The sequence below is a fragment of the Sceloporus occidentalis genome, unplaced genomic scaffold (assembly GCF_023333645.1).
Source record: "Sceloporus occidentalis isolate IW3139 unplaced genomic scaffold, rSceOcc1.0.p SCAF_7, whole genome shotgun sequence".
NCBI classification, from domain to species: domain Eukaryota; kingdom Metazoa; phylum Chordata; class Lepidosauria; order Squamata; family Phrynosomatidae; genus Sceloporus; species Sceloporus occidentalis.
In genome coordinates, this window is record NW_028316987.1 from 57,964,776 (window position 1) to 58,036,864 (window position 72,089).

The 72,089-nt window shown below is 40.5% G+C and overlaps 3 protein-coding genes across 4 annotated transcripts; all 3 read left to right on the top strand.

Moving 5' to 3' along the window:
• The first annotated feature begins 10,822 nt into the window (after window positions 1-10,822).
• On the top strand, window positions 10,823-17,315 carry NPVF (neuropeptide VF precursor). Its single transcript, XM_089534010.1, is given in 3 exon segments — window positions 10,823-10,966; window positions 14,559-14,815; window positions 17,186-17,315. Coding segments are annotated over 3 exon segments (531 nt in total).
• Window positions 17,316-23,773: 6,458 nt separating this feature from the next.
• SPMIP4 (sperm microtubule inner protein 4) lies at window positions 23,774-43,453 on the top strand. The gene is given in 8 exon segments (XM_089531348.1): window positions 23,774-23,907; window positions 26,629-26,799; window positions 31,854-31,883; window positions 34,288-34,388; window positions 37,834-37,917; window positions 39,637-39,834; window positions 40,505-40,596; window positions 42,461-43,453. Coding segments are annotated over 8 exon segments (1,599 nt in total). The 3' UTR covers window positions 43,250-43,453.
• Window positions 43,454-46,067: 2,614 nt separating this feature from the next.
• On the top strand, window positions 46,068-49,488 carry CYCS (cytochrome c, somatic). 2 transcript variants are annotated; one of them, XM_089531350.1, is made up of 3 exons: window positions 46,068-46,166; window positions 47,128-47,304; window positions 49,079-49,488. In XM_089531350.1, exons 2-3 carry the CDS (start codon window positions 47,136-47,138, stop codon window positions 49,225-49,227), a joined length of 318 nt encoding a protein of 105 aa, XP_089387476.1. In that variant the 5' UTR covers window positions 46,068-46,166; window positions 47,128-47,135; the 3' UTR covers window positions 49,228-49,488. The 2 variants fall into 2 exon arrangements, with proteins under 2 accessions (XP_089387476.1, XP_089387475.1); XM_089531349.1 differs by having other exon boundaries at window positions 46,082-46,190.
• The last annotated feature ends 22,601 nt before the right edge of the window (window positions 49,489-72,089 follow it).

Here is a 72,089-nt window from a genome sequence, read left to right on the forward strand (position 1 = left end):
CAGCTATCACTCAGAGAAAACAAGCCTGAGAAATTAGAGCCTGGCTTTTCTTTTTTTACTCTTCTTTCTTCTTCCTTTGTTTCTTTTAGGTTGTAAGGCTGGAAACATTAACAAGAACAAGAACTGAATTTCTATCTTTCACACAGCAGCTCCAAAGTGGACAAGAAACTCAGAAGTAAAATTGCACTGAAATACTCTCTCATAATTAGAATTGTATTGGGAGAAACTAAGGTCATGTCAGTGAATTTAGAAAAAAGAATTAGAGAGGATTTGGTTTTATTGAACCAGACCTGTTAATTCTTCCTCTTTGAATGGGGAATAAAAGAACACTCTGGTTGTTAACTTTCCTCCTTCCCTGGATTTTAAACTTCCTAGCGATCACTGTTTCCTTCCCTTTCTGACCTGCACATGAAGTCTTTTAAAATCTCTCACACACAATGTTTCTAAGCATATATGTGAACAATATTTTAAAATGTGCAGAATATACCAGTATATAAGGGAGGGCAGAGGTGGTTTGAGGGCAATAAAAATTATAGAAAGGAGATTGGATTGTTTTTTTTAAAGGGGGGGAATACTTGCTCAGTAAGTAGGGAGGGGGGATCCTTGCTCAGATATCTTTGTAACATTGACAGAAATATACACAATCTCACATTGATTTAATTTCTAGATGTATTATCAAAGCAAGTGACCTAATATTAATATCACTACTTTTTTGTTGAGAACCAGTCTAGTAGTTTGAGTGTTGGACGATGATGCTGGAGACCAAGGTTCAGATGCCCACTCAGCCATAAAAACCCATTGGCTGACCTTGGTCGGGTCACACACTCTCAGCCTCGCAGGAAGGCAATGGCAAACCCCCTCTGAACAAATCTTGCCAAGGAAGCCCTTTGATAAGTTCATCTTAGGGTCACCATAAATTGGAAATGACTTGAAGACACACAAGAACAATTGTTAATGTTAATCTTGAACCTCCTATCTGCCACAACGAATTATAGGTGTTTCCATTCTGTTTTCTGTTGGGTAGTTTGTCTTTCAGACTCCTAGTAAAGAACTTAAATTACATCAATAGAAGGCAAAAAGTTGAAAAGATGATTGCAGAGAATTAGGCACATCTGAGCTTCCCAACCTGATAAGGGATAAATGTAAAATTAGTACAAAATTTGTAACTAATGTTTCATCATGAAGCCAACAGGCTGTGAATCACTAAATTCAATGAAAGTGATTAGGAACCATAGGCAGAGTTTTGTGCCAGCAAAATAAACTGTTAAGTGGCAGATGGTAGTCAAGAGTCCCTGCGGCATTGATAGTCCCTTTGCCCTGACAAAGCAGCTGTTTGTGTGACAGGGAATAAATGCACATGTAAAGAAAAATGTCAAATATATCCCACTCCCTTCTGCACAAATATGGAAGGAGACCAGGACTCTAGCACATTTTCAGAAAAATGATTATCAATATCAAGTTGGCAAAAGAAGTGGAACCTTGCACTACAACTGGTGGTGACGTACTGTATATGTTAGAAACATAGTATGTTGCCTTGTGTCATTGCTTCATCTATACCAATACTGTCAACACCCTCTAGAGCAGAGGTGGATATCACAAGGGCCAGGGGCCATTTTTGCAATCCTCTTGGTGTTGCTAAAATTTCCAGAACCATTATACCAGAGTGGTTGTGGTGGTGGCAGAATCCGTTTTCCTTCTCTTCTTTCCCCTTACAGAATGTAAGGATACCCTCTGCCCTGCACCAATATATCTGTTACTGCATTTTGTAACAATAGAAGTGGCATAACTGCTGGTTGTTGCCAAATTTCCAAAGTCTGAGTGCATCTCTCAATGAGTTCTGGGGGTCCCTATGGAAGTCTCTCAACCTTGGATGTTGTACCCCTTTCAGAAAGGATTTCTTTCATTTCAGTCATGTTTCTTATCCTAGTACAGGCTCAATGATACTCCAACACTACCAACCCAATGATGGGGGAGAGCCAGCATGGTTACCCAAGGGAGTCTTGGAGTTACATCCAAAAAAAGTAATTGTAATCCATATCCAATTCACAGTATTATGTTCAGATTTCACCCCATTGACACCATATTGGCGTGTAAAATCCAGACTGAAATTGTATTAATAGCCACACAGTTCCCCTAGCTGAATTCAAATTGGTGCAAAAGTGCCTTTCTTCCCATGCACTTTTTCCTTCCCAGAATGCACAAACCTATCAACCAATAGTCACCTTGTTTGTGTATGTGCCTTCAAGTTCTTTCCTCTGAAATATAGCCTACAGTGCCCGGTATTCTCCCATCCAAGTTTTATATAGAGCCGACCCTGCTTAACGTCCAAAATCAGACAGGATCTGGTGCCTTTAAGGTATTTAGGTCCACAAAACACATTACCAATTAAATTAAAAATTCAGGATCCACTTGGACGGAGTCGTGGAAGTTAGTGTTGTAGCAAACTGTTTAAGGAACTGGCAAGACCACCATTTAGTATGCCTTGCCTGAGAAAGTCCCAGGAAAGTCCCAGGACACCATATGTCAAGAGGTGACTTGAAGGCACATACACAGAAAGAAGTACTAGGCACACTGAGCTCAATGGCCTGACAACATGAGGAAACTTGGTACTGCACATTCATAATACTAAAATAATTATATGTAGCTGATGTTGGCAAAAAGTGGGTTCTATGTGAACAACATTTGTTCTAAGAACTATATAATGTCATAAAAAGACTCCAAAACTAAGAGGAGAAAGGAAAATTAAAAGATATACTAATCAAAGTGATAGATTTATAGAAATAAATTCTTTTCAGTGCATTTAGACTAATGAGTATGTATATTGAAAGGTCCTTGGTTAATAGTTAACTTAGTTAAAACATGAATGCCTTTTTAAAATTCCAGAAAGACTTCTTAAGTATAAATTTATGGAAGATTTTTCCCCCTCCTGTGTCCATTATTATTACCCCTGAACTGAGATTTAATCAGCTTGTCTTCTCTCTCAGAAGCCTTTATGAAGACTGTTGATTTGCAGCCAAGCCAAGCCCTTTTAATAATATATGTTAAATTAGTTTAATTATTAATATAAAAGAATGACTTAGAGATAATATGCACTGCACTACATTTGTAAGTACAGTATCATTCTTTTCGAAAGAGTTAGTAAAAAGTATTAGTGTAGTTGTAGCCCAAGCTGTTATTGAAGACATGTTTGTTTTATTGCTAAGATCAAATGCATAATTGAAGAACTTGTCCAACCTAAAATTATTGTTCTCACTTCTCTTCTTTTTCTTTTACTAAGAAGATATAATTGTCTTTAGTCTTTTACTATAATAATATCACCAACCCCCTAGAGGTTCTCCACATTTTGTATCATTTCTTTTATGGCTGCAACCTGGACAAAAGCAGAATGAACTATACCATTGTATATTGATTTGGAGGGTTTGCTCATTAAGGACGGGGATGAAATAAAAAGATTGATGTATAGATTTTTACAAATAACAGAGTTCTTTGAATTGTTTCCTTTTTGTATTAATCAGCTTCTTTGTTTAGTAGATGTTGCCATGCAAACAGAAACACAATCAGGTACACGTATACCTCCGCTAACAAAATACATGTGCCCTGCCAGAAGCAGAAATAACATGAAAAGTGTTCTTATACCATCACAAAAAAGGGCAGTTTTAGGGAGCCTTTTCTTTAGAAATAGCAATATGCACATGCAAAATGAAACAACCCTATTGGGTAAGCCTTGAATAAAGAAAACAGAAATAGTTTGAGCCTTGTAAAGAACATTCAAAAACCTCTTCCCAAATGAATCCAGAAATATTTTCTTTCTTTCACCTGCCTCCACTTTTGTCATGATTTCTGTTTTGGTTTTTTAATACGCTCAAGGAGCTGGTGAAGTAGGCTTATATTTTCTCCCCTTTCTCTCTGTTTTGCTATTCATGCATGCTAAGCAAGGAATTCTGGAGGCAGCTGCTATTTACCTTCCCAGTTGTAGGTAGGCACAGACGTCTGCCGTACAATCCAACATTTTCCCAGCTCAAGCTTTGTTTATTGCATTGTTCAGTGCAGACATGCTGCTTGCAGATAGCACTGAAAATCTTTTTTTCTCCAGTCTTTCTTCTCCTTCTTCCCAGTGCTGATGCTGCTTAAAAATCTTCAAGCTAAACAAAGGATGAAAAAGAAAGGGGGCTGGGGGGACATTAAAAGATTGTTAAAATAAGTTTCAATGTCAGAGACTTTATTAGTTAGATAAGCATCATTCTATCTCTGTCATGGTATTACTTATCCTGTTGTTGTTGTTGTGTTCCTCCAAGTTATTTCCAAGTTATGGTGACTATAAGGCAAATGTATCACTTGGTTTTCTGGGGTGAGAGTGTGTGAATTGCCCAAGGTGGGTTTCCATGGCCAAGCGGGGAATCGAATCAAGATCTCCAGAGTTCTAGTCCTATGCTAACATCACAACACCACACTGGGTCTCATTACCTATCCTACTCATCCTAATTTACCCATACTCTTGGCCCTGAAGATTGTTGTTTTATCTTGTAGTGTGATTTCCTGTGGGGAAGAATTCATCTCAGATGTCTAAAAGGCATAATGTAAATATTATAATCTGCACTGAATGCCAAAAGCATCTGGGAGGGAAATCTTTTTGTCTCAAATATGCCATCATTAGCTAAAGATGACAGGAATATACAGGAGGGTTTTAGCTTAGTAGAAATGATCTATAACAGCCTTTGATTTTGTATGATTCTGTATGTAAATTAACAGGAAATGAAAATGAATTGGAATTACAAAACAAATGAGATTTTCAGTAACAAAGCAAATGGGGAAATGGGAGAAGGGTCCCTTGTCCACTAATTCCCTATTGCTATTTATTTGATGAATAATATCCAAATACCATATCTGTGTTTAGAGCACCACACCCACAGAAGCAATATAAACCAACAACCCGGTCTATTCAGTCTTCCAGTTTGCTTCGGTATTTATCCTCCATAATCATGGCTTGCCTTAGGCTTAGATGAAAAAATGAAATTGAGGCAGGATATGTTGCATTGCCTTTGTAAGTGCAGTATCAGTGAAACATAGGTGTGTCTATTGATCAGCAGTGGCAGCTGGTGACTGACTTCCCTGTCAGTGGGCAAGGGAATCCATTCCAGGTTTTAGCATGAACTTTAAAGGATTTTAAAGGACTACATAAGGTGTTGAATTTGGGGGGGTAGGTTTTAGCCCATTGGATAGCTTTTTAAAATGTCAAACTAAAATCCAGAGTGGATTTCAGCAGCCCACTGTCTGTCATGGAAGCTACCAGCTACCACTGTTGACCAGCACTGGGAGACTTTTTTTTCCTGAGAGGAAGCAGTTACATAGTCCACCACATGGAGGAGTGGACAGTGGTTTCCAAATATAGGGCTGCAACTTAGCCTGGTTATTCAACCAAATACCTGTCTTGCCCTTGAATGAAGCAGACATGTCGGACAGCCCGCCACCAAAAAATTATGATTTTCCACCCCAGGTTCAAGGTCCTGAAACAACAAGGGACTGGAAACATGAAGCAATGGCTAGGGAGTTATCACTGCCTCCCTCCCAAGTTGTTGAAAGGATCTATGAGAGGATGGTAAACTTATTCCATATAGTCTTTGCCACATCCTTGCAACAGTCCCACAAGCCCAAGGTTTGCTGCCCACACTACACAGTTATAGCTCTATAATTATATTGTTTTACATTTTAAATCACCCCCCAAAAAACCCCCAACAACTCCAAAGTAAACAAGCAAGCAAACAAAAACACAAGTGCTTCAGACAGGCTAGGGAACTATGTTTCAAGAATAAACTGCAGGGACTCCATGATCAGATCAAAAGCATTTTTGCACCACACAATCATAGCACTATGATTCCACTTTAACTAACATAGGACATTATTGCACAACGCTTTTAAACAGTTGAAGAATAACATCTTTGACAATACTTATATCACGACAATGTTTCTGTCTCATCGCTCCTGTGCCTGTGAATCATCGTTAGAGCATAGCTTTTCATTGATGGGGAAAAGCCATTAATAAGCTCCCAGTCACACTGCTTTTCCATTATTCCACATGTGCAAAGTGTTGCTGCCACAGCAGTTCCAATATTGACAGACATGTGCTACCAGTGTGTCTTCCTCTCCCCCCCCCCCCACCGGTTATTCCCAAAGCAGGCTGTTTACCCTTCCCCCTTTTTTTCTTTTTTCCCCCAAATTAAATTGTATTAGCACAACTTAGGAATTGTGTTAAAGATGAAAATAAATGAAAGGCACACTGGGTAGGGCATAGGTCAGTAAGGTGCAGTTAAGGAAGAGTGTAGAAGGCAGTGTAGCATTAATGGCAAAAACAACACCTTCATGATATCACAGAAATTTATGATAATGAATGCTGTTACCAAGTCTGCATTTTTCTAAAATATTGGTGTGTAGTATTCCTCATGACCTCAAATGGACCCTGCTTTGCAATCTGACATTATTCCCAAAACAGTGGGTCATGTAGGCATTACATTCAGATGAGGTCAGCCTCACAAGACCCTTGGAAAACAACACCTTCAGAAATTCCCCACAGGTAGTTTGAGAGTTGCTGATGGGACTATCATCACCTCCAACAAACAAATGTTTGCCTCAGATCTCTCACTTGATGAGCAGCTGATCAACTTAACCACTTCCCCATTTCCCTGTGATTATTGTCAGACCAGACTGCCACATCTCAAGCCTTTGTTTACATCACCCAAGCAATCAAACACCGTTGTCAAGAGCAATTAAGCATCTTGCCAAGGGCTAGTTTTGCCCTATAAAAACTCCTAGATTTTTCCCCTCGATGTACTAGTCTAGATTGCAGGAAGAATCTATGGACCCGTACAGACAGGCCAAAATAAAGCTGTTTCGGGTGACTTTGGAGGTATGCAGTTTAAATGATGCATGAGTCCTAAGAGGCCAGAAGCTGTGCCAAAGCTGTGGTCCAGTTCTTAGGATTGGAGCGTGGCTTTGGTATGGCTTCTGGCCTCTTAGGATGCATGCATCATTTAAACAGCATACCTCCAAAGTGACCTGAAGAAGCTTTATTTTGGCCTGTCTGTACAGGCCCTATGTCTTTCTGACTTCTGGTCTAGATCCATGACTGAGTCTCATCTCCATCGCAAACTAATTGGACTCTGGGAGAAGCCTCAACTGATGTAAGTATCTCCTTAGTGCTGCCTATAATTCTATCCCATGTTAGCTCCTGATTTCCTGAGCCTAGTATGAATGTTTGTGTGCTAGTGAATTGCTGTGTGATTTTTCTCTTTTAATAAAAATAAGACTTTAATTGGAGAAGCCTGTCTCTCTTCATTTCTTAGAAATTCCCCAGTCCTCTCGGTATACAAATTGGGAAGTGATTTCGCAGGGCCCTTGTAGTCTGACCCCTCTCGATATTGAGCTAATTATAAATTCCCCTAATTAGAACCTTGGCTACCATGTTCCTAAACCTGTATATTTTACTAAAGCAATTGTGGCAAGACTGAGGTTCATGTCCATGGTTCCTTCCTATGGAATCCTGGAATTTGCAGTTTATGTATTTACAGTATGTTAGGGAAGGGTATTTAGAATTCTCACCCAGAGAGTTTTAGTGTCTCCCCAAATTATAAATCCCAAGATTCTGTAGGATGCAGTCATAAAGATTAAAGTGGAAGCAAGGTAACTATGTAATTGAAATGGCGACATATGACTCTATACGTGTATCACAACACATACACAGATCTCCTCCATGTGAGGTGCATCCTGGCTGGCCCAGGATTCCTCCTTGTGTGGAGGAACTTTATGGGTGTAGCTGAGCTGGCATACAAGCAATAAACAGGGTAGTAGCCATGACTTCTCTCCTCTCAGTACACAAGGGGTGTTTATCTGACTGCACTTCATAGCTCATTCCCTCAAAATACCCTCACCCCATTTGTAACATCTTGCCTGATGAAGAAGCCCATGGAGCTTCGAAAGCTTGCAACAAGTATATTGTGCATTCTGGTTGGCCAGTAAACTGATGGATTTTTGTTTGGACCCATAGACAGTTGTCATAGATGGGAATCCCTGTCCTTTGATGTAAGAGTAGAAGGTGTTGCAGGGTAAAACAGCAGGTGGTAACTGTGTCACATATCTGGCCTGGGAGTTTAGTGACCTCTATGTGTTTTTGGACTTCAACGCCCAGAAACTCTAGCCAGCATGATCAGCGGTCAGAGATCCTGGGAGTTGTAGTCTGAAACACATGGAGAACCTGAGGCTGAAAGTCTGCTCTAATTAAAGAAATTATATAAGGTCTTTTGTTGATTGAGCAGAATATTCAATTCTTGAACCTTCAAACAGAGCAGAATTTTGTAGACCAAGAAAATATCAGTACCACGGTTCAGCTAGAGTGCTGCATAATAATACACCGAAGGGATGAAAAATGACTGGGCCAATTTTTCAATGAAAAAATGTATGCATTTTTAAATTATGCTATTTCAAAATGAGCCATAAAATAGGTCATTACACACTGGGGCAAAATGAATATGCAATGAATTATTCATCTTTATGGAAATCTTTCAACACTTATTGGTGACATGAGTCATGTAACACATATCATTTTTGCACAACGCATTGTTAATAATGAATAAGGATTTATCATTATATTATTACATGAAATGCAATGAAAAATATTAAAACTTGCACTTCCGCTGGAATCAAATGATTCACAGCATACAGGCTGTTGCTCTTTTCATTACTACTGATCACATTTTCATTCGATTTAATAAGAAAGCATGCATTCAGGGGGCCAAAAGTTCACCACAGCATGTATATGATTTCTGCATGACCCCTGCTCATTGCAATGGGATTAGCACAGGGGCAGAATTATCCATTTTGTTCCTCAGCATGACTGACATTGATTAGAATTTGCCACCTGCTGCAGAAAATTTCAACAGTCAAATAAACATTTTATTTCCTATTTTTACTGTTTTGAAGGAAGCTATCATTACACTTTGTATTAGATAATACACAAGTTAGAGTGGCTTTAGAGAAGGGCAATGGGGATGATAACAAAGTACCTGGAATACTGTGTCCAATTCAGGGCACCACAATTCAAAAAGGACATTGAGAAACTGGAGCGTGTCCAAAGAAGGGCAACTAAAATGGTGAAGGGTCTTGAAACCATGCCCTATGAGGAACATCTTAGGGAGCTGGGGATGTTTAGTCTGGAGAAGAGAAAGTTAAGAGGTGATATGATAGCCCTGTTTAAATATTTGAAAGAATGTGATGTTGAGGAGCGAGCAAGATTGTTTTCTGCTGCTCCAGAAAACAGGACACGGAACAATGGATGCAAGCTACAGAAAAAGAGATTCCACCTCAGCATTAGGAGGAACTTCCTGACAGTAAGGGCTGTTTGGCAGTGGAACACACTCCCTCAGAGAGTGGTGGAGTCTCCCTCCTTGGAGGTCTTTAAACAGAGGCTGGATGGTCATCTGTCAATGGGGATGCTTTGACTGAGAGTTCCTACATGACAGGGGTTAAACTGGATGGCCCTTGTGGTCTCTTCCAACTCTATGATTCTATGGAGATATGGAGAACAAAGCATATGGAGAAAGGTTGAAGGATCTGACCATGTTCAGCTTGATGAAGAGAAGACTGAGGGTGATATTACTTTCTTTAAATACCTCAAGGGTCACAAAGAAGAGGATACAGGCTTGTTCTCTGCTGCCTCAATAAGCAGAACTAATTTTAATGGTTTTACATTAGAGGAGCTTAAATTTCAATTGAACATTAGAAGGAACTTCTTGATAGTAAGAGTGGTTCAACAATGGAATCGATCACCTATGGAGGTGGTGAGGCCTCCATCTTTTCAAAAAGAGGCTGGACAGCTACGTAGCAATAGCAATAGCAAGTACATTTCTATACCATCTTTCAGTAAACTAGCACTCCCTAAGTGGTTTACAATGTGTAAGCCAACTGGCTCCAGCAAGCTGGGTAGTTGTTTTACCGACCTACAAAAGGATGGAAGGCTGAGTGGACCATGGAGCCATGCCTCTGGTCAAACTCACAACTGTGTGGCTGCAGTACTGGCATTTAACCACTGTGCCACCAGGGTTCCTACTGGGGATGTTCTAGCTGGAGGTCCTGCATTGAGCAGGGGATTTAACCTGATGGCCCACAAGGTCCCTTCCAACTCTATGATTCACAGTAAATTATATGTTAGTAATAAATCTTACAGAGATTGTCTGTGCAAATCAATCATTCATGACAATCAATTCCAATGCAAAATAGTTTAGTGTACCTCCTACATGAAGTGAAATTTAAAAAGACAACCCAGGAATGGAATCATTTTCTGCCAAATCTTTGCCTTAACTGGATTCATAAAGATCTGCCCACAATTTTGCAATTTAAAAAAGAAACTACCATAAACTTCTTTAATTACATGCAAGTATTTTAAAATGCATTGACATTTTTTTTCCAAATACTGATGATGACTGAGGCTGATGCAAGCAATAGAAAGAGGTGCTTTTGTTTAAAATATCATAATTAATTAAGCATAAAGGTATTTGTCTCAGTCCAGATTATGGTCACCCTAATTAAAGCTCTTTAATAAGCAAGGAAACATATTTGTAAGGTCATCTCCATTGTCTCACAGGATGTAGTTTGTTTCCAGCAAGTTTAGAAAACAAATTCTCTGCATTCTTCCCATATATAATTATCACTGAAGATCTAATTCAAGTTAAGAGGAAAGGAGAAGGGTCCATTGACGTCATCCAAAAAGAATTTTTCTTGTTGTCTAATAATATAAAAAGATGCTACTTTTTCTCCTGTCCAGATTACAGGAAAAATGAAAATGATCTCAGTAAACAGATTCATCTTATTTATGCTGGCTACATGCTTGTTTTTAACCTCAAAAACCATTTGCCTTGATGAATCGTTAATGACCAACTTTCAGACCAAACAAGAATACAGTGATGACAACTACTCTGAGGTAAGAGCTTTAATGGAATGATACCACTCTTAAATTTTGTATTGCTAAGTGTATATAAAGATCCACTAAGAAAATATATGGATAAAAGTATATATAAACCCAATTGCATTTACTTTCACTCAGAAAAATCTATTGGTTTGGTTGACATTTTTAATGTGTCATTGCTCTTAACTAATGAATCGTTCAGGTTGGATGGAGACGAATCATTCTGCTAATGGAAAGTCTCTTTGATTTCAGGAAAGGATAGATAAATTGGTCAATTCTGATTTCTTCCAATTCCTCATTTTTCCTCTGTTTTGTCTTATTCCATTTATCAGTCCAGAAATTTGAAAATGTGTCCATGAAAACGTATGCACATTTTTATGCACATTTCTCTTAATGTATACATTTCTGCCTAATATGCACTTTTTTACAGTTTTCTTTAATAGGATTTTTGGGGTGCATTTTAATAAATTCTGCATTTTAGACACCCTGTTCCATAAGATGCACATTCTGAATGGATTCCTCCACCCCCAAAAATAGCAATGTAATATGTCTAAGAAGGGCTAATACCAAAGGATAACTGAGTTCCAGTTTGCAAACAGATCTGAGAAGTTTAAACCTGGATGGTGTGTATATCAAATGTTCACTGTCTGTATGGGCTCAAAGCAGTTTAACCATTAGCATTTGTGATAGGGTCACTTTAGGGTCACCATAAGTCAGAAACCATTTGAAGGCACGCAACAATGTGTACTTCTTGCCGCCAGTTCTCTGGAGCCATTTTACATGTATCAGACTGTTCCAGTAATTAGTGTGTTCTTGGACAGTCCTGCTGGCCTTAAATTCCAACAATGCTCTCCTCGAACAGTTCATGTTGATATTTATCCAGAGCATTCATCACGATCAGTCAATATTGCCCAGTAGATACAATAATAATAGCCTTGTCCTGGGCATGTTTGAAATCCCCTCCCCAATATTTAGTGGGCATTACTATGTTCATAGAATCATAGAATCATAGAATCATAGAGTTGGAAGAGACCACTAGGGCCATCCAGTCCAACCCCCTGCCATGCAGGAAATCCAAATCAAAGCATCCCTGACAGATGGCCATCCAGCCTCTGTTTAAAGACCTCCAGGGAAGGAGACCTTCCGAGGAAGTGCATTCCACTGTCGAACAGCCCTTACTGTCAGGAAGTTCCTCCTAATGTTCAGGTGGAATCTCTTTTCCTGTAGCTTGCATCCATTGTTCCGGGTCTTGTTCTCTGGAGCAGCAGAAAACAAGCTTGCTCCCTCCTCAATATGACATCCTTTCAAATATTTAAACAGGGCTATCATATCACCTCTTAACCTTCTTTTCTCCAGGCTAAACATCCCCAGCTCCCTAAGTCGTTCCTCATAGGGCATGGTTTCCAGACCCTTCACCATTTTTGTCGCCCTCCTTTGGACACGCTCCAGTTTCTCAATGTCCTTTCTGAATTGTGGCGCCCAGAACTGGACACAATATTCTAGGTGGGGCCTGACCAAAGCAGAATACAGTGGCACTATTACTTCTCTTGATCTAGACACTATACTTCTATTGATGCAGCCTAAAATAGCATTGGCCTTTTTAGCTGCCGCATCACACTGTTGACTCATGTTCAACTTGTGGTCTACTTGGACTCCTAGATCCCTTTCACACGTTGTTTCATTCAGCCAGGTGTCACCCATCCTATATCTGTGCATTTTATTTTTCCGCCCTAAGTGCAATACCTTACATTTCTCTGTGTTGAATTTCATTTTGTTATCTTTGGCCCAGCTTTCTAGTCTATTCAGGTCATTTTGAATCTTGATCCTGTCCTCTGGGGTATTAGCTATTCCCCCTAATTTGGTGTCATCTGCAAATTTGATAAGTATGCTCCCAATTCTGTCATCCAGGTCATTGATAAAGATGTTGAATAGCACTGGGCCCAGGACAGAGCCCTGTGGGACCCCACTGGTCACTTCTCTCCAGGATGAAAAGGAGCCATTGTTGAGCACCCTTTGGGTTCGGCCGGTCAACCAATTACAGATCCATTTAACAGTTCCTTTGTCTAGCCCACATTTTACAAGCTTGTTTGCAAGAATGTCATGGGAAACCTTGTCAAAGGCCTTACTGAAATCCAGATATACTATATCCACAGCATTCCCTTCATCTACCAAGCTGGTAATTTTATCAAAGAAAGAGATTAGATTTGTCTGGCATGACTTGTTTCTCTGAAACCCATGTTGACTTTTTGTGATTATGGCATTGCCTTCTAGATGTTCACAGACTCTCTGTTTAATGATCTGCTCCAGAATCTTTCCTAGAACTGATGTCAGACTAACTGGACGATAATTGTTGGGATCCTCTTTTTTCCCCTTTTTGAAGATGGGGACACCGTTTGCCCTTCGCCAGTCTGCTGGGATCTCTCCTGTTCTCCAGGAGTTTTCAAATATGATTGCCAATGGCTCCGATATTACTTTTGCCAGTTCTTTTAATACCCTTGGATGGAGTTCATCTGGTCCCGGAGACTTAAATTCATTTAGATTAACAAGGTGTTCCTCTACGATCTCTTTACTTATTCTGTGCTGAAATTCCCCTAATCTGTCCTCTGCTCCATTATCCTCACTAGTAAGTGTGTTTTGTTGTTGTTGTTATGTCCCTTCAAGTTATTTCCAACTTATGGGGACCCTGAGGTGACCCTATCACAGGGATTTCTTGGCATGTTTGAAGGCACACAGCAACAACAACAATGATGTAATAAATTGATGTGCATGTCTGTATTTCCAAAAGTTAGAAATCACATTTTTTTTGAAGCTGGCACCGATGAAATACACATCCATTAAAAGCTAAAATAGAGAGATCTTCTCACCATTGCACACTAGATAGTGACGGTTGTATCTTTCCAACTTTGGCATTTTGCTTGAATGGAAAAGTTAACATTTATTGTTAAATCAGAGAAAACAGGATGGAAAACAAATTTTGGGGAGTATAGTATCAATCTATTCAATGGGCAAATGATGAAACAAAAATAATAAGATCACCAGGTCAAGTTACTCATCTTTGGTGAGATATCTTTTGAAACAGATTTATCTGTCATGAGAATGAGATCTGGAGAAGAAATAAGACTTAAAAAAGAAAAGGCTTGGTAAACTATAATGAACTACACACTGGATCCAGAAAAGAAATACTACAATATTTATGTAGTTTTATTGTGTTCTGTGTCATCTGATTTGTTTTTGTAATCTTACCATTTGTTGCTTATTGTTGTTATTGTTTGTTGGATTAAAATTAAATTAAAAACATGTTTTTTAATCTTTCCTTCCCTGGAGGATAAGACTTATAATATTTTTAATCTTAAGAGTCTCGAAACACATAATAAAAATTCCCCAATGCTTTGTTTAAACAGTTACAGGAACCACTGGCAAGGTACTGTAGATTTATTTATTTATTTATTGAAACTTAACTCTTGTCTGAAGTATTGCTGTTGTTGTTAGTGACAATTCATTTGTGCTGAGGCAGTTTTTCTAAATAATCACAAATGCAAAAACCTAATCAGAATCTCAGTCAATGTTGCTTGTTTATCATCTCGTTGAAATCGTGTTTTCTTTTCAGTCGGGTGAAGACATTACAGAAGAAAAGCAGAGAAGTATGAACCTTGAAGAACTGAAAGACTGGGAGCTAAAGAACATCATTAAGATGACTACGCCAACTGTGAAGAAGGTGCCCCATTCAGTTGCTAACTTGCCGCTGAGGTTTGGCAGAAACTTTCAAGAGGAAAGAAGTATCAAACCTGCAGCCAACCTGCCGCTCAGATTTGGAAGGGCATCTTCAGGAAGCTTTCGGAGGCACACCCTTCCTTTCTCACGCAGGTTCGAGAGAGTTCCTTTTGTTCAAAGCCCCTTCCATACTCTTGCCAACTTGCCGCAAAGATTTGGGTGATCTCCTCTCTTCGGCCTTCCTCAAGAGGCCCAAGATTCTGATTGAGACCAAAATAAGTAAATAATTCAAAATGTGCTTGTTGATTATGTGTCACATTATTCAATGACTGAGTGATTTATGTGTTGTTCACAAAAAAAGAGAACTAACTTAATCAACTCGAGCTGGCATATTCAGAGCTTGGAAAAGTTTTTTTTTAATTACTACATCTTCCAGAACCCACTAGCCAGCTTGCCCATTGACCAGACTAGCTGGGTGGATACTGGAAATTATTAGCCAGAAAACTAACATTTCAAAGCTCTGGACATAATAATACACAGTTCTGAATTTGCTCATAATATGTGAAGATGGCAGACCCTGAAGTACAGAGCATGTCCTTCAGGATTCAGTAAGATCTGGAAAGAACTGCAGTCTGAACTTGAAGAAAAAAAGGCCCCATACAGGCATCCAAGATTGCATTGAAAGAGAGAAAGCAGGGCGATTCTTGCTGGATCTGCTCCCTCTGCTTCACATTTTGTTCCATCTTGCTCTTCTCTACATGCTGCAGGCAAAGGTTTGCATGAGGAGCCTTCTGAAAGTGTATAGGCTCCATACACAATTTACAATTCTGATCAGTGTTAAATTGCAAGGACAGCCTAGCCATCCAGAAGAAGTTCCTTGATGCAGTTGTTCATCTTCAAACCTCTAGAATGGTTTTGGCCGAAGATGTAAAAGAGTGAGAAGGGTCAATGAGGGTTTTCCTCCTCACTTGCCCTTCACATCGTTCAAATTGTGTGGGGTTTAAAATTACTGGAACAGGGACGTAGCCAAGGGAGGGGTTCTTGGGGTCCGGACCCCTCCCCTTCCATTAGAAAAATGAATGGTGTGTGCTGCTGTGCTGCCGCGCCCAAGCCCCGTTATAATGGTGGCACTTAGTCTGGACCCCCTCCTTCCTAAAATCCTGGCTACGTCCCTGACTGGAAAACCCATGGGGAAAGGTAAATGCCAGTGAGACAGCCTCACTTCATTTGGACACAATGTATCTTTCTTCTTCAGGATCAAATTAGGAAGGAAGGAAGGAAGGAAGGAAGGAAGGAAGGAAGGAAGGAAGACCATTTTTAAAGTGCAGTGAGGCATCCTCACTGGATTTAGTCATAATGTATCTTCGTTGAAAAGGCTTTGAAAAGGGAAGGAAATGAAACATTTCTGCAGATTTGAAGTAGAAATTAGTACTATACAGCACAGGCTGGTAGTTCCCCATTCAAGATGTCCCCAAAGGGCTCACCCCAATTTCCTGGCTAAGTTTTATACCTGACATTATCTTTTATTGCTGTCAGTAAGGTGACAGATGAATTGATAAATGCATAAATATTCCTGATGTAGGAGCCTTCAGCCTCCCAAATAATTTCCCAACTCTGCATTTGCTCTACAACTTTCATCAATCCTACACAACATGATCAATAGTAAAGGATTGTGAGAACTGAACTGCAAAACTTCTAGAAGGCCAAAATTTCCCCACACCTACTGTAAATGATGGACCAAGAATAATTTTCTAAGAGAGCATTCACACTCATTTATTTGTCTCAAGGAGGAACGGATTGCTGCACTGATGCATATCAGGTTTGTTGTTCCCATTTTGTTTTGGGTTCATTGTAACCCCTTTGTTATTCACACATGCCATGGTTCAGGATAAAATGGAGCCACCTCCATTCCTATGAATAATACAGAGTGATCCAAATAGATTTGGAGGCTTATTCACACTGCCGAAGATGTGAATCAATACAGATCTTTCAGGAAAACTGGGGAGGGGGACTGGTATTGAATATCCCAGGTTAAGTGGGGGGGTTGCCAGTGTCTCCCCCCCCCCCCCCACCAGGTGCATTGAGTGTATTTAGGATGTATGTGAACAACAAGGATTCAACCTGGATTCATCCCGGATTATTTTCATAGTGTGAATGGAGCCTTGATCCCCTAGTAGAAAATAACATTCTATCATTTACTTGCTTTGTGGGGATGCCTTAACCTATTGTTGCTGAATATCCCTTCTATAACAGCAGGATTTTTATTATTTTGGAAGCAGGGAAGGGGTGTTTTTAGTGTTTCACCACATAAGTAAGCAGGAACTTGGTGATTTTTTAGCGTTTACCTGGAATACTTGAAAACCTTGGTTAATTTGCAGGATGGACAGAAGGGATAATAAGTCATATATAATTCCTCATATTCCTGCACATTTTATCAACATCCCTTGCCTGTAGCTAATTCATTCTTCCTCCTCTTCTTTTTTCCCCTCCCTACTCACTCTCTTTCTCCCACCCCCTTTTCAGATTTAACAGTTTAAACAACCATATGAAAAGAGAATTCAATGCTGAAGAAGCAAGACTTTAGAAGAGTTTGGATCAATTTCCTTTGAAAAGAGAGATTGCAAAAGGGGAAATAAAAACAAGGAAAAAGTGATTTTAAAAACCCCTGCCTCCAAGAGATGGTTTTCATTACAAAGCATTTCCCCTAAAACAAGCATTTGGGGGCATCCTTGATCACTGTTGTAGCCATTTGTTCCCATAACCGTACTGCAGATTCTGATCTCTTCTCTACTCTGTATGGCTGATGTCTCATCAATTTTAAATAACATGGTGGGGAACCGTATTGTCTGTTAAATGTAAACAGTGTATGCAAAATTTAAAAAAATGTGATTACATGAAATCTACTGTGTATATAAGAAGTTGTAAGAGTACTTGCAAAGACAAAAAACAATCCTCATGCACTTCAGGCAAAAGGGGAAATCAATAAAAATGTAAGAAAAATATCAAGATCAGATCAGTTCCATAATTTTTGCACCACACTTTTCCATTGGAAGTGTCTGAAAATGAATTCTTCAATATTATTTAACATCTTGAGTGTACTAAAGTAATCATTCCTTTTGGATTAGACACAGCACTTCAATGGAACGATGCTATACAGGGTAGCTTATCTTCAGGTTATAGGTTACAGGATAGGTATCCATGTGTTATAATAACTGTTGACATTTCATCTTCCAGGAATTTTACTACTCTGTTTTGCACATTGCACTTTCCTCTTAAGTATGAATTGAAATTCTGTCCTCTTTTAATTACAATCTCTACACATTTTAAGCAATGTTTGAGGCAAATCATTTGAACCTAATATTTTAAGTCCTATACTAATAAGATCTGGTTATTGTCCTGTTCAGATTTTTTTTTAATGTTCCTTGCACCATTGCAGTTAGTAGCAGCTCATCCTTCCATGCCCCCCACCATCATCTGAAATTCTCAAAAAAGCTTTATAAAATTATACATCATAATAAACACAGAAATACTCTGCAGGCTTTTAAGTTCTGAGGGGATTAAGTTTATGTTAAACTATGGATTTTGCATGCCATCATATCAATGTCACATTCAAGACAGAAGGCAGTAGGAAAAGAGGGAGACCATATTATATGTGGAGCGACTCAATCAGGACCTGAGATCAGGGTGACTTTGAGGTCTCTTATTCACAGGATCACCATAAGTCAAAGTTACTTTGATCTAAATTAAACCACACCCACGACTTGACCATTCCATCCTCTTTTTTTGCTCTATGCTTCATCTTATCCAATGGAATATTTAGTGATCATTTGTACTGGTTTATTAAAGTGGTGGAGGTGGTGGGTCTTTCTTTCTGACTTATGGTGACCCTAAGGTGAATTATTATGGGGTTTTCTTGACAAGAGGAGGTTTGTCATTGCCTTCGTCTGAAGCTAAGAGAATGTGACTTGCCCAAGATCATCCATTGAGTTTCCATGGTTGACTGGAGATTCAGATCTTCATGTCTGGGAATCCTGTCTAGCACTCAAACCACTACACCACACTGACTCTCATGGTGTTACCTAATAAGGTATTATCTAAAATGGATTTTGACATTTCTCTTTGGGCCCATACTGCTAACCTAGGTGGTGTGTGTGTGTGTGTGTGTGTGTGTGTGTGTGTATCACTAAACATATTTACATAAATAAATATGTTTTCTCTGTATGTTGACTAGAGAGAAGATGGTGGAGAGAGACCAACAGACAGACACAAATAGAAACCCTTAATATTCACACATAAAAAAGAAGTCCTAAGACATCATGTTGCTAGTGATTGATTAAAGAGGTGAGTCAGTTGAAGCCTTGTTGGGCTACAATTCCCATCAACCCTAAGGTGATGGATGATGAGAATTGTAATTCTCCCATCAGAAAGAGCAAAACTGCCTGCCACTAATTAAAGGTAACCAATATGAAGAAAACCAAATAATAAATGTTTGTGTCACCCTCATAGAAGCTATGCCCTCCATCCACTGAATACAGCATGGTTCAGGGATTTGTTTTGTTTTAACTCCCTTAGATGAACACTTTTATTAAAAATCTGAAATGAAGAGATTGTGATTTTGCAATGTAATAGTCAGGAGAATAATCACAGCCTAGTAAACAAAGAGGCCAGCAGGTACAGAACACAGGATGACTATCTGTAGATTATTTATTATCCACACACAGATATTATTCATGAATTCCAAAGAGGCAGGGAAAGGGGATGGAATAAATCAGGCTCATTCACATGCATAAAATTCATGGAGCTTCAGGAGCTCGTAACTTTCTTTGTTCCTCAGACAAAATGTGTATTTCTGACTGAACTCTTCATTAAACTACAACTACACTTTAAAAATACAATTCCTAAGGCGTTAACAAAGGAACAAATAACAGTTTCCTATTATTTTATTGTTGTTGTTAACTGCTGTCGACTTTAACTTATGGCAACCCCATGAATTAGGGATCTCCAAGCCTATTATCAACAGTCTTGTTCAGGTCTTTCAGACTCAGGGCCATGGCTTTCTTGAATCCTTCCATCTGGAACACAGTCTTTTTCTTTTCCTGCTGTCTTCTACCTTAGCAAGCTTTATTGTCTTTTCTAGTGTGTCATGTTTTCTCGTTGCCCAAAAAACCCACAAAAAGCAAGAATTGTTTCTACAGCTGCAATGCTATGCAATTGATAGTTACATAGCAGTAAGCATTCCTTGCCTAAGAAAACACCATGAAATAAATGGAGTATTCATAGGTCAACAGGTAACTTAAAGTCCCATCCAGGGCAAAATAGACTGGCAGAGTAAATCAGCTTGGGGTGGGGTGTGTGGCATTTAGATGATGCACACCCCGACACCACCCCAAGCCAGCATCACGCCACCCACCCGACAGATGGCAGGAAGCATTGCGGCACTCCAGCTGCACAACATTTATACGCCGCATGCCACAGGAGCACTGTTGGTGCAGTGGTTAAATGCCAGCACTGCAGCCACAAGGTTGTGAGTTCGATCCCAGGGCTCTAAGGTCCACTCAGCCTTCCATCCTGTCATAGGTCATAAAATGAGTACCCAGCTTGTTGGGGGCAATTGGCTTACACATTGTAAACCACTTACAGAGTGCTAGTTTTCTGATAAGCAAGATAGAAATGTACTTGCTATTGCTATTGAAATGCATCATTAAACATATCCTATTTATTTCCGGGGGGGGGGCTAAAAATTGGTTAAACATGCAAAGAGAATTAGATGGAGATTTGCATTGCCTTATTTTTATTAACCTTTCTTCCTGAGGAAGGAAATAATTAGGATCTCATCCCTATTTCACTTTTCTGCATCCATTTGATTAAAAAACATGATGCCAAATTAAACCAGTTTTAATCCGGAGAAATGAAAGCAACAGCCAGAGCATTTCCCTTTATTTCATGAGGAGTCATTGTGATGTCAGATACCACCAGGGTGTCTGGGCAGGAAACTAGCACAGGGCACTGCATTGCACCTAAACTGGAAGGTAGGCTCCCTTCTCATTTCTCCTGACTTGAGCCTTTTAAAAAATTATTTGTATAGCCTTTTTGTGTATGAGGTAGATTGGAGAAGGGAAGTAGCTCTTGCTCATGGTTTCCCTTATGAAGCTCCCAGTTTCACTCTTTGGCATCTCCCAGTAAGGCTGAGAAAGGTTTCTGCCTGAGAACCTGGAAAGGCACTGCCAAGTGACAGGCAAACTATACTAAGCTAGATGGACCAGTGGTCTGACTCAGCTTCCTACGTTCCTAATTAACAAGAACAACAAAGACAGTTTGTATCAACAGTTGGAAAGGTATAGCTATGTGATTTACAGTGGTATAGCTGCTCATGAATACTCTCGTCTTGGGCAGATTGCTGATCAACAGGATTGCTGGTTGATGTTAAATAATGGTGTAGTATAGTGGTTTGAGTGTGTGTGTGTACAGTCAACCCTCTGTATCCATGGGTTCTGCATCTATGGATTAAATCATTCATGGCTTGAAAATATTTTTTTTTAAAATTCAAAAGGCAAACCTGGATTTTGCCATTTTATATTAGAGACATCATTTTCTTCTGCCATGGTATATAATAGTCTCATCATATGACTTGAAACATCCACAGATTTTGGAATCTACAGAGGGTCTTGGAATGAAACCCAGTGGATACCAAGGGCCCTCTGTATGTGCCTTCAAGTTGCCTGTTCATTTATGGTAACCCCATGAATTAGGCAAGGAATAGTCACAGGTAGTTCTCCTAGTTCCTTTCTCTAAAGTATAGCCTACAGCACCTAATATTCATTGGTGATCTCCCATCTAAGTACTAATCAGGACTGACCCTGCTTAGCTTCCAAAATCAGACAAGGAGCCTTATTGCATGAGAAAAGAAAGTGGAGTCAGAATGGCAGATAAGTGGCTTTCTCCTTGCCTTTCCACATGCTGCAGTAGCAATAACAGTAACAGCTGTATTTATATTGCTTCAAACCACACTAAGCAGTGTCTAAGTGGTTTACAACTGTAAGATAATTGCCCCCTACAAGCTGGGTACTCATTTTAGTGACCTCAGAAGGATGTTAGTCTGAGTCAACCCTGACCTCCTAGCTGGGATTGAACTTGTGGTTTGTGAGTGAGTGGCTGCAGTATTGGCATTTGACCACTGTGCCACCAGGGCAGTAGCACTTCTGTTCTCCTTCCCAAGTGTGCCTTTTGCCAAATGGACTTGTATCAACTTCCCAAAGAACTTTTACTGTAGCTGCTCCAAAACTGTGGAATAGTCTTCCAGAAGAGATCCATCTTATTAGATTTCTGTAATGCACTCTACATGGGGTTACCCTTGCACCAAGTTTGGAAGCTACAGCTGGTTCAAAATGCGGCAGCCATATTGGTCACCGGTCACCGGTACATCTAGGTCTGACCATATAACACCTGTGTTAAAATCTCTTTATTGGCTGCCGATTAGCTTCCGGGTCCAATACAAGGTGTTGGTTATTACCTTTAAAGCCCTACATGGCTCGGGCCCAGGTTACTTGAGGGAACACCTTTCCCTACACAATCCGCCCCACACTCTCAGAACATCCAGGAAGAATTTATTAGACTACTGTAAAACTAGGTCAATTACGACTCCCACAGAGCCTTTATAGCTGCGGCGCCTAAACTGTAGAATAGTCTACCAGAAGAGATGTCTTATTACCACCTTAGATGCCTTTAAAAAGGCACTTAAGACAGATCTCTTCCAGTGTTCTTACCCACCCGACTTTGTATAGGAGACCATGAAATGAGATGTTCCACTTCTAGACTATGACTGTATGATTATCTGATTAGATAGTGATCTAGCTACTTTACTGAATTACTATTAATGTGGTATTTTATTGACTGTATTTTTGTATATGTACTGTATTATTTTATTGATGAAATCCCGCCACTATCCGCAGAGGGAGGCAGGAAATATAAATTAAAATGTTACTATTATTATTATTATCACCTCTTTGGAAGTATTTAAGAAGGCGATTAAGACGGATCTCTTCTGGCGAGCTTATCCACCTGACCTTGTGTAAAAGATATTGTTCAACCTCTTTGACTATTGTATAATTTATCATTATTTTGTGATAGATTTAGTTTTTATTGTCATTGTATTTGATTGATGTGTTTGTATATATTTTATTGGTTGTAATCCCGCCTCGATCCACCTGGGAGAGGCGGGAAAATATTAATAAACTTATCATCATCATCATCATCATCATCATCATCATCATCATCATCATCTCACAGTTCAAGGAAATCGGGATAACACAGCAGTACTAATGAGTGACAGCCAGTATGCTATAGTGGTTGGAGCATTGAGTTACAACTCTGGAGATCAGGGTACAGTTCCCTGTTCAGCCATGAGCGAGTCACACACACTCAGCCCCAGAAAACTCCATCATAGTTTCACTTTAGGGTTGCCATAAACTACTTGAAGGCACACAGAAACATCAACAAATAAACAAAAGCCTACTTTGTGTTGAAATGACATATCTTATTGCCTTTCCTATCTTGAAATGCTATCTCATAAAATAAAAAGTAATGAGATGTCATTTAACACCAGGGGCATCTGGACCAACACAACATACACGAGTGACTGTCTGATGTTCCTACAACAAACTGGTACAAATGTTCATGGCATAGCCACCAGTAGCAACTGATTTAACTTCTTTCTGTAGCAACTGTCTTACATACATATTCCTCTCAAAATAATGCATAAAGATTGAAAGCGGGGGGCGGGGTCCTCCAGTTCCCCTGTCATACATGTCCTTCAATGCAAGACTTTGCCTTTATCTGAAATTGTGACCCTTTGGATGTGCAAAAAGTGCAGCTTCTTTTTCAGAAATTCTATTATTTTCAAGTTTTCCCTTTTTGTGTTCATCACTAAATGCTTGTTTATTTATCCAAACTCTTTTAATGTTGTGTTGCAATCTGAAAAGTGGGCTCTGTCACAAAGTCATTTCTAGTTACTTTTGCAAGCAGACCTTTAATGTCTAATCTGAGCAAACACAGAAGCTGGTCTTGTAAACCACCAAATCGCCTGTATATGAATCCTTCCTACAGCTGTTCAAGATGGAGGTGCATCCAGGCATGTCCTTTTACAATGATGTGCAAGATGCATCAGATTTAGTAACAAAAACTTTGGAATCGGCTAATCACCTGACTCCACTCCATATCCCTCCAGGCCCTGTTATATCACCAGAGAGGTAAGAAATTATTTTTATTTCATCAGTATTTGGTATGGTTGGATAGTAAAAATAGGCTCATTATGGCTGCAATCCTGATTGCAGAAAGGCTCTCTGTGATATTTTTACAGGGAATGCTAGACGCTATAGGCTAGACAGTGTCATTGTTAGGTGGATTTTTAGCTGGTTTGTGGCCCAAATCCAAGGAGTGGTCACAAATGGTTCCTCATCACTTTGGAGAGAATTTAGATGGAGTGCTGCAGAGTTCTATTTTGGGCACAATGTTGTTGACCATCTTTGTAAATGACTTCTTGCCCAACTCAACCACATCGATGATTCTTAAATTCATTTCTAATGTATGTGACCCTAATATCACAGGGCTTTCTTAGCAAGCTTTGTTGAAAGGGGCTTTGCCATTGCTTTCCTCTGAGACTGAGGGAGTGTCCACAAATGTTGTTTCCCTCCCAGTAGCGTCACTAGGTTTGATGTCACCCGGTGCAGTAACTTATCCTGTTACCCCACCTCACTGACTTCCTTCCATACTACACAACACAGAATCCTTAGTAATATTTTTTGTACTAATGTTACTCACTAATCATAATTCCTGTATATTACTGACTGTAATGATAATAGTTGCTACATAAACAACTAGCAAAATTAAAATTATACCTTTAAATTGCAATATAATACACAGAGCCTAAATGTATCCCGCTTTTTTCCCAGGACTGGAATTCAGAGAAGCTTCACAACATTAAAAACAGTACAATTAAAAATATTTTTTAAAAAAGCAAATTAAAAAGGAATTAAATTATTACGGTATTAAAACAGATAGTTATTAAAAGAATAAAACATATTTTAAAAAGATAAAACTATATAGAGAGGGGAAAAACTGTATCAATTTTTTAAAATGGTCCAATATCCCAGCCTGTCCTTATAGCAATTCCTTAAACGCTTGTGTGAAGAGGTAGGTCTTCACCTGCCAATGGAAGGCCATCAAGGAGGGAGCCATTCAGATCTCCCTGGGCAGGGAGTTCCAGAGTCTAGGGGCAGCCACTGAGAAGGCCCTCTCTCATGTCTCCACCAACCGTGTTTGTGATGGTGTTGGGACGGAGAGAAGGGCTTCTCCAGAGGATTTCAGAGTCTGAACCAGTTCATACCAGGAGACACGATCTGCCAAATAGTGTGGACCTGAGCCATGTAGGGCTTTGTAGGTAATAACCAGCACCTTGAATTGTGCCTGGAAACAAACTGGTAGCCAATGAAGCTGTTTCAACAGGGGCATTGTATGGTCTCTGTAATCTGCCCCTGTTAACAGCCTGGCAGCAGCTCTTTGACCCAGCTGAATTTTCTGAACACTTTTCAAAGGCATCTCCATGTAGAGCCCATTACAGTAGTCCAAACGTGATGTAACCAAGGCATGTACCACCGTGGCCAGATCTGGCTTCTCAACGAATGGGCGCAGCTGGCACACAAGTTTTAAATGTGTGAAAGCACTCCTGGTCACAGCAGAAATCTGGGCCTCCAGGTTCAAAGCTGAGTCCAAGAGTACTCCCAAACTGCAAACCTGTGTCTTCAGGGGGAATATACAGAGTTTCATGTAGCTGAAGTGAAAATTTGGTAAAATGTGATGTTTTTTAAAGATTTTGTTTTTAAAAAATTTAAATTTAAAAACTAGGGCCTGTCCTTTCTCCTCCCACTAAGCCTCAGCCCACTTACATTCTCCCTTCAGCATTTTAAAGGGACGCAGGCAAACATCACAGTCCATTTCTGCCCAAAGGCAGAGGTCTGAGAAGTGGTGTCACCCCCCCCCCTTAGAATGTCACCTGGTGCGGTCCGTACCCCCAATGCCCCCCTAGTGATGCCACTGTTCCTTCCTCACTTTAGCTTTGTACTATTTTGTTAAATCATGAGAGATAAAGTCATGACAATATGGGGGATCACATTTCTCTGCTTGGTCCACCACCATTGTTTGTAACATGCATTTTTAACTCTAGGACAAAGAGATTACTCTTTGAGTCTACTTATCTGGAGAAAAAAGTCATGCATGATTTATTAACATTTTCTTTAGTTTCAGCCTACTCAGTCCCATGATCCAATAATGATGCTTTTTTTTAATGCCAAGAACACAAAAACTGCCTTGCTGGATCAAACTAAAGCCCACTTGAGCCAGCATTCTGGTATGAACAACATCCAGATAACTTTGAGTGTACGAAATGCTAAAGGGAACTTGCACATATTTAAAAGATCATTATCTTTAAAGCAGAGAAATACTTTCTAATTCTTGAAAAATTTGTCAATCAATTTTAGCTTGCAACATGGGACATACTGATTTGCTATGCACTTTTCAACTAGGCTAAATGTATTAAAAGGGATGAAAAATACTGACATGCAAGTCTTTAGCAACTAGACTACAAAACAAGCTTAACTTGTTAGCAAAGGAGGACAAAGAGACTTTTCTTATTGGGAGCATAAATTTCCACAGGGTAATCTGTCTGGGCCACATTTTGCTGATGGGCAGGGAGGTAGATTTGATGCCAGGAGAGTGTGGCCAGGGTAAAAAAAATGAATGGAGTCACAGTTTTGCAATCCTCCCCCCCCCCCCTTCTTCTCACTCTCTATACCCAGGGGAGGGATCAGTTACTTTTGCCACAGGTTGGGGCTTTTGAAATCAAATTGTCCACAGCTGGTTTTTAACATCATATGGTTGCAAATGCTCTTTCAGAATATTTGATCTGATTTCAGGTATGAGGAATTAAGGGAAACATTTCAATTGTGCAAGCCTGTCATGAAAGGAGGTCAGGAATCTCCAGTGTATCAGCTCATGTTACCAGAATCTCACAGGAAATATGAGCCACCTTACAAGTTCAACCATGAGCACCACTGCTATGACAATGTTAAAGATGCAGCACAAAGGTAAGTTACTGGCATTCATCATACCTCTGGATGACTAGATATTGTTTGAATCCAGAAGCAAATTTGGAAATACTGGAGTGTCATGCCTTCAAACTGACTCTTTCATAGGGTTTTCTTGTCAAGATTTATTCAGGAGAGGTCTATTACTGCTTTCTTCTAAGGCGGAAAGTGTAACTTGCCCAGTGTCATCTAGCAGTTTTCCATGGTCCTGATCTCCTAGATTCCTAGTCCAGCACTCAAAGCATTACTCCATGCTGACTAGATAGAGAAAACTAGAAAGAGAGACACATCCCTTTCCTCTTTCTCTCTGCCCCCTCCCAACACACAATTTTAAATTGCCGTATAATTTTTTAAAAATGCATTTTGCTGCCCAGTCTTTCTGAGAAAATTCCTGGGGGGGGGGGAGGACGGGTGATGACCCACCTCAAATAATAACATGCCAACCTACCTCAAATGTTACCCTCTTTCCCAACATTATGCTTTCTCACTCTCTCCCCACTCTGGCCATGTGCTCAAATCATCCAAAAGGTGGGGGGGCTGACCTAAAAAAAATTCACTACCTCTAGAAAAATGAGGAATTTCATTATGTTACAAGGTATTCTCTTAGAACATCTCTATGAATTCACATATGTTCTGAGTATACACACCAATAAGGGAGCAGGTGAACTTGGCAGTTGTGTGTCTTAAGTAGGTTGGAGTTAATAATCCGTTAATAATCTATAGCTACACAGTGCTATCTAAAGGAGCATTTTATCAAACACACACAAGAATTAAAATACTGTATATCCAGTGATTACACTGAGGAACAGCAAACATTTTGGTAGGTTTCATAAATGGCAAACAGTACAGGCAAAATACAAATAACAAGCTAATAGAGAACAGTTGCTTCAGGACAGGGAAAATATTAACGCAGATAAGCAAAGCAAACGCAGATAATTACAGCGCTTTAGAAATAAAGTTTAATAATAATAATAATAATAATAATAATAATAATAATAATAGGCTTGAGGGGATCTGAGGCTAAGCAATATGAAGTTCAGGTGATGAAGTTAGAGTGCTGTAGCTATTGCTTTACATTTTAGTGCAGGGCTTAAGCATTGCTGGGTCAATAACTGTATAAAATGGTTCTCTTTGCTCCTGTTTAAAAATCAGAGCTAATTCCATGTACTGCACAATTACGAATGCACTATATAGTTTCACCACCTGATGGCACCAAAACAGGCAAAGTTGCAGACTTTAAAACCAAGGTAGATGTTAATACTGTATTCCAATTTGAATGTTTATATTACTGAGAAAGAATAATGCAAAGGGCTTTTCCAGGATATGTTCCAGGAACAGCTACTACAATCCATCCAAAATCATGCTCAATACTTGTTCATGTTTTGATTTTATTATTAGGATCCTTTTTTTAGGATGTGTTTATTTCACTTATGATGTTCCTTATTGTGTTGACATACTGTTTTTTTAGAATATCACATCCAGAAATGTTGAAAAAATGCAAGCTAGATCAGGGAAGCAGAACTTTTGGCTCTCCAGATGTTTTGGCATTCAGTTCCCCAAAGCCCCAGCCAACATGGCCAATGGGAAGGAATTATGGGAGTTGTAGTCCAAACAAGTGGAGGAACCAGGGTTTCCTCACTCCTGGTCTATATAGCTTAGACCTGGTCTGCACACATGGCAGGATTAGATGATAGACTAGGCTATTCTGCTTTAGACTGTAGGTAGGGGAAAACACACTTGAACTGCCCACCCAATAAACTACTCTCACTATTACATCTGGGTGGGAGAAAGCTTCTAAACAAGCCTGTTTCACAATGCATTGCTTTCCTCCTTGCTATGAATTACATAACATTTCATAAACACAATCCACCACCTCTGAAGTGATACAGTGTATTCTGCCACTTCACCTCTTTCTGCCACATGAACAGACAGGTTGATCTTGCTCTTAAGTAGATGGCAAATTACACAAAGACTTTTTGTCAGTTTCACCCCTGGACTACAACATGGGGATGTAGTCTAAATGAAAACATGATTCATATGTATATTCCTTTATTTCACCACCTCACTTTACATCATATGAAAACCATAGTTACATAGCGCTGGTAATGCATGCATGCAAGCTGTTTTTTATTTGAACAATGAAATCAAGCTGTCCCCAAAACAAACCCATCCCCAGATTTTCTCACTCCACTCTGCTTAAATACCTGTGGGACTGGAGGTAAATTCATCCAACCTAAAATTCTATATGTCAGCAGCACTACTGATTTAATAGAGCTGCAGTCCCATATACATTTCCTTGGGAATAAGCCCCACTTAACATCCCAGGAGTTGCACTTTTTTTGTAAACATGTGTAGAAATGGAAATGCATGAAACACAAAAGTGGTATCCTATTTACTAATTTTCCTTTTTACAGCAAGGGTGAGGAACTTTTCACCCACTAGAAGTTGTTGGATTGCAGCTTGCATCAGTCCTAGCGAACACAGCCAGTGGTGAAGGATGATGGGAACTGCAGTCACAACAACCAGTGGAGGGCCACTTGTTCCACATTTCTGATTTACAACCATGACTACCCATAGAATGGCAGTTAAGAAGAGGTGCTCAGTTTAACTTATGCTGAAACAAACCAGTATGCATGAAAATTAGAATATGCCACGGAGAATGTGCCACGGAGTGTGAGAATTTTTATGATATGGTGTTGAAAGACAAAAATTTGCTGTATAACTTTATCAGAGAAATATTCATGGTATGATGGTGGTGAAATCCAACGCCCCTCTATGTCTACCTACCTAATTCTTTTTAAGTATATGAGTTTCAATTTGAGGACTCTAGTTTCACTAAACTCTTTTTTATTACTATTATTTAAAAGTATCTTTTACATGTCTTGTATATTCTTTACATTCTTTACATTTTCTATTCCCTTCCCCACCCACACCCTTTTCCCTCCAATATTTGACTCGATATTATATTTTATTGTTTCCTGTTTACATAACTTCCTTTGACACTATGTATTTGGTGTGTGTACTCTTATATCTTTACCATTTCTCTTTATAAAGATCTTGGCCTGTTACAGACGGCCAAAATAAAGCTGCTTTGGGTCTCTTTGGAGGTATGCTATTTAAATGATGCATGGGTCCTAAGAGTCCGGAGGTCGCACCAAAGCCACACTCCGTTCCTAAGCACTGGAGTGCAGCTTTGGTGCAGCTTCCGGATTCTTAGGATGCATGCATCATTTAAATAGCATACCTCCAAAGAGACCCGAAGCAGCTTTATTTTGGCAGTCTGGAACAGGCCCTTGTTACTTCAAACTTTTTCCTAATTTTCATTTTGTTTTTGATTTAAGGAGCTTATGCTATTTCTAATAACTCCACATTTCTTTACAATAATCAATGAAGATCTTCCATGTTTTTTCCATGTTCTTCTCGAGGCGTTTTCTGTATTGCATTTGTCAGTACATTCATTTCTATGGCTTCTAGCATTTTTTTCATCCATTCATCTGTTGTTGGGACTTCTTTTGTTATGGGTTTTCAAGTGGACAAATAGATTTGACTTAAGAGAGCTGTAAGCATGGACCATTAAAGGTGAATGGACACATTTTTCTAATACTGCACATTTTACACAAATGTACAAAAACAACTTGGATATTCTTCATGACCAATTATTTACATTGGCTCACCTGAAGAAAAATGTTTTGAAGTTACATCCCTAACCTATAGTCTCATGCTCTACTGTAAATATTTAAATAGCAATGAATCACTTTATAGTTTTGTGCAACAGTGAATCATTTTACAGTCTCTATAGTAAACAGGTGCAAGTTCAGTTCCACTTGACTCTGAGTTTTTAAGAACAACTTTCCTTTACACAAGATGCAGAATACATGAAAATGAACACATTACATTTCGTGAATTGTTTTAGCATGTGCAAAAGACAGCTAGATTGCTATTTGTTGTTTCTTGAATTGCCTTTTAAGTATAGCTAGGTCTCACACAAATATTTTTAATGTTATAATTGTGGGCAACAGAGAAAAATTAATCTATAACAGCAAAATACTTCCAAAATACTACATTCTATTTCTCCATCTTCTTTGTTTTCCCTTATTGGCCCCTACCATACACCTAGTATTTTGTAGTCACTGTATGTGCTGCATCCTCTAGGGCTGAAAGGATAGGCATATAAAAGTTTTTTTGGAGGAGATAAAGCTTTCCTGGATCTTGGATCAAACATTAATCAGAGCAGAGGCTGAGATAGGAAGAAGATTAGGAATGGGAAGGGCAGTCATGACAGAACTAAGCAAGATCAGGAAGAGTAAAGATATACAACTGAGAACTGTCCAAGTCATTGTATTCCCCACCACCATGTACAGATGTGAGAGCTGGACAGTGAAGAAAGTCGATAAAAATAAAATCAGTTCATCTGAGATATGGTGCTGGAGAAGAGTGCTGAGACTACCATGGATAGCCAAAAAGACAAACACATGGTTCCTTGAACAGATCAAGCCTGAACTCTCCCTGGAAGCCAAGGTGATTAAATTGATGCTGTCATACTTTGGCCACATCATGAGAAGACATGACTCATTACAAAAGACAATAATGCTAGGAAACATAGAAGGCAGTAGATAGAGAGAAAAACCAAATGCCAGATGGCTAGACTCAACCAGGGAGGTCATGGGCCTGAGTCTACAAGACCTAAGCAGAGCAGTGGAGGATAGGAGGGCTTGGAGATGTCTCATGCACAGGGCCCACAGGGCCACCATGAGTCAATGGCAGTAGTTGATATGGTCATTTGGGGAGAAGGTTTATCTCCTCTCACTTAAATTATTCTATCAGACAGAGCTAGAGTGATCAAAACACTCCTATTACAATTTCCCTTGAATTATGCCCAGCCATCATGACTCTACACTTTTACCAACTGTATGTAAGTATCCAGTGCAAGAATTCATGGGTACAATCTATTTCCCTGATCATTCAGCTACCACATGTCTGTATGCATGAACTTAAGTAGAATACATGTGAAATAAAATAATGAAAAAAATTGCTTTGTCTCTCTCTTATGACAGACTTCCTGACCTAACAGAAAATTCAGTGCAGTAAGTATACATCATTTCATCTTAAAATAAAGCTTGTGTTGCAGAATGCCATCTGTCAGAATCTCCAAACACACCTCATGAACTGAAGGGGAATGGTTTGGATGACAACATGACATAATACGGTGGAGTCTATGTTCTGTAGAGAAGTGGCATACTATAAGAATTTTGTCTAGTGCTTATGGAGAAAATTGCCTTTGCAAGCAGGCTTTTAGTTGAAAAGAAATATACAAGAAAATGGGACCAGTTCCCTGTTTTAAAAGATTACTTTTTTGGAGCCCATCTCATGACCCCTTAATAAACATGGCCAGTATCTATTCTGAGAGTTGATCTGAGACCAACTAGATTTAACAACATTTGATTTTGAGATTCAGATATATTTTCAGATTACAAAAAAAAGCACTTTTCTGCTGTAGGCTATATTTTACACTTAACTGCTTGCTTTTTATCCTTAACTTCTCTCTAAAGCAGTTCAAAGATCAAAATGCACAGAAATGTTCAATACATCTGGGGTACGTAGTCAATGGCCATGCTGGTGAATTGCCATTTGGGGTAACTAAGGCGCATTACAGACCGCCTAAAATCGGTGGTCTGCTGGCGCTGCTGGTTCCTCCGCGAGGGAGCTGTAGCAGCCAAACCGCGCGGCTCCCGTGCGGAGCAAAAAGGGTGCTGCGAGGCGCCAGTGGTGCACTCGCGACGTCATAAGCGCCGTGCGACGTGTGGACGCTATGTGTCCGACACATAATAATGGCAGCACCTGTGTGTATAGGGCGCCGCCATTATTACGCCCCGTCACATGCTAGGAGTGAGGCCGGTGTGGACGTTACAGACCGCCGTCTGTAACGGGCCCAACTTTTACAAGCATTGTACACACAGAAGAGTTTATGGCCATCTATTCTTTCCCCTGGCAGTTGGTGTCATAAGAGCAGGAATTTCTTGCAGAATTTTAGGCCTCCATCCAGCAGAATAAACAGGAGCACCTCCAATTCTAGCAGGGCTGGATTGCCACATTTTGAAGAAAGTGAAGCCAAATGCACATTACTGTTATAAATTCTGAGCCTAAACTTATCTGACTGGTTGATGTTACTATCCAGGTTCCAAGCTCTTCCCACCATAGCAATGGGGCAAAAAGAGCTCCTGAAAAACTCAGAAGCTGGCTGACAGGCAAAATTCAAACCTCCTTAATTTTATGGGGGTGAGTGAGGAAGGTCCATGTATTTTATTTATTTATTTTTGCTAGAAAATTACAGCGCGTGCTTGCTAGTTTCCTCAAATGAAAAGTAAAGAGACAATACTGTTGTGTTGCAGTAGATCAATGATTAGACTATGAATGGTCCACCTGTAATGTCTCATACAGAACTTCTTTGGAAAGGAATGAAAACTGTGCCAGAGAGCAAACCAAGAAGCCTCAAACACTCTGAATGGATCTAAGCCTGGAATTTCTGTATGGCCCTTTGGCTATGCTCCCTTTCCTGTGCATCATTTTTTGGTGATTTCCTAATTGTTGTATAGTTTTTCTCTTTCATTCAAAAAGACTGAAGTACCTATCCCGTGTTACAGCAAATGGTAGGAAGACCTTTAAGATAACATGTATTGGGGTATAAACTAACATATCTTTGGGCCCACAGAATCTCCCAGCCATTGAATTTGGTCCTCAGGTTGAAAGAGATTCCTTACTCTTCACATAAGTTCTGTTCCTGCATAGCCCCTGCCCTTCTCTGCATGGCTTGCCCAAGATAAGCTCTCGGTATAATTAGTTCCCTATAGCTAAAGTGCATCATTTCACATGGTGAGTCTTGACTGAGACTACTGGTTACTCCATCCTTCTCTCCAAATCTCTGCTAGTTCCAGACTCAGACAGTGTCTACCCCTATACTTCTGAAAGTGTGCAAAAGACCAGTGAGAAACAAAACAGAAATGCATTTGAATTCTCCACATGTGGAGAAGGGTAAATGCATGGGGATGACATATTAGGGGAGACAAGACAAATTGTACGGGAATGCCTCCTCCTCTTATAGAAAATTCTTAGGCATCACTTTATCTCTATAATATAAGTAAAATGCAGATAAAATTGTTGAAGGAAAAGCTGTTAGTTGCAATTGAACATGAACACTACAAGTGAAACTTCTTCTGTCAGGTTTGGAAGAACCTGAGTTTGTAGATCTATTTCCTTCCATAGCCAACAGAATGGCCTGTTTTTAAATACAGTTCATAGGATCTACATTATTGTATTTTCTTATTATTTTTATTATTTGTTTTAAGACAGAGAGAAACCAACATATGTAGAAGACAAAAAAAATCTATTTTGTTGCCCACGTTCCAATCTGAACTAACTACATACCCCTACTGTACATTAACTTACTGTGTCTCCTTGTGAAATATGTATATAATATGTGGTGTTCTTTAGATGTGTAAAGGATGCAAAGAATAAGACATCAGGGACATACCTTGTGGAGAACCGCTATCGGCCTTTTCATCCCTATATCCATGGCAGTCCTGATATCAAAGGTAAAGCATAGCTCTTTTCTATTAGGTTTTTGTTTTACGTTATTGGTGTCTGCTATTCTTTTTTAACAGTTAGAGATTAATAAAATGTGTGCATACGGGATAGCTGTACACAAGGGCTGGGGAAAGTATGGTCTGTCTGCCCCAAGTGGCCCTAGGGGACTTATTTACAGCCTCCAGCACGCTCTCAAGATGCCAAAATTTCCTCTTACTCCCCCAAAATTAAAAAAATCCAATGCACACAAAAATGCTGAACTGCCACTCTCCGAGCAACAGTTTGTACTCATTTACCCATATTCCTAAATCCACCCAAAAAAACCCCACAAAATATTCAAAAATAGCCTCACCAGAAACTAGCTATCACAACCCAAAATCACTTCTGCTTGTGTAAGCCAGCACACCACAGAATTCATAACATTAAGACAACTCTGAACATTATTGGAGTGTAGGGGCTGAAAGAGGTACATGAGTATTGCATTACTGTACCTATCTTTTGACAGCTGTGTTATAACCCACAGAAAAGGAAGGAATAAGGTGGAAATGTTCAGCTTCTGGACCTCCACAAATTCTGTTTGAGTGTTGATTATATTAATACATTAACATTAGTATAATGAAGGAAAATATTCTTAGACTAAAGCAGAAACCAGCTGAAGAGGAGGCATGAGAGTCAGTTGTTGTTGTGTGCCTTCAAGTCATTTCTGACTTATGGTGACCCTAAGAGTCAATACAGAATCCTTTATCAACATGACATAATGTGGTCACATAATTTTAAAACTTAGATCTAGTTTCCCAAAGTTCTGTTACAAAATAAACCCAACACCATTTCAGTACAAAATCTCCATCAGTTCAATGTGTTTTGGGTCTGCAAACTTTAAATAGATTCTCCTTCAACATCTGTGGTGAAAATCCATCCTAAACAGACAATGTATTATTTATTGAAATAGTCAGCAGGGGGAGTTCATTCAAATGGATTTGAGTTCGACTTACAAGAACAGAGAAAGAGATTTTAATGGATAATGTTAATTGTTTTTTGAAAACTTTTCTGGAAATCACATTGAAGAGTTATCAATAAACAAATAAATGGATTATAGGCATCTGGAGACAATGTGATAAAGACAAAGCCCCAGACTAATAAATCCAGTCTGACTCCATGGTTACACATGCTAAAGTGTTTAAGAAGTGTTTACTCATTAGAGATTAATGATATTAACCAGCTGGTCAAGTTAAATTAAAATGCTCGTTTTGGTAGCTAATAGGAATACTGAAGGCAGTGTCACCTTTGCCTAACAATGTAGCTTGCTAAACTCTATACACAAAATTTGGATCAAAATTTTCCTCTCCTTGTAATTTTTCCAGTTCTAACTAAATTTTAATCTCAACTGACCCTAAGAGGTATGGAGGTGGAGCGACACAGAGATTCTATTTTTGCTTTGCAAAGGTACCATCAGAGGACACGTTCTATTCCAAGCAAAGCTTATCAGGTTAAGAATTACAGCCGTGAGAACACTGTCTTGAGGAATTTCTGGGTAAGGGTAGCCACATGGCCTACTCTGTAGACAATAATCCTCTATATTCTAAGGCAGGTGGGAGCAACTGTGGAAGACTAGGGGTCCACTTTAGCCCCCCCCCCTAAGAATGCTGGGAGGGCCACACTTGCTCCCTCAAAAATAAATAAATAAATAAATGTTTTGATCCAAAACGCCTCTTGGAAATGTGTGGGGTATATTCACCGTGTTTTGGGTTTCAATATCCATTAAGTGTGGTGGAAATGCAGGCAGCCCACTCCCACAGCAGGCATTTTGGAGCATTACAGAGTAGGTTTTTAAAAAAACTTTTACAAAATTTGTTTTTTATTCCTAGTGGGGGAAGGGAGTTCCAAAAGTGGAGGAAATTCTCTCTACACCTCTTAGAATGTTTCTGAGGGCATTCTGGGGGGGGGGTATATTTTTGCAAAAAAAAATGGCCTCAGAAGGGCCCTGGGGACCACAAAAACAACCCTGAGGGTCTGGCGGGTCCAAAGAGGGTAAGGAGGCCTTGCCATGGCAAGGCTTCTTTCTCCTCCTCGGCTCCGTCCTGAGCAGCGGGGCCGTGGCAAGGCGTCCTCCTCCTTGGCTCTGTCCCGGGCGGCGGCGCCAAAGGGGGAAGGAAGCCCCACCGCAGTAAGGCATCCTTCTCCTCAGCTCCATCCCGGGCAGCGGGGCCAAAGAGGGGAAGGAAGCCCCACCCAGCAAGGCGTCCTTCTCCTTAGCTCCATACCGAGGCCGGGTGGCTGCCCACCACTACCTCACCTCCTTGCTGCCTTGCGCTCCAAACTCAGTGGAGGAGCAGAGGCTCAAGCTCCTCCTCTTCTTGAGGCAGGCCAATTGGAGGAGCTTGAGCCTCTGCTCCACCATTGAGCCTTGTCGGAGCGCGTGTGCCAAGCACGCAAGGCAGCAAGGAGATGAGGCAGGGCCGGGCAAGACTCGGGAGACTGGAGCCCTGACCACCTGGGACAAACAGGGAAGCGGGGCAGGACCATGCTGCTCCCTAAAAAAATGGGAATGTCCTGCTTGTTCCCGGGTCATGGCAACCCTACCCACTCTTCATTTATTGTGTTCCAGGCCTGGCAGAAAAATCATTAGAAAAGGTTACGTATTGAAGCAGCTGTCTCTCAAGTACACTCCTTTCGCTCACAGTTGTTGTTAAAAGAATTTTGTAAAAGGTTGAAATTTCATACGGAGCCCAATCCTTGAACAGTCATATAGGGAAACCCCATGATATGCATGGCTGACTCCAAGAAGTAGCAAGGTGTAGCAGGTATTTCCCCAAATTATTCTCTGGAACTCTTATTTGCTGCCCCAGATTTCATTCTCAATGTATTTGTATTTCATAAAACTCTTTCCCCTATAGATAAAACGTTTTTTTAATTCTCCCCTCCCCTCCACTTCACTCATTAGAGCCACCATGATGTTGTTATGTGACTAAGAGCCCAGGAGACCCGATCAGCCAAAGAAAATCAAACTTGTTGATCTTGAGCAAATCACATCCTTTCAGCCTTAGAAGGCAATGGCAAACCTTGCCAAGAAACTCCTATGCTAGTGTTGTCATAGGTCAAAGTCGACTGGAAGGTACATAATAACAATTTACTCTCCCAAGCTAGTTTCTCTTAAGTCAGTCTCCCTCTCCTCACATGTCACCACTTTGTATTTACAGTGAGGGGGAGTGGTTTTATATGTACCTATAAAACCTAGAGAAATGCAATTGTTTTGCTTTTGCTTTCCTTTTTAGCCACAATAAAAGAGAAGGAAAGTACACAAGTGATGCCAATCCAGTTAATCTGCACTTCAGCAAAATTCTTGAAAAATAAAAGTATTTCATTGTAGCTCAGGCTAGAACTGAGAAGTGTATTCTTGTCTGAGCTTCTTGAATGCCATACTATGAGTCAGTATTTTTCATTTACATCCTACAGGTAATCTGCAAAGAAATAAAGGGGCTGATGGAGCTTTCAATATTAATGGAGAGGTAAGAGGACAACATGGATCCTGTCATGTAGGTAATAGATACAAAAGTTGGAATAATATCAACTGCAGTATCCACACTTGTTAGTGGAACACTAACTACATCAAAGATGGGAATCATACTGCAGGTCTCAGCATTCTTCACTGGTGGAAAACCCTTGTCTGAAAACCCAAGTATCTGTTGCCAGTCAGTACATGCAATACTGATTACATAGGACAGTGTTTAACAATAACATTAAGGGAGCTTGTCACGTTCCTAGCATTCATCAAGTATCCAGCTAAGAAAAACTAATGGGGTAGTAACTATTCCAAACAGAGATGGTGGGGGCCATTTAAACTACATTTAAATCATCAGCTACAATACAACATTATGGAAAACTATATCTTGCAGTGACTGAGAACTGATTCAACTCAAAGCCCTGGATTCCTATGTGGGGACAGAGCTGGGACATGTTACTTGTTTGAATAACACTTCCAAAATTCACTGAACCAGAACAGTGGGGTTTTTGGGGAGTCTAGAAAAATAACTTTTCCAAGATATGGATGGAAAGCCTGGATTTCAGATTCAACAGTTTAGCAATAAGGAAAAATTTTAAATGTTTTCTATTTTATTTTGCAAACTGCTTCATCTCCAAATCAGTCATGCACGAACAAACATTCAAATAGGCTCATTTATGCTGTGGCCATATAACCCCCCTGTTGAAGCAACTTCATAGGTTACCAGTCCATTTCTGGGCAGAATTCAAGGTGGTGGTTATGACCTTTAAAGCCCTACACAGTCTGAGTCCAGACTATCCAAGAAACTGTGGGGCCTGCAGCTGCCCCTTGTAGCACTGGATCAGTGCTGTATCAACTACATGCTGTGGCCCTGATCTCATCTTTCCACAGCACAAAAAGTGGCTCCTTTTTGCGCCCAGAAAGGGCTCCATAGCTGCCAGCGTGCGGTTTTTCTGTGCTCTTTTGGCACTGTGCCATGTAGATGCAGCACCAGAAGACCACCTTGACACCATGCACCATGTGGTATAGCGTGTAGCATCACACCACCATGGGGGCAGAGTCAGGATATGCATCATGTGGACGCCAAGCCCCAATTCTGCTCCCAGGTTAGCCTAAATGGCCGATCTGTACAGACTGTCTATCTCCCCATGTGAACTTCTTATTTTTTTAAGGTCTTCAGAGGAGGACTTTCTCTTGGTTCCACCACCATCACAGGTGCAGTTGGTGAAGACATGAGAGAAAGCCTTCTTGGTGACTGCTCCTATGGAACACCCTCACACAGGAGGTCCAGATTCCCCTTTGCTGCCAGAAGATTAAGACTTTTTTTATTTAGGAATACCTCTGACTGATATGGCAGAAAGGTATTCAAAATGCTTATTAAACTTTAATTATGCTTTCAATGTATTTTAAACTGTTTTAACTACAGTGGCCCCTCCTAACTCATGGATCTGGCACCTTCGAATATCCGCGGAGGGCGATCTCTGCTATTTCCAATAGCATAAGCACCCATGCTATCAATCCTATGAGACTTGAATATGTGCAAGCCTCCGTTTTCACATGGGGATCCAGAACGGATCCCCCACAAAAATGGAGAGATAACTCTATATGCTTTAAATAAAACTGAGGCTTAACTGGGTTTTAAAAAACAACAACTTTGTAATGGTACATTTTTAGCTAAACATTTTAAATTATGTAAGCAGCCTTGGCCAGGTGTCTTGGCAGGAGAAAGGTGAGGTATAAATTGATTGATTGATTAGAATGTATTTATTTTTAACACATGATTTCTCAGTTTGCAGAAGAAAATGGTACATCTTATGATCCAAATGCTTCATCCACTGAATCCTCTAAATTAGCTGTCAAGCCCCCAGAACTTGATATCTCATACAGAGCTGCTAATATGCTGGAGAATGTCAAGAAGGCTCTCTGGCTGACAACTTACAAACGTGATTACACAGGTACAGATTTTTAACAATCCAAAGTGTTAAACATCAAAGCAGGCAGGTTTATTGCTGTTGTATGCCATCAAGTTGTTTCCAACTTATTGTAACCCTAAGGCAAACCTATCACAGGTTGGATTTTATTTGGGAGTGGTGGTGGCAGTATGTGCTGAGGGGGATGCTTTTGTCTTACTCTGAGGCTAAGAGTATGCGACTTGCCCATGGTCACCCAATGGGTTTCCAGGGCCAAGCGGGAATTCAAACCTGGTCTCCAGAGCCATAGTTCAATCCTCAAACTAGTACACTAGTAAAACAGTGTTGCCATACATTAATATCCAATATTGTTGGTATTGTGTGTATGTGCCTTAGGGTCGTCTGTCCATTTATGGTGACCCCATAAATTTCATATGGTTTTCTTAGGCAAGGAATTCTCACGGATGCCTTCGTTAGTTCCTTCCTCTGAAATATAGCCTACAGAACATGCATTCATTGGCAGTCTCTATCCAAGTTCTAACCAGGACTGGCCCAACTTACTTTCCAAAATCTGCCAAAATCTGGTACCATTAGGATATTTAAACCCCTTTTAGCAGTGATGTCACTGCAGAGTGTGGACTGTACCAGGTGATACTCCAGAAGAGTGGTGGGTTCCATTTCTGCCTCAATTAATATCCAGTTTGTTTTACTTAAGACACAGGTTCCATGAACCCGCTGTTGCTGGACGACTATGATGCCAAAATCATAGGCAGAGCCACTGGAGAACTAGGCAAAGATGTGGAGCTTGTAAGTATGTGGAAAGGAACCATCTGACGACAGCTTTCTAAAGTACAACTCCTAAAATCACCTTTTAAAAAACCTCCTAAAATAGTCTGATTATAAAGATCCTTCCTGGGCAACAACTCACTCCATTTATCTGTGGAATCAGACCAAGGGCTTGTCTAGACAGTCAAACTAATCCTGAATGAATGCAGATAGAAAGTGTGTTGTTCACATGCTGTGCTCGATACACTTTTGGGGGAGGTGACAAAAAAACCCCACTAAAACCAGGATCCTAAAAGATTCACATTATCAGCTGTGTGAATAGTCAATGCAGATGCATCTAATCACTCAGTATTACATAGAGAAGGAAGGCATTTCTGTGGAGACGCAGCACACTGCATCTCAGCTGACCTCTTCCCATCTACCTGTAGATCTTCCCCCCTCCTCTTGGCATCTTCACTGCATCCGGACTGCAGAAATAACGGAGTTTTACACTGCTTTAACTTCCATGGCACAATGCTAGAGAATTCTGGGAATTGTAGCCTTGTGAGACAGTTAGCCTTCTCTGTCAGAGAGTGCTGCTGCCACAACAAACTACAATTCCCGGGATTCCCTAGCATTGAGCCATGACAGTTAAAGTGGTGTCAAACAGCATTATTTCTGCAGTGCAGAAGCAGCCTACAAAGCTTATGCTACAATTTCTTTAGCACAGTTAGTCGCAAAGTTACTAGAAGATCCAAATATCTGAAGGACTGTCATATAGAAGATTGCACAAATAATTTCTCAAGAGAGGACTAGTACAAATGGGTGGTGATTGCAAAGAGGCATTATCAGATGCTTCTTAACAGCCTAAACTGTCTGGCAATGGAACAGATGGCTGCAGGAAATGGTGATCTTGGGTCTACAACAGGAATTTATGCATAGGTTAGAGTCCCACCATCTGTCAGGGATACTGCCATGCCCCCCTGCATTGCAAACAAATCTTACAATAAGCAGAATGCTGCACAAAATGACCCACCACAGGTGACACAATGTGAGCTTATATTTTCATATGAATACATCCACAAATCACTTCTACATCTAACAGTATAATTTGTCAGTGATTAAGCCAAGAAATGGCTAAAGTCAATTAGGAAGGTCATGGGTTGAGTCTGCAAAACTTAAGCAGAACAGTGTAAAACATGGAGTTTTGGAGATGTCTCATCCACAAGGTAGCGATGAGTCTAGGTCCACTCAAGGGCAGTTAACAACAACAGTCCCATTTAGAATACCAGGGTATCCAATAGCACTCTGGGTAGCTAATAGATAAGACACACAAGCAGTATTCAGCTAATCGCACCCATGGAGTGGAATGGGGGTGCATTCTGCATATTCAAATGCCATTTTTCTGCCAAAAATAGTACTCAGAACAACTGTCAGTAATTCAAATAAAAACAGAAATACAATCAAACAGAAATATAGTTTGAAAACTTAATTACAACACAATGACATAAATATCTCCTCACACCCCATCATAGCAGCCACAATTAAACCCAGACTAAGCCCACGCTGTCTTTGGCAGTGTGGAATTCATTTAAATAGTGATTTTTGAAGGAAAGCTGGTAATTTATCAGGATCACAGACAGAAAAATGGGGAAATTAGTAGCAGTGTCAACTGAACTGTTTCACTGAGGATTGTTTTGAGGTTAACTCCACCTCAACCACCCCTATTGTGATCCTGATAATTATCAGCTCCATGTTTGCTGATACAGTTCTTTTTGTTCTTAATTGCCATTTATGTTTTGGGTATATTTAATGTCATTTCTAGTTTTACTCTAGCAACTGTATTGTGTCACGATCAATGTAAATATAAAGGCTTGGCAAGTGACTTTAAACCTTTTGTTTTCAGAGGGAATCATTTCCATCAGCCACTACCCAAGTAAGACCCTTAGAAGGACGTATTGCCCGTGAACTTCAAGGCAAACCTTGTCACATCTCAGACTCAGAGCCTCAACAGCAGGACTCTTCAGATGTTCATGGGCCTCCCCTTCACTGTATCAATAACTCAGTGGCGTGGAACAAAAGCAAAACATCACCGGGCGCATTTCAGCAGGATCTAGGTGTGGATAGCGGGGCAATGAGAAGGAGAGAATACTTGCTTCAGGATCAGATTCAGCCTCAAAGAGCATATCAGGGACAAATTAGTCAACTTAAGACATCATCACAGAACAAGTATCGGAAAATCACAGATACATGGAAAACAGACAAGTTATACCAAAGGCAACTTGCCATTCCACCTGAACCAGAGCCACTTCTGAAGACTGCAGATTCTATTTACTATGAAGATTTGCCACCTTCCCGTTTAAATGCATATATTGTATGGCACCATCCCGTTATCCTCAGTAAACCGGGTCCCAAAAATGTATGTTTTAGGAAACCCATGGACAAACAGGATCCCTCACTTGCTTCTGATCTGAAAGTCATCCCAGTCATCCCTTCATTACCAGGATGGATTCCTAATTGTGGGGTGGCCCGGCCCCAGACAAAGTTGCTGGATATACAATATTCTTTTTCAAAGGGAGATGCTATCAAGCGTTTGAGTGATCTAACTCGAGGAGGAGTAAGGGACCTCCGGGATCACGACAGGGAAGGCAAAAGGCACAAATTCCAGGGCACTCATTCCTATTACTATCACTGAACCTTTCAAAGAACAGAAGACAAGGAACAATAACACCTCCACTGGAGTTTCCATCAACTACAGCTGATTTGTGTGTTTTTCCCCCTCTCTTTTAGAGTTCACTCTGTTAAGTGTTAAGTCACAATTAATACATGAAAGACTGACCTAGTGTCCTCAAAACCAGGGGCAGACAGAAAATAAACTAGGAACTACTGGTAGCTTTTTCCAAAGATTTCTACATTTTTCTGACTCCCTAAAGTCTGAGACATGGGTGGAGACAGTACAGTCCATAAGTCTTGTGCCATTCGTGAAGATTGTTTGGGGCTCCCCAAGGCCCTAAAATGCACCCAAATTTTTGGTGATTCCCCCAAACACTCTCTATGCCCACTAGAGGGTGAGATGAGCAATTTTTCTATATCTCCCTCCCCCATTCATTTCAGGCCCAGAAAAAGCATTTTTCCCCATCCTTTTAAAATATATTCTGTTTAAAATATATTCTATCTACAACTCCTTCCTGTCTTGCAAAATGATCCCCCCAACAGATCCTCAGAACAATGAGTATATCTGTTAAAAAGCAAAAAGCATTGCCAGAAAGTCTTCCTGAGACATTGTGTACTGCTATATGAATGCCTGTAGCTCTTTTCCTTTTATTTCCTGATTGTGCAAACCACCATAGAAACAGAAGCAAATATACAAGTATTAAGGACCTGTTTAAGCATTTGTATGGACAAATTCTCTCAGATTAGGAGGCATCCTCTTTAGATTGTGTAATGACATTTTAAGCATTGTGAAATCGTCTGACTGATATGTAACAGGGTGGCAGTCTGTCATGTGCCTTTATGCGTTGTATAACAGGGAGGGCCCAGCAATGTTCAGATGTGGAAGCAGTCCAACATCCTTCCTTAGTAATGTTTCAAGTCTCATATATTTTCTGCTAGTAGCATGGTGTTGTCTGAATATCTCAAATTATTGATATTCCTTCCTCCTATCTTCACTTCTCCATTGTCTGAGACTAAATCTGCTCTTTGTATGATGTTTTCTGCATCTGAGCAGATAGGGTGATATAATGCATCATTGCCTGACCACTTTGCCAATTGGGAACCATTCAGTTTCTCTATATTTTGTTCTAACAATAGTCTAAGTACAGATTTCTTATCCGGACTATCAAATGTAGTGGCACTCCCATTTCTTTAAGAGCCATTCATAGCTTTTCATGATCCATGCAGTAAAAGACTTTGCAACAGTCTATAAAGTTTAGTGTTTGCTTGATTGAAATATAGAATTCAACAGCAACAAACCTTTTACTTTGGCTCCCTTGTGGATGTGGGTTAGGGTCAGGTGTAGACTCCTCTGGTTGTGTTCACACATCCTATCACCTCTGAGTAAATGTTCCAAGAGGTTGGGGTCAGGGTGACCAGATGTCCTCCTTTTCTAGGACATGTCCTACCTTTCAACCTTTTGTCCAGGAGGAATTCCAAAATGTCTTCCATTCTGAGCATGCCTAAGAAGCATGAATTTATAATCATATGGGTGTTTTTAGCTTTTAGTTGGTCATGTCCTACAATTTTCTCGAATGTCCTTTGCAGTTAGGACATCTGGTCACTCTTGGAACGTTTGCCCAGAGGTGCAAGGACAGGCAAAGACAACCAGAGGACTCATTTTTCAACACTGTGGTAAAATAATCTTCAGACAGCAGCTTAAATAATAATAATGATAATAATAATGTAGTAAATATTATTATTTATATTTATTATTAATGTTTAATCATTATTCATAACAATTATTATGCATAAAATACTATTAATTAATAAAATATTAATTAATTCTAAATGCAGATTAATAATAAATTATTATTACTACCACTAGTAATGTTTATTAATAATAGTGTTTAATTATTTTTCATAATTAATTATTTCTCATAAAATACTATTCATTAATAAAATATTAACTCTGAATGCAGCTTAATTAATAATAAAGTATTATTAGAAAATATTTAATTATAATTATTATTCAGAGTTAGTATTGATAATGTTTAATTATCAATAGTGTTTAATTATTTTCGTAACAATTATTTCTCATAAAATACTATTCATTAATAAAATATTAATTAACTCTTAATGCACCTCAATTAATAATAATAATAAATTAGTAGTAGTAGTAGTAATAGGAAATATTTAATTATTATTATCCATACTTATTTTAATAATGTTTGATTAGTATTAATTGTGTTTAATTTTCATAACAATTATTACTCATAAAATGCTATTAATAAAATATCAATTAACTTTGAATGCAGCTTAATAAGTTATTATTAATAGTAAATATTTAATAATAATTATTATTTATAATTATTATTCATAGTAATAATGTTTAATTATTAATATTAGTGTTTAATTAATTTTCATAACACTTAATTATTCCTCATAAAATGCTATTAATTAATACAATAGTAATTAACTCTGAATGTGTAAATCAGGGAATGGAGGTGCTGCCTTTTCTCCCCCTGAACTTCCTTCTCCATAGATAGAGCAATAAAGCACCCTCCCAACCCAGACACATGGCGGAATCCCCAACTACGTCACTGTCTGTCACGTGACTCTGGTTTTTTTAAAGAAGGGACAGCGGTCTTCCACTTTCCTTTGACCTTGCCACGCTCTGCATCCCGGGCATGCGCAGACCGCTCCGTCCTACGTCACCACGTCGTGACGCAACGCCCTCGCCGGTTACCTGAACTCCCCTCGGTCTCAACCTACCCTGCTGAGTGACGTAGGAGATGACGGACGCCTGGTTGGCTCAATCGCTATCCCGCACCCTGAAGCCCGATTGGTCCGTTGGAAGAAAGGCCCGGGAAAGGAGTTAGGTTGCGGAGACACCGGTTACATAGGCCTGAGTTCGCGGTGCCCTTGGGCTGAAAGAGAGAGTCACGAGTTTCTGACAGGTAGCGCTTCCTTCGGTCGGCCTGGTAAGCGGGAGAAGGGTCGGTTCCTGGGGAGGGAAGGTTTCCGCAGTGAGGCGGCGGAGGCCTCCACGTGCTCCGCCCAAATCCAGTTCCGTTTTGGATGACATTAGCTAATTAGCTCCTTTAAGTGAGGTTTTTTTGGACTTCAATTCCCAGAATCCTCAGCCCCGTTGGCCAGTAGCCTGGGATTCTGGGAGCTGGAGTCCAAAAGCCCCTTAAAGAGCACAGTTTGGGGGCCACTGTTATAAAACAAAGGGTACAGCAGTGGTCCCCAAACTGTGCCCTTCAAGAGATTTTGGACTTCAGCTCCCAGAATACTCAGCCACGTTGGCCAATAGCCTGGGATTCTGGGAGCTGGAGTCCATAATCCCTTAAAGGGCACCATTTGGGGACCATTGAGACTGTTACGACATTGGAGTGGTCCCTAGCATTTCATCTTGCTCAGAAGGGATGCAGCTAAAGCAAGTATCCAGAGGAATCTACTATGAATGTGTTCCTGAAGCTTAGAAGTCATTAGCAAGACCAAGGGCAGAACGTTATTATCTCCTTTAAAGCCTTCCTACATCCATACATACATCATTAAAGTATTACTTTGCTCTTAGAGTGTCCATGGATTCAATCCTCCACCTTTTCAATATATATATATATATATATATATATATTAAAAATACAAATTCCTAAAAGCTAACCTTGACTTTGCCATTTTGTACAAGGGGCACCATTTTATTGCCCCGTTGTCTTCAATGGGACTTAAGCATCGATGGATTTTGGAATCCACAAGAGCTTCTGGAACCAAACCCCAGTGTACCCATAAAAATACATTGTGTCTTTGCTTGTTTGTTTCATGGAGACCTTTAGAAGCTTTGCTTTTCTCTCTTCTCATGCAACGCTTACATGAGTACAACTGACCTTGGACAAATGTGCCTATGTTTTCCTTCAGCAGTGACAATGGGAGACGCTGAGAAGGGCAAGAAGATCTTCGTTCAGAAGTGTGCGCAGTGCCACACGGTTGAGAAGGGAGGCAAACACAAGACCGGCCCCAATCTGCATGGCCTCTTCGGCCGAAAGACTGGACAAGCTGATGGTTTCTCTTACACAGAAGCCAACAAAAGCAAAGGTAAAGTGGAAGAAGTCTCACACACAAATCAGATGAAAGTATAGAACTATGCTGTCCAGAACTTGGTAGCAGTGGAGGGAAGGAGCCAGTGTGGTGTATTGGACTAAGAACGTGGATGAACAAATATCTTTTCAGCCATAGAAACCCATTGGGTGACCTTGAGCAAGTCATACTCTCTCCCATGATAGGTTCACCTTAGGCTTTCCATAAGTCAGAAACAACTTGAAGGCACACAGTAACAACAAACCAATAAAGGGCAGAGCATTGTAGCAGAGATTTATGGTCTGGTGAAATGGTCCAAGAGAATGGCTCAGTTGGTCAGGGTACTATGATCTTATTATTACTATGATCCATGTTCTACACCACCAAAGACTGGCGTGTATTTCCCAAAACTCAATCAGGTTCTGACTCCTGATGTGTCCATCCTCCTTTCTGGATTTCATTGGCATCTATCCACTTTTTGGGGCAGTCAAGCTTCCTCTTCCTGTTTTTTAATTTTCTGATTCTTCATAATGCATCCCAGACTGAATTAGCGCCCTTCCTGTGTTCCCAGCCTTTACGTATTGCTTTGAGATAGCTGGCTGACACAGTGCTGTTGCCATGAAAACACTGCCAAGAACAGTACAGCTAAAAAAATACAAAAAGGCAACATTAAAATGTAATTAAACTAATCACAGTATTAAAACAGTTCAGATCTGCACATAAAAGAAGAAAATCCAGTTTAAAAAGAAGAAAATAACTATTAAAATAGTTGAGTTGAAAACAGTACAGCATCTCTTAGCCCATTCTTATAAAAGTTTCTGTATTAAAAGCCTATTGAAATAAAAACGGTTTTGCCTACCAACAGAATGATAGCATGGAGAGGGGCATTCTGGCTTCCCTGGGAAGGGAGTTCCAGTGTGTAGTGGCAGTCATCAAGAAGACCCTATTTCACATTCCCACCAATTTTACTTGTGACAGTAGTGGGACTGAGAAAAGGGTCTCTCCTGATGATCTCAGGGCCCATACAGGCCCATCTCGGGGCCCATACAAGTTCAGGCCATCTAGCAGACTGGAAGATATAGTCTGCCAGATGGCCTGGACTTGAGCCATATATGGATTTCTAGGTCATAACCAGCACTTTCACTTGTGTCCAGAAACAAACTGACAGCCAAGGGAGCTATTGCAAGTGAGGAGTAGTATGGTCCCTGTAACCTGCTATTAGTGCACTTTGTAACTAAAACATGTACCACCATGATCAGATCTTGTCCCACAAGGAATGGAAGCATCTGGTACACAAGCTTTAAATGTGCAATTGTACCCCAGTTTTTGGCCAAAAGTCTTCTCAAGTTGTTTATGCATCATTCTTGCTAACATTTGTCTGATGCATGATGTCCTCTTATAAATAATATCCACCATGCCTGTACAGCTAGTTGGATCAGAGGTTCAGATTTCTTAGAGTGAATAGGATGTTCAACGGTAAAGATAAAGGTTTCCCTTTGACATGAGTCTAGTCATAACCGACTGTTTTGTAGGATTAATCTTATTTATTTATTTAAAAGAGCACCTCAGCAGTTGGGCTAAATAAACTAGTAATTCATGATGTTCTTCTAAACTCAGTCCTAATTGGTCCTTTTCTGTTCAACTCTTGTTAGGCTTATTCGATTTTATATTTGTATGCCATGCATTCTGTTGACCATCAGTCCAAGGTATGGAATCGTTGGAAAAAAGAATGTAGGTATATATAGACATATAAAACACTTGCTGAACCTCTAATAATTTTGTTATTCCATAGGTATAATCTGGGGTGAAAATACACTGATGGAGTACTTGGAAAACCCCAAGAAGTATATTCCAGGCACGAAGATGATCTTTGCTGGTATTAAGAAGAAGACAGAGAGGGCAGATTTAATAGCATACCTTAAGGAATCCACTTCTAATTAATGGCTCTCTGCTGCCTTATTTATTTCACCAAACAAAAAGAAGTGACTCTGTGATGAGATTGGTTCTTTCTATTTTTACATGCATTATATCTAACACTTCAAAAATCTCGTCAATCAGAGAGCATTGATCATGAATGGTTGTAAAAATGTATGTACCGATTCTTGTTGTAATGTATAGAATTGTACTAATCAGGATTTATGGAATACGAGCAAGGTGACAGCACTGCTTCCTGATCATGTAATTAAAAGAAAAACCTCTCAATGTGTCTTTGCTTTTTCTTTATAAATGGATTCAAAGGCATTTAGAGCAGAAGCTTTCATAACCTCATGTTGGACAGGTATAGCTTACCTCATCACCCTGCTGTGCTTTACTGCTGAACAAATTAAACATGAACACATTCTATAGAAACCAATATTATATTCTGTTGTACTTTAGCTCTGTTTCTCCAAAGATCTGAAGTAGATGTAGGGAGCTGGACACGTTCTGCAGTCCTTAAAAACTGGCAGTCCAATTGACCAGGTCAATTTTACCATTCATGGGATTAAATCCTGTGTTGTGCTTCTCTGAGAGTGGTCCAGGAGGGGAATATTTGTGTTGTTTCCACCTCCTTTAAAAATGTTGCAAATTGATGAGGGAGCCTTCAGCAAAGCATCAAAGATATAATAATGATGAAGGAAGAGCTGTCTACATTGTTTCTCTTCCTTTTAACTGAGCGCTCTGCTGGATGTAAGAGTTCTGAAAATAGAAAATGTCTTCCTTTTGTAGAAGGAAATATGGGATGTATCATAATCATTGCAAAAGCTATGATTTGACCATGATCTCTGAAGACTAGGAGTGGCAAAGGACAAGCAACAATGTTCATGTATGTTTGAATAACATTACATTGCCATCTACATCTTTGCACACTGGGAAATTCTTGTTTTCAAGCACTGGCTTGCAATGCATTGTTGAGGACTGCTTGGTAGAAGAGGCTGAACAGAAGAATGCAAAGACTGAGAATGTAAAAGGGGAAAACCACAGATGCCTAGATAGTTGGTTATTACAGAACAAAGCATGAAATGTTCTGACTGTTCATGTGCTTTTAGGAGAATAATACAAAAATCAGTTTTTTCAATTGTTAACATGGACATTATGTTCTTACACTAATGTGGAGTGTTAATAGCACAAAGACAGTAGTCTCCAATCTGGTGCTCTTTGTATGGCATTGGATTAAAAATCTAATATGTGGGATGATGAGAGTTGTTGAATAATACATTCAGGGTGGTGCCAGGTCATGGAGGAGCCAGTGTGGTGGTTTACATGTTGGACTACAATTCCAGAGATCAGGGTTTGATTCCACGCTCAGTCATGGAAATTCACTGGATGACTTTGAGTGAGTCATGTACTCAACCCTGGAAAACCCTGTTGATACGGAAGATCTCCGGGCAAGGAAGCGGGAGCTGTGACGGCTAGAGTACCGTTGGCGGAAACACCTTCGCTTAGACGACAAGACTCTCCTAGCCCAACTGTTAGAGGACTATGGAGAGGCGATACGAGCAGCAAAGAATTCGTTCTATGGTGCTCGTATCGCGTCCGTGGAGTTGCGTCCAGCAGAGTTGTTCAGGGTAGTCAGGGAGCTAACTCAGCTCCCTCCTGCGCTGAACCAGATCCTTTAACCTTCTAAGGCCTGCTGTGACCAATTTAACAACTTCTTCGTGGATAAAACTTCTCGGATAAGCGAAGGTCTTAACGCCGACATTCAAGCAGAACCTAGGGTAAAGGCATCCAGGGCCTCCGTGGACTTTATTAAACTGGATCGGTTTGAGTTGGTAAGTACCGATGATGTGGACAAGATCCTCGGAAGTGTTCGGAAGACAACCTGTTCTCTCGATCCCTGTCCCTCGTGGCTAGCAGCCCAGGGGGGACCGGCTGTGACTTCATTGTTACACCGGATTATTAATACATCTTTGAGGGAAGGGCAATTTCCATCTGATCTTAAATTGGCCATCGTAAAACCTTTATTAAAAAAGCCCTCCCTCAACCCCCTGGTACATAATAATTATCGGCCAGTTTCACTGCTGCCATTTTTGGGGAAGGTGATCGAGAGGGCGGTTGCACTCCAGCTTCAGGCGGTCTTGGATGATACGGATTATCTGGACCCATTTCAAACTGGCTTTCGGGCGGGTTACGGGGTTGAGACGGCCATGGTCGCCTTGGTCGATGATCTCCATCTGGGCATCGACAGGGGAAGCGTGTCCCTGCTGGTGCTCTTGGACATCTCAGCGGCTTTCGATACCATAGACCATGGTATCCTTCTGGGGTGTCTAGCAGAGGTAGGAGTCGGTGGCACTGCGCTCCAGTGGTTCCGCTCCTATCTCTCTGGAACGTCCCAGATGGTGCAGCTGGGAGACGTGTGCTCCGATGAGAGGGCCCTTAAAACTGGGGTCCCTCAAGGAGCCATTCTGTCTCCCATGCTATTTAACATTTACATGAAACCGCTGGGAGAGATTATCCGGAGACATGGGGCGCGGGGTTATCAGTACGCTGATGACACCCAAATAATCTTCTCTATGTCTCCGACTGATGCAGTGACTGAGGATGGCGTCTCTCCTCTCGTGGCCTGTCTGGAGTCAGTAATGGGCTGGATGAGGGAAAACCGACTCAAGCTGAATCCAGAGAAAACGGAGGTACTCGTGATAGGTTCCCCTGGTCCAGGAATGGCGGTGGTTCCACCTGTCCTGAACGGGGTCACGCTCCCTGTGAAGGACTCCGTGCGCAGTCTGGGGGTGCTTCTTGACTCGTCCCTTCGCCTGACTACTCAGGTGAATGCGACGGTCAAGAGCACCTGTCATCAGCTTCGGCTTATTCGCCAGCTGCGCCCATACCTGGCCCAGAGGGACCTTAAAACTGTGGTACATGCTCTGGTAACCTCGAGACTGGACTTCTGCAATGTACTCTACATGGGGCAACCCTTATACCAAACCCGGAAGCTACAAATGGTGCAGAACATGGCAGCCAGGCTGGTCACTGGTACTTCCAGGGCCAGCCATATAACTCCGGTGCTAAAAGATCTCCATTGGCTGCCCATTCGCTTCCGGGCGCAATATAAGGTGTTGGTGATGACCTATAAAGCCCTAAATGGCTTGGGCCCAGGATACCTGAAGGACCGCCTCTCCCCATACATTCCGCCCCGCACCCTCAGAACATCTGGGCAGCAATTACTTAGGGTTCCTGGGGCGAGGTTTGTCTCCACTACTAGGAGCACATTTTCCATCGCCGCCCCGGCCCTTTGGAACACGCTGCCCATAGAGCTCCGCTCAGCCACCTCCCTGGCCCAATTTAGACGGGATTTAAAGACCTTCCTGTTTGGGATCGCATTCCCTGATTAAAGTCCTCTAGGCCTCCTTCCTCCGCACTGGCAAAGGGATCGGCTAATCCGGGGCTTTTCTGTCTTTGTTTTTTTGGAATTATTGTATGGATTTATTGTCTTATTGTATTGTTTTTAATCTGTTGTTAACCGCCCTGATCTGTTGGAAGGGCGGTATATAAATAAAAATTTTATTTTTATTTATTTATTATATGGTCACCATATGTTGGGAGTCATTTGAAGGCACGCAACAGTAGTATCGTTGTGGAAGGGGAAAAGATCTGAAGTTTCAGTGAAGAAGGGAGTGTTGATATGTGAAAATAATAAATCTGCTTACCAAAGTTAGGCCCGTTCCACACAGGCGTAAAGTACATCCTGGGGACGTACTAGGGGTAGGCAAAGTGCATACCTTACGCACGCACCTAACCCTAGTACATCCCCAGGACGTACAAAATGACGGTGCCCTATGTACACGGTGCTGCCATTACGACGTCACGAACGCGCCACCTCTAAACGGGGTGGCGCAGACATGATGTCGCGCCACACGAGGGCGCATAGAGCGCCCTTTCCGCGGCACGAGAAGGAGTTCTGAAATGGAGCTCCTTTTGCGGTTTGCATCGCTGGCGCAGCCTTTAGACGGCTGCGCCAGCGACGCAAAGGAGAAAGGGGCCAAGTGGCCCCTTTCTCCTCCTCCCCGCTGCCATCGGGTGTCCTTGGGGCATGAAGCCCCAAGGACACCCTTTTCCAGAATGGAAAGCGGCGGATTGGGGCCTGGGAGGCTGCCGTTGTGGCAGCTGAGGCCCCAATTCGGTGGGGAAAGGGCCGGTTACAGGCCGCCCCAAACAGGCGGTCTGTAATGTGCCACAGTTTCCTTGGGTTGAAAACTTCTTGCGTAGATTCCTTTTGTTATATGTGCAGTAGCGAGGACTCTTGCATTAATATATGTAGTGCACCATGAAGCCATTGTCTATGTTCATACCTTAGTGAATGAACTGGAATTTGTAAATATAATCCAGTTCAGCTGTTTCTTTTCTTAGTCTTTTGTAATTACCTCATTCAAGGACTGAGACCAGTAAATTCCATAATGCCATGGTACTAAATCCTTATACCCTTGGAACCCCCCTTTTACATCTACATGCAGACGTTTCTCCCCACTCAATGTAGTACCGAGATAGTAAATTCAGTACTTAACACATGTGTAATTTTTACACATAAAAAAGTTTGAGAGGAGGAAGGACCAAGTACTGTATTGTGGCCCCCTTGAGTAACTCTGGTGAGGGGACAGTGGTCCCATCCCACCATTTTGAGAGCCACTGCTAATATTCTGCAACATTTCAGCTCAACTCAAATAATTCTTACTTTGTGAAGTCGAAGGCTTTCATGGCCGGCATCCATAGTTTTTTGTGGGTTTTTCGGACCAGATGCTGGCGAAACGTCAGGCATAAACTCTTCTAGAACATGGCCATATAGCCCAAAAAGCCGACAAAAAAACTATAGTTCTTAGTTTGGCCAGAAGAGGGAGGTAGAGCATTGAAAGCCTCAATCCCACAAATGAATCATTCCACTATTTGTAATTATATAACATTTCTAGGACTGAGTCAAACCCTACCATTTTTCTACAAGGAGAGAATTTCTATATTGGAAAAGGAACAAACTCCGTGTGTAGGTAATATGATAACTGAAGTTGACTACAGTTAACATATTTATTTTGTACACTGGTAAATCAAGGCCAATTGAGGCAGCTGTAGTTCAATAACTTTGGAGTTTATCAGACAAGGGAAATTGGAAGTATAATCCAATGGCAATCTGAATGCAATCATGGGGTTTAACGCTATTGCGTGATAGACTGCCACACACAAATTTGGGCAATGGAAAGTCAGTCTGAGTGCAATCATTGGGCAATGGGGAGCCAGCTCGAATGCAATGAGCATTCACGTTATTTCACTAAACTAGTGACTTTACGTGAATGTGTTCTGGCCCCACTTTCTTTTCATTCAAAATTAAGAGAAATTCCTCACGTGTGATAAACTCCTAGGACTGAAGGCAAAAATCTAGAAGCCCAGTGTTACTTAAAATATTGTACCATTGCTTGAGACAAAAGTCACTTTATTAGCTAAATTTTTAACACTAGGGGTTTGAGCACTGGACTATGACTCTGGATACCAGGGTTCAAATAAGGGCTCAGCTATGTAAACCCACTGGGTAACCCCCTCTGAAGAAACATGACAAGAAAACCCCATGATAGGGTTGCCATAAGTCAGAAATGAAGGCACACAAGAAGAATAAAATACAGCCAAAGCAAATCATTAACATATCAGGAAGAAACTGCAGTGTATAAAATAAAACAAGATAGCCATTCATTTGAAAACACGAACATCCGAGGCTTTCACCCCTTTGAAAATTGACAGAAAAGGAGCCATGTTTGCATCCAATGGCAAGGCGTTCTACAAAGAAGAAGCCACCACAGGAGAAGACAACTGCTTGAAGACAATTAGAAACAACCACCTTGTGATAAGCAACCTCCTTTTTATCAGAGTTTTCAGTCACACAGAGGTATCTAGAACTGTCTGTTTTCCTTCAAGTTGAAGTCCCTGATACTGGAAGATCAAGATACAGGCTGAAAACACTAGCAACAGAACATGTATGTAGAGCGATATCCCCTCACCCCTTTTAACCCTCACATGAGCAGGCAAACCTGTTTGCCTACTGCTATTGACATGTGTCAAAAGCAACAAGTGTTTTAATGGGCTAGATAAACTCTGCTGTATATTCTTGAGGCCTGAAATATGCGTTTTCCCTTTCAGTACAGTGGACTGCTAGCAAGGTAGACAAAGATCTATTCAATTGCTTTATGTATCAGAAACCTACACTCTAACCCTTTACTCTGAACATATCATTTTTAGATCAGTTTGTGTGCCGCAGTTTGTCCCATGTCACATCTTCCTCAATGGGTAGTGGGAGACACTGTAATCCAGCTCAGAAACCAAAGAACAAATATCCTACTGTCAACTCAAGAAAAAGACAGTCTTTTGTTATACTCTAAGGTCCCAAACTTTGTTCCTTCCCAGAGTTTCTTAATCCACCTCACCAGGATGTTTGCCTTTTGAGCTGGCCAGAGTCCACAGAATTTAGAAATAATGACTAGACTTATCAATCCACAGTTTATGTGAATGAATGAGATTCCCCAGCTATAGCAGATGCTTACCCTCAAATTCTTCCAGTTTGTCAGGGACAGTCCCAAGTAATCCTCCGTTGTCCCACTTCTTTAGTTGTTTTTCAAAATATGTCCCATCTTCCTCCTCCCACTTTCTAATTTTGTCCTAGCTCACTTCAGCTGCTGCAAGCTGAGTTTAAAGTGCAAAACTACTTTGCCCTCAATTTACTCAGCTGTGGGGAACAGAGAGAAAGAGACAGAATCCTGTCATTCCCAGTTGGCTCGGGCAAAGCAAACAGCTGCAGCCTCTCCTTGCTTGTGTGTTCTTTCCCATAACTTTTGTCATCTTAACCATACATACTGTGGCTGAGCCACGCTTGTCTCGGTTTTCATCTGTGGAACGTTGGAAGGTATGCTGTACCCTTTTCCACTGGTGCCTTAAACAATTCAGTCACGCTAAATATACCAGATGAGAGGAGAAAGTCTTTACTCTGTGAACCATAGCTCATTTCCATCCCAGCCTCTGTTCTCGGTGTATCTGGCTACATCTGCACTGCAGAAATAATGCAGTTTGACACTGCTTTAACTTCCATGTGATTTGTAGTTTGTTGTGGCTCCAGAGCTCTCTGATAGTGAAGGCTACATGTCTCACAAAACTACAAGTCCCAGAATCCCATAGCATCATGTCATGGCAGTTAAAGCAGTGTCAAACTGCATTATTTTTGCAGAGAAGAGGCGGCCTATAACCCTACCCTACCCCACTCTTACTTCAATCAATGATGCTATGCCACACCTAGCAGTCTTTCTGTGGATCCCTCTTTAGTCAACTCCAATTCTTCTCCTCTGGTGTTTCTGCAGGTGGGCCTGGAGCAAACTGTTAATATTTTTAAATTCCTTGTTTCAAGATGTCGTAATGGTGTGTGGGTTTATAAGATATGGAACAAAGTTATGGATGATGTCTGTTTCTCAGTATATCATGCAGGGCTAACTGTGTGGGCCATTTAACAAATACAAACAAAAATCCATCAGTTATACCTTTATTGGCCAGTCAAAATGCACAATATATTTGTTGCAAGCTTTCAAAGCTCCATAGGCTTCTTCATCAGGCAAGATGTTATAAATAGGAGGGAGAAAAACAATTGGAGAAGTTAGTCAGATACCTGCCTGTTGTTTCACTGCTTAGTAAAGGTGTTATGCTGGGGAGGGTATCTTTTGCAGGCAGGCTCCTCAGGCAGGCTTCCTCAGTATAGTTACACATCACAATAGGTGTGTGCTATCTCTAGTTTGAATTGCTAGGGAGCTACAGTGGGTCAGATCTATTGCCCTCATGTCTTGCTTATGAGTTGGGCACTGTAAGGAAAAGAAGATGCTGAGCCCTCTGCTGGATGTAAGAAGATGCTGGACTGTGCACTAATCCATTTAGGAGTCTTTTTATGAATTGCAGCCTGCTAGTTCTAATCACACCCTATTGCCTTCAACAGAACTGCATTCCTAAGTGATTTGCAGGCACCTGTTAAAAATATAGGTCCTTTTACAGAAAGCCCTTCTCCTATGAAAGATTCTTTGTTATGCTCTTTCACCTTGTATCCCCTCCTTGCTAGAAGTACAGTGTAGCTGTTACCTACCATTTGTATCAAATAGCATTTTGTGAGGCCTTAGATTTTGATCCCTCTTGTGAAACACTAGACTTTCAGATTCTAAATTAGATGGCATGATTGAATTTCAGCACACTCGAGCACACTCCCTTAGATTTCTAGTCTGGATCCTATTTACCTGAATGGCACATTAGCTGCATTAGTTTATTACATTCTACAGCAGATGAGCAAACAAAAGACAGACAGGAGAAACTGCAGTGGTGGATTGGAGCTGTGGTTTAAAGAATTGCATTAATGTTTGCAGGAAAAATAATGCAGAGTGATTTCTAAATCCATATAAATATAAATGGCTGCAGTAGGCTCTGCTGCTGTCATTTCTTGTAAGCAGGTGGGGAGCAGATATTAATTGATTTGCTAATATAGAATGATAGCACTTGTTCTGATGGGTTCTAGGCAAGCACAATTCAGTTGTTCACATCTCCTTCAAAGTTGGTATTACTGGGGCTTTTAAGTCTATGGGATCTCTAAAATAGCTCTATTATTGGGCAAAAGCAGTTGTTTGCAGGAACTTGACGTAGTTAAGTGTGTGTTGTGAAAGCAAAGCAAAGCAAGTGTGTGTTGTGAAAGCAAAGCAACATATCCTCCTGGTTTGGCTAACAGACATTCCTCTTGTTCACCTCTCCCATAGTTAGACCTTGATTTTGTCTTTGGTCCTTAAAACCAGTTTTAGGTTTGGCTTCTGGGATTACGGGTATATCTTGATTAACAAAGTAGATGTGTTCCTGAGCATTACTTCTTTAACAAAACATTTGGTAACAGAGGCAGAAATAACACGGAAAAAGTAGAACCCTTGGATCCCTTGATTCTTACGACCCAAGAAGGAAACTAAGTTCAGCAGGTTTCAGCAAACTTTTTATTCAAAATTATCTATATGCATATGTGAAATGAAACTGCCAGGTCATGTAAATCTTGCAGAAATAAACAAAAAACATTTTAAACCTTCTAGAGACCACTTAAATGTTTCTTCCAGCCTTCACTTTCAGCTTCACTTTTCTTTTGATTACCCTTTTGGTTGCCAGACTTAAAGAACTACCGTATGCTTTTTTAACATGCTAAGGACAGCTGGTAGTATATTTGTGCTCCATTTTAGGTGTACTTGTATCCCTTCCACTTACTTCCTTAAGTCTACAGTCCTATGTGTACTTGGGAGCATATCATCCTTTGTTTTACAATACTATCCTATATATGTCTATTCAAAAAGTAAATCCTATTTTGTTTAGTAATAACTGTTATTCATTGACCTTTTATCTTCTAGCTTGTCTCCTTCTTTTGCATTTCTTTTACAAATCTATGATTTTCTTTTGTCTAATTTCCTGATATTTAGATAGATGGCGATATAAAAATGCTCACGTAAATCAGTTTAGTCAACCAATTGGGTGTACTTTTAGGTAAACATGCTTAAGTTTGGTTTGTCTATTGCAAATGCCAACATTTCAGTTCTAGTGCTAGGAAACAATTTCCAGGTGTTCCAGGGTTTAGTAGGTCTTCAATGACCATATAAAGCAAAAATAATGAAATGTTCATTTCAGAGAATAAGATCTGACATAACACTTCCTTCTACTAAGGATAATCTCATACAGAAATGTGATAAAAAGACAAGCTGTCATCTCTCTGAAAACACTGAACAGATAGAGAAAATAGAAGATAACTTTTAATTCCAGCATAACCAGAAGGACTCCAGAAATGTGAAGCACGACAACTGTTTGGTTTGTTTTGGCAACTGAATACCATTATTTAAAAAGCATAAGAATTTGTCCAGCTCTTCCTGTTTTCTTCAAACTGGCAAGTTTTACCTGTGAAGAAAATGTAGGGTTGTCTCCCCCATCTAAGGTTGCAGTCTGGAACACACTTCCTAAGGAGGAAGTTGTGTGTTATGCTGAGTAAGGTTGTGCCAAAATCTCTTAACAGACTGATATCCTTCCAGCTTCTGAAATGGTGTTTGTGATACTGAATAGTTGTTCCACCTCCCACATTAATGGCTGGTTCAACATTCAATGCCCTTTATGTAGGCAGCAGCAGCAGCTTATCAGCATGCAACAGATATCAGGGAAAGGGACCCTTGGAGCCAACAATACCTTCCCTGTGAGGAACTTGTGGTCACAACCAGTGCTAGGAATTTCAGCTTGCAAAGGATAGCTTTCTAGGACATTACACATTGTTATTTGCATAAGTAAATGTTGCATATACTTTTTGTCTGTTGCTGCTATTTGTTGTTGCTGCTAATTGACTTAAAGTCAGATTTAACTTTCAATAACATTATTACTGTTGCTGTTGTTATTGTTATTATTGTTGTTGTTTTCATTTCAATGCTGTCTTTCTCCTGGAAAGGGACCATAATGATCCTATGAATGAAGACTTGTTCAGCAAGAGCTCTGCTCAAGTCTTTCAAACTTGGCTCATCATACTAAATTATAAATATTGCTGCCATCCTATTTGTAGAAACTCTACTTCTTGTCTCCTTTCCAGACTATTTTTCTCCCAGGACAAGAAGCCTCAGCAACTTCTTACTTTCTGTTCCTGTCCTCATTCTTGTCTCTTGCCTGTGCAACACACATTAATTGTCTTTTTTATTCCAAGTATTTATCTTTTCCCACCTGATTCCTTTCCAAAGCTTTATTTCTGTCCATATATTTCCATTTAATCTTACTCCCAATGATGGTGGCTCTTCGGTAAGTATGATCTGTAATGACAGCATATGTAAACCACTGGTGGTCCTCTAAGAACTTTATCGCACCCGTTTTTCCCCCATTACGAATACGGGATGAAGATGCTCGTGTGCATGTGCGACCAACCAAAAACGGATTTTATCGCATGCCAAAGCATCCTCCAAAAGGCCCCGTTCCATCCCCTGGTGCCAAGCCATCCCCGTTCAGTGCTGAGGAGCATTAAATGTTCTGGCCGGAAGTCTTCCGACCGAGGAAAATGGCGCACCTCAGCAGTGAACGAGGATGGCTTTGCGCCATGAAACAGGGCCTTTTGGAGGATGCTTTGGCATGCGATAAAATCCGTTTTTAGCTGGTCGCATACACACATGAGCATCCTCATCCCGTACCCGTAACGGGGGGGGGGGGGGGGAGAACGGGTGCAATAAAGTTCTAAAACAGACTTAGGCTATGACTTCCTAGAGTCTGTCCACCTGTAATATGGTTTTCCTTTTTTCCTGCTGTTAACTGTAACTCATTTGATTAGATGTACATTTGGATGTGGGATTATAGACATTGATGTCAAAAGGAAATTAAATACAGAAAATTCTAACAGTTACAATTATGTTATTAGCACTGACCATTCACAAAACCATTGCTGATAACGCAAGCATCCTGACCCTAGTTAAGCCGATTAACCCATGTAGTGTGATAAGAATCCATTATCCGGATTCAAACCTTTAACGCTAGACTGGAACCTCCTGCAGTGATTCCTAACTCTGCAGTCCCTTACTTTTAATCTCCCTTTGAAGTTTCTTTGGCTACTTTAAGATCAGTGACAGAGGCTTCATGGGAGGTTAAAAATAATGTAATTATCACTGCTAGTAGCTTGGTGTGGCATAAATTTAATTCCTTCACTATTTTAGAATTCCCTGCGTCCCAACTGTGATTACTGTATATCCTTGAAATTCTGGACATCTCTTTAAATGGAAAATAGTCACAATAGCATATGTGATAATAGCTATGTTAGCCTTCTAAGGTATCTAAAAATCTTTGTACTTGCTGCAGCAGAGTAACATGGCTATCCTGTTGGCAACTGCATCTGTTATGCAATGCATATGAGAATGCAAACAGATATATGTTGTCCCCACAGCCTGAAGAAATTACTTTCCTGATTAAAGCTCCTAGAATTGCCTAACCAGCTGGTCACTGGGAGCTGTAGTCCAGAAACCCTAACTTTTTCAAATTCTGACTGTTCCACAGAGTGGGTTTTTTTTTTTTAATGCATGGCATGAAAAGATGCAGGAAGGTGAAATGTGCTGTTTTGCAGAGTGATATGTACCATAGGCTCCTCAAAGGTTTTTCAGTCATCCCACTATGGTTTAAACTGGATCATGATTCGGTACGATTCGGTTTAAACCACCATAGTTCCCACTACTGTGGCAGCGATTCAGAAGGGGGGCCATGGTTTTGAATCATTTAACTTGTGTCAAAAAGACGCTTTTTTTTCAGGGTCTTTTGGGCTGAATCGATTTATTCTGAAAATCGATTCAGACCAAGTGGGAACTAGGCAGATTCAAATCCGCTCCAGCAGGCCAGCTTCCCGGTCTCTCTGTCCCGGCCATACCTTCTTCCTTCTGCCCTGGTCATGCCTCCTTTTCTGCCCCATCCTTGCCTCTCTGCTCAGGCCATGGCTCTCCTGTCCCAGCTGAGGTACACCTGCAGGAGCTGCAGAGAGAGGGTCTCTTTGGCTGATGGCCCTGGGGCTTGTGCCAGGAGTTTTACCAGGCACTGGTGGAAGGGGATTCGGGGCCACCAGCTACCTGGACCCCAGCCTCAGAGCCCTGCCCTTGCCTTCCTTGGAGGCGGCCAAAGAAGGGGCACCTTCTTGCTGGCCCTCTTCCAGTGCTTCCTAGTGGAGCAGCTCTCTCTCTCTCTCTCTCTCTCTCTCTCTCTCTCTGTGTGTGTGTGTGTTACACTCTCTCAAGCAAGGCTTGATTGGCACAAACTGCAGTGGGAACTATGCTTTGCTGCTGAACCGAATCATGGATTCCATTCAGAAACCAACTCCCAGGTAAGTGGGAATGAGGCCTCACATATTCTCTCCTCATACAGAAGAGTACAGTCACAAGCTTGCTTTGTCACCTTTTTGTTAATCAAAAATTCAAGCTCTATGAGAGTTCAGGATTTCAGCTGATGAGGTAAAAATAATTGTGATTTTCTTACTTTGAGGATTACATCTAATGAATTTGCATGATGAGAAAGCTTAGTTCTAATAAAATTAGAAAATATAATTTTCCTTTAAAAACTCCCTAAGCTCTTGATTGCATTGCAGTCAGAATGATTGCAAAATATGCCTTCTACTATAGTGCAGATGAAAGACTTCCAATATGAAGATTTTCTCAGATTCTTTATTTTAATATCATTCTTCTGATGCATTGCAAAGAACCATGGAAACTTACCTTTCATATTTTGGAATATTTCATGAACAAAGGTTGCTTTGCAGATGGGATGGGTGAGTCTCCATGCCGCGAAGATCTCAAGATATGGGAATGGGACACAGACGCAGAAAAGAAGGGCTACATCTGCACTGCACAAATAATGCAGTTTGACAACACTGTAACTGCTTATGGAATTCTGAGATTTCAAGTTTGTTCTGGCACCAAAGCTCTCTGACAGAGAAGGCTAAATATCTCACAAAACTACAAGTCCCAGAATTCCACAGCATTGAATGATGGCAGTTAAAGTGGTGTCAAACTGCAATATTTCTACAGTGCAGATGCAGCCAAGAAGATGGGTAAATGTGCTAGAGGAATGAGGATGGACTATGGAGAGAACCACAGCTGAGAGAGATTAGATAAAGAGGGCCTTTGAAGAGAGAGCTGTTATTTTGGCCTTCCAACACAATGCTAATAGTTATATGTAGGACAAACTATTCATGCATTTGAGATCTGAGACTTGCACGGTCTCCACCTGAATCTATTTATACGAAAAGGGGCAAATAAATCAGTCTATATTCAGTTTGTATCACATTCAGAACTGTCTATATACATTTATATTAAAGCTGGACAGTGATGAAAGCTGATAGGAAGAAAATCAATGGATCTGAAATGTAGTGGTAGAGAAGAGTTCAATGGATACCTTAATAGATTGTAAAAAAGAAATACCAATAATTGGATTGTAGAGCAAATGAAGCCTGAACTCTGGCTAAACTGAGGGTGCTATACTTTGGACTTCATGAAAAAGACGGTAATGCTTGGTAAAGTGGAAGGCAGTAGGAAAAGAGGAACTAGGAAGCCTGCATTACAAGTGGATTGATTCAATCAAGGAAGTCACAGACATGTGTTTTCAAGACCTGAGGAAGGCCATTTGATGATCAGGGCTCTTGAAGGCCTCTCATTCATAGGGACATCATAACCAAAATCAAGTTGATGGCAAATAACATCAGCTATAGGACTGTTCCACTCAATCTATTCGTTACTACATGTTTAAAAAAAGATGAACATTATTTATATTAATGACATATCTTTTGTTAACATACATAATTTATATGCACCTCATCTAAATATGTGCATTTTTGAATGGGATTTTTCTGAATTTATGGAATTGTGTACATAATTATTGCGCAAAGAACCAATTTTATACACTTTAAATATATGTAGAAATCAATTAATAATTGTGCCTCAGTCCATATTAGTTTGAAAGGTGAAGATTAAGTTGGTTAGCTTAAAAATGTGAGTCAAACAACATTTTCCAGGAACCCTACTTAACTGTGAAATTTTATTTGTTCATATAATAATAGGGGAAGGGATAGGAATGGATGTTATTTGAAAGAGGGGCAGAAGGGAAAAAATGGAAGAAAGATTTCTAGAGACCTTTGCTTTTCGATATGAATGAGATCCAAACTTCTTATGAAGCTTTGGGTCACCAACTAGTGTTATAAATAAGGTTCCCCAGTCTCATACCCTTCAACATTTAACAGATGAAAACCATAACACATGTGACCAAGCAACATCAAATTTGTGGTAAAGATGGCAAAAGTTATTAATGAGGAAAAATACACAAGCTAGAAGAGGCTTTTGCATGAGCCTCCTGGGAAAAGCAAGTTTCCACCTTCTCCTCCTACTAAGTTTAAGTTTTAGGACTGTCTCTGCCAAATTGAGACAGTTGGAGGATAAGAGATCTCAAGATGTGCCCCAGAGCCTTGGACCTTGGCTTTTTTTCCTGCAGTATTCAGAGGAAGGGGGAGGAATCTCAGGGCAAGAGCACTGTCTTGAAACAGGTGTGAGAGAAGTCTCCTTTTTTAGAATTTTTAAAAATTAATTTGAATGACGTACCCTAACAAATTATGGTTGATGCTTAATGTACCCCTCTTAAGGACATTACTACAGGTCATCCCTAGGTCACAAGTTTTGGGCCTGGAATCTCAGGACCTGGGATGGTATTAAACTACCAACCTTAGAAATAAAGGTGCTACTAGAAATGTAAGATATTTGGAAGGAAAAAAGGTTAGCTTGTTACTTTTTTCTTCCCCAGCCACTTCCTAAATATACTACTCTTTCTGTTATCATTAAAAAGTTGTGTTTTATTTTAAAATGGACAGTATGAGGCTATTAATCTCACTGAAGCTTCAACTTCACCCAAATTCACAAACATTTTTTGTGTTGTCCTTTATTGAATTTTATTTAATTCCTATGCCACTTGGAACAACTCACATATGTCCCCAATGGAGGCCTTGTTTTTTGAACTGCTTCAGGAGCCCAAATACCTCAATCTAGCCATGGATATATCATATCCATGCTGAGCATATGTTTCTCACAGATGTGCAATCTCCCGTATGAAATGTATGGCTTTACTATATATGGGTGTTGCTGAGCCATCCAGGGGATGAAGCCTCTATCTCTGTATTATGCACTTCCCAAAAGCAAGCTTCTTGGATCCATTCCTCTTCTCTTTTTCCTTTGTTGTGTTCTATCTTCCATTTCTTTTCCCTGTTTCACAAAGAATCACTGTTTGCAGTACTCTTGCATGAGTACTATAGTCTTCCTATTCATCATAAAATTTTGTTATAAACAAAAAGCATGCAACATCATTAAAAATCAATGACAAAACATCCTGAAAAAGCCAATTATTCACTGCAAGTGTGCCTTCTCTTCTAAATGGATGCTCTTGTCAGAGCATGGGAACAGTTATTGGGGGAGCCTGGGAACTGGCCATGCTCAGCCAGCATGGCCACTATGCTGGTTAGGGAATTTGGAAGATATATCTAAAAGTACGTTTTCCATAATATGAAGATGTGCGATAATAGAAGAGGCATGACCATCTTGATCTTGCTATATTAATTGAAGAATAAAATAAGATTGTATTAAATTTTAAAAAAAATAGATTTCAGTCAGCCATCAGGGGAAGTCCTGTGACATAATTCTATCCAGATTATTTGATACTGAACCTTAATTGCCTTATAGCATCACAGCCCATAGGCATAACAGAAAACAGACACATGTATTTGATTTAATAAACATATGACTTTCTAGAAATTACTGAGCTGCAATTCTCATGATACCTTACTATTGACTATTCTGCCTAGGACTAAGGAACTGTAGTTCAATAATATATGGAGGGCCATGTTACCAATCCTTGAATTAACATCAAATATGGCTGCAGCTGTCCTGGTGCAAGTCTAGATACAATCTCTGAGGAATAGTTATGTAGTACATTTTTAAAAAACCTCTCATCTTTAGCAATATCAAGGGGATGGCATAACCAAATGAATTTAAGCCATGAACATTATACTTAAAATGCTGTCAATGCCCTAGTCTAGCCACCAGAGGGAAATGTTTTCTATTATGTCTCAATTTAGTATTGAGTTGATGAACAGATAAGAAATATTCCTTTAATCTAGGACAGCAAAAAAATAAATAAATCTGACCTCTTATATATTGCCAAAAGACTTAAATAGTGAAAAGTCATAGTATGTACCATGTTTTCTATGAAGCACCTGCTATTTGTTCATTAAAATGTGAGACTGAGTAGATGGGAAATATGTTCAAAATGTGACATCTTCAGTGTTTGTATGAGAACAGGACACAGAAGGATTTAGAGATAACAGTGACATGTGTTAGGCACTGTGACCAAATCTATTGCTGGTTTATGTGGGCAACCATTTAATGTTTTGCAGGGAATACTGGACTTAGTGTTTGTGGGCCCAAGTATATGGTGACAAGAGATAAGCACTTAATCTTACTGAAATCAGTGGGGTTAAGCTCACCTAATTCAGTGCTCAATTTGTTGGCTTTGCGTGGAATCTGGCTGCTTGGAATCAGTGTCAAAACCATCTGAAGGGAAGAGAAAAGTATTAAGGAAACCACATGTTTGATAGGGAAGGATGAAGTCTGCTGGCTACAGCTGCATGGCTAATATGGCACAGAGGGAGAGCTAAACAGAAGAGAAGCAAGATCCAAGAGATTATCAGCCTTGCAACATCTGGGGAGACACATGACTCTGATCTCTGGTTTATGGGGAGGCACTGTGGACCTAATTGAGCCCAAGAGCCTGCTGTTTCCCATTCCTGACCCAAACCTTGGCAGAGCTTATATTTATTTCAGTTCTATGTATGTGTTACTGCATACATTATTTGTGTGCTGTATTGCATTTCTCAGGATGGGTTATGAGCATATTAAGTGGTCATTCATCAATACAGTGACCAAAGCATGGTTAAAAAGTAACATCTGGTGCAGGGGTGGAAGATGGAATACAAGCAAGAAATTACTAAACACTGACAAATAAATCCTTACATTTCTTGCTGAAAAATACATCCTACTGTATTTGGGGGGTGGAGGGGGGTAGTCATCCAGCACAAACTGAATCCCTGTTCCCTGATCTGCCTTTTGACTTGTCTAAATAAAAAGCAGCTGCCCTTCTAAGTCTTTTAGCCTGCCAGCAGAAGGACAACAGAGATGGTGCAAATCTAGCGTGCCTTAGCAGAGATCTTCAGAGTCTAGGATGCTGAGGAGACTCTATCTTCCATCCCTAGATATAGGTCCAGTGGTGGCAGGATTATTGTTCAGATCTTCATTTTCCCTTCTATTTTTATCAGATTTATATGACTTAAACACAACTTCTGAATCTTGGCTGTGTAAAAAAATGTTCTGAAGTCTCCCTTTGGGCCTTTTCACATTACACCTTTATAGCATTATGAATCTGTTTTAACTGTTGAGGAAATGTTCTATGGAATCCTGGGATTTGCAGTTTAGACTTCTCACTCAAGCAGCAGCGATACCTTACAAACCCCAAGGTTCCACTGGATGTTGCCATAGCAGTTAAAGTGGAATCATAGTGCTATAATTATATAGTGTGGAAGCATTCTTTGGTCAGCTGAATGCAGAGATTATATTTGGGATCTCCTGCATTCCTTCAGCCAGAATCCTGTTAAAGGATTCTGGGAGCTGTAGTCTGAATATTCTCAGTGCACTACACTGGTAATGCTACACCAGCATAGGAGGCGGTGGCAGAAGGGAAAGGGCAAAAGATGTGGTAATACAATGAAGAAATGGACTATTCAGAGTTAGAAGATTTTGTCTTCCTTCCATCGCCACTCACTGTACAATTGTGGAAAAAAGGCAATTACTAGTAGGATTTTATCCACCAAAAGTAAATTTTCCACCTTCTTGAATTATTAACTTCCTAGGCAATTGCAAAAATTAATTGCAAAAGCTGAACGGTAAAAGAGCTTACATGGGAAGTTCTGAGTTTCTAGTTCAAAATGTCTGTTAGATGAATCACTCAGCACCCTGCTTTTATTGCGCAGTTTGGATTCCTTTACTTCACTTTATCAATCTGCCTGTCAAACACATCAGAAAAATAATTTGGACTTGAGTGGTGATTAATTTCTTCTGGTCCTCTGTCAAGTATTTCAGTAATAATTGGTTCTGCAATTAAATACAGAGCCAGCACGGTGCAGTGGTATAAGCTCCAGAACATGACTTTGGAGATCAGGGTTGTATTCCCTGCTTGAGTATGGAAGCTCACTGGGTGATCTTGGGCAAGTCAGACACTCTCAGCTCCAGAAAACCCTGTGATAAGGTCACCTTAGGGTCACCATAAGTCAGAAATAACTTGAAGACATGCAACAACGAAGAAATACAGTGTGTACGCAATTACTGTTTTCTTCAAGGAATGTGGCATTCAAATTTAATGGCTGATCTCCAATCTAAGCAGAGAACTAGTGTGGCATAGTAGCTTGAGTGTTGAATTGCAACTCTGGAGACCAGGGTTTGATTCCCTGCTTGGCCACGAAACCCAGAGGGTGACCTTGGCCAAGTCATATGCTTTCAGCCTCAGGGGAAGGCAGTGGCAAACCTCCTCTGAACAAATCTTGGCACAGAACCCCCACGTCCACCTTAGGGCTGCCATAAGTTGGAAACAACTTGAAGGTACACAGCAACAACAAATAATGTAAGCACATTGTTGCTGCAGAAAGCTATAGATTCAGCTGGAAGATGACGAGTCCAAGAGTTGGGCCAAAAATGCATTAGAAAGACATTAGTTCATACTGATGCATTAAAAAGTGAACATTTACCAGAAGAGAAGATCAGATTGCCCTGGATTTCTTTCTTTTTCACAGCCAGGTTAAATCATTGCCACAGTCTTTTTTTTTTTTTAATCTGCATCACAACTGCACTTTGGAGAGCTTTATAGAGTTTACTTGCATGAGTTACAGAATTAGGAGCACTGAGAAAATTAAACTGCCAATTATTGTGCTGTTTATCAAACAAAGATGCAGTGAGAAGGAGAAAGGACATGCTTACAGTCAAAAGCACAGAGAGGTACACTTAGGCCTATTGAAATCAAAGCACCTAAGCATATCTAATTATTTAACAGACTGGAACCACACTGTACATGTCTAGCTCATTGACTTCCCAGGGTGACTTTAGAAATGTTATCCCTTTTTTGTACTACAACTGTCACTACTGGCCATGCCAGCCTAGAGGATTCTGGGAGCTGTAATCCCATGGTAACTTTTCCACACTGTTTTGGGGACTTTACTACAGCTAGCCTCATGTAACTCCAACCCATGCAGGCTTGCCCTTCTCTCCTTCTTCCTCTCCTCTTTGCAAACTGTCTATATAAATCTTTCCTTTCCTGCAGTGCTATTTGGCCTTGATTTGAAGATCTCAGTTCCAGCTCACTGCAAGCTTACTCCCAGGCTGCTGTCCATTTTGAAGATTAGCTATAATGGCATCATTCCATGATGGCTACAGGGTGCAGTGCTTGAAGAGCAAAAGGGCATTTTGCACAAGTCAGAAATTCTGTGCTCCATTTTTTTGCCTGGGATGCTTATGATGATGTCAACAAAGACATTTCTCTTCTTAGTGGCCTATTAAATTCAGCCCTAACCACATTCTTCCTAAGTCAGTATATTTGTTCAAATCATCTTCAACTTGTGATCCTATGAATGAGTTTTTTTTTTTAAACTGATTTAAGGTAAGGATAGGGCAGTGCAGGACTGGCCTCTTTACATCATGAAGAAAGTCGACACTCAGACTGGGGATTTGGCCCTGCATGAAGACAGCTCTTTATGATGACGGGATGAGACCATTTTATTTAGCTCATGTAGATGATCACTGAGTCTATCCATCTGGAATGCAGTCTTCCTTTTTCTCTTTTCTACTTCCTTCATAAGTGCCTTTTCAAATCCTAGTCTTCTTCTGATTTCTTAAATGCAGTCTCCATTCTGATTAATGACTGAGCCAAGGTATGGAAAATCTTGAGCTATTTCAGTGTCTTTATTGTCTACTTGAAGCATTTAAATAAATCATATAAAGCAGTATATACAGTAGTACTTATTTATTTACAATACTTATAGATTGCTGATCCTATCATTAGACAGGGTGAGGCAATGGCCTGAGCAACTTCATTGCTTTGATAAGATGTGTTCTAAAATAATGTGAAATGACAGTGAAATGATGGAAGATGGTGCTGCATGGGCATTAACTAGCTTGCCCTGCACTGCCTGAAACCTCCCGACTCCAAGTATGGTGGAAGCAGCCAGTTTTTAAATAATATTAGGCTACTAATCACAGAGCCAGCATGGCATACTGATTTGAACATTGGACTATAACTCTGGAGACCAAAGTTTGAATCCTTGCCTGGCTATGGCTACTAACTGGGTTACCTCGGGCAAATCACACTTCCAAATCACTCAGGGGAAAGAAATGGCAAGACCATTATGATCAAATCTTGCTGAGAAAACCCCATGATAGGTTCACCTTACCATGACTTGAAGGCACACAACAACATCAAACGGACCTGGTCAAGTTTTGTACATGGAATGAAAGGTGAACAGAAGCTTTCCTTCAGCTTAGGCCCTTATCACATGGAGGTTTTTGCAGCTCAGATCTGGGGTGATTCCTGGTTCAGCTATGCGAATTCACGTTATGAGTGTTTTATCACACCTGGTTGCCCTACCGTTGCCCTTCCAAATTGAGGGGGAATCGAATCCAAGGCAAGTCACGTGATACGGATTCACGCAAAGTGGAGTGAATGCAAATTGTATTACCACATCGATGCATACCATGCGGATTCAACTATTTGAATCGGGACCCTTGCGCATGCTCAGTGGGATTCTGAACGCATCCTGAACCTTTGCACTTCCAGGCCACTTCCTGGTTCCACTTTCACATGAATGCTAGCCTCACGTGATTGACTGCTTCACCTTTCTTCCTCCCTTCTATTTTTCCATCCCTGGCAGCCAAATTCAAAGGGATCCTCCATGTCAGAGCCCCCATCCATTTCAGCCACATCTACATCATCCTCCTGTCATTCTCTTCATCTATTTCATCTACATCTCTCCTTCCCTTTGTAACAGTTGCCTTCTCTTAGGTTGCATCTACACTGGGGAGATAATCCGGTTTAACTCCACTTTAAATGTCCTGGGTCAGTGCTTTGGAATTCTGGGAACTGTAGTGTCCTGAGACATTGAGCCTTCTCTGCCAGAGAGCTCTGGTGCCTCAGCAAACTAATAATTTATTATTTTCCTGTTTTTCCATGCACACAAGCAGCCTTCCCCAGCGGCATCGGAAACAGCCGCTTTCCCTCTCCTCACCAGCATGTCTCCTGTGCACGGGGGGGGGGGGGGGTTTACTGGAAACAAATGGGGCAAAATAGCAGCACAGCATCATGGGAAATGTGGGACCTTGGAAGGGGGGGGTACCAGAACAGAAGCAAAGTTGCATTCCATACCAGACTAATTCGGAGTGAAATCGAAGGAAGCTTGAATGCGAATTCTGTGAATTCACTTTTTCCCGAATTCATCTAAATGAGGAGTCACTTTGGATTCACTGTGGAAGCGCCACGGTGCCCATAGAGCACCCATAGAAAGGAATCGTGTGTGATAATACATCACGTTATTGCATGAATTTGCATCGTTGGGCCCACAGTCACGTCTGATCTGAGCTGCAAAAAGCTGCAAAAAACTTTGTGTGATAAACACCTCAGGCAGTAAAACCTTGGGGGCAAGCAAATCTCTCTGCTGTTATCCCTGATCATCTGTGTACTGTTGGCCTTCTGGGAAGGTGAACAACTTGGAATTTCAGTGGAAGGCAGATGGGATAACAGGGTGGTTCCCCCTGCTCATATTCCCAGTTGGGAGGCTGAGTAGAGTGGGATGAAGAGCGTCCCCCAGACCCTTTGTGGGCCAGATGGGGTGAACTTGCAAGAAGTCTGTGAGATATTTTTCATATCAATAAATATTCACAGTGAGTGAAATCTAATATTGCTGTAAGTTTATTCATGTCACAGTTTATGCTTCAGGAGAATGGTTCTGTACATGATGACCACATATTTTAAAAACATCAGATTGAACTGTTTGTTTTAGAGAGTCACTGAATATATTATGTTAATATGTACTGGGATGCCACTGTGAAGGGCCCCATTGTAGCTTTCAAAGGAAGATAGGCTGCAACAATAATAAATAATAGATTTTTATCTAGCTATGAAACAGTAGCTCTTGATCCTTCTTTCCCCGAAAGGCCTGGATGTCTTTCAAACAGAAGTGCTTTCCAAAT

Bases quoted from the DNA above. Each gene is read 5' to 3' on its own strand.
- CYCS (XM_089531350.1), top strand. From the start codon at position 47,136: ATGGGAGACGCTGAGAAGGGCAAGAAGATCTTCGTTCAGAAGTGTGCG. The intron at 47,305-49,078 runs GTAAAGTGGAAG...GTTATTCCATAG, and splicing joins AGAAGCCAACAAAAGCAAAG to GTATAATCTGGGGTGAAAAT.